This window comes from Furipterus horrens, unplaced genomic scaffold (assembly GCF_987537825.1).
Source record: "Furipterus horrens unplaced genomic scaffold, mFurHor1.1.pri manual_scaffold_8, whole genome shotgun sequence".
Lineage (NCBI taxonomy): Eukaryota > Metazoa > Chordata > Mammalia > Chiroptera > Furipteridae > Furipterus > Furipterus horrens.
Genome location: NW_028327178.1, coordinates 107,912,031 through 107,981,458, shown reverse-complemented (window position 1 = coordinate 107,981,458; position 69,428 = coordinate 107,912,031). Strand labels below are relative to the sequence as shown.

Here is a 69,428-nt window from a genome sequence, read left to right as displayed (position 1 = left end):
TTTTTTAAGCTGGCTGATGGGTATTATATTATATGTATTTATATAGAATTGTATATACAACTTAAATATATTTTATATATTCTGAATTATATATAACTATATAAATAATATTTTAATGTATTATAATAAATAATTTATATAATACATTATATTGCAATATATTTTATATTATATATTACGGGTACATTATATTATGTTACTCAGACTACTTTTGTATGTGTTTGAAATTTTCCATTGGAAAAAGAGGTTTCTTTACTGTTATTTTAAAAGTTTTAAAGAAAGTTGTTTTAAGAAAATGGTTAAATAGCCCTGGCTGGTGTGGCTCAGTGGACTGAGCGCCAGCCTGTGAATCAAAAGGCTGTCAGTCCGATTCCCAGTCAGGGCACATGCCTGGGTTGTGGGCCAGGTCCCCGATTGGGGGTGCGAGAGGCAACCACACAATGATGTTTCTCTCCCTCCTTTTCTCTCCCTTCCCCTCTCTCTAAGAAATAAATAAAATCTAAAGAAAGAAAGGAAGGAAGGAAGGAAGGAAGGAAGGAAGGAAGGAAGGAAGGAAGGAAGGAAGGACACAGTTGAATGACCGCACACAGTAGTAGGCACCCAGATGCGGCAGGAACTGTGATGGTGAGGTACGAAGGAGCGAGGTGTGCAGGCTTACTGTCCTTCCCAGGAGGCAGAACTTTCTCCCTCCGGCTGTATGGGCACAGGGGCCCCTGCGGAGGTCGATGGTCTGAGGCTGCCCTCATTGACCTTGAGCCAGAGGGCAGGGAGGAAAGCACTGCCTTTGTGTCTTTCCCTGTCACTGGGATAAAAATGCAGCGTTGCTAAAGCAGTTCCCACCTGGAAATCTGAACACATCAGGAGTCGGCAGGCCCAGTTCAGCTGCGGGCTTGTCACGGGCCCTGTGCTGAGGTCATTCACAGCCTGGCTGCCGGCACCACCCAGAGGACCGCAGGCTCCGAGCTTGGCGCAGCTGGCCTCCCGTCCACGTGGAGCCTGAACCCAGGGAAGGCGCACTCACAGTGCGGCTGGGACAGAGCCGAGAGTCTCAGGGCGTTGGGAATCGGCCAAAGGGCCCTGGCAGAGCAGTGACCGTGAGCGCATCAGAAGAAGGCCTGAGCAGCCTCCGAGTCCCCACCCGGAGCCCCAGATCTTCACCTCTGTCCCCTTGAGTCCCTCCCAAGTAAGGCTCGTTTGTTATCGCTTCAAACTCCAAACAACAAGATGCCTTTCTCACCTGGGCATTCTTTCATTCATGCGTTCATGTATTCATTCATTCATTCATTCATTCATGCATTCATGCATTCACGCATGCATTCATTCAGTTTTTAAACTGACACCAAGCGTCTCCTGCAATCTGGGGTTGTTCTAGAAGCTGAAAATACAGGAGAGAGAAGGACACTTCCCAGGAGTCTTAGCACTGTCATGTCAGGGGCACACTGTTGTCCCCCCCCCATTTTCAGTTGGGGGATCTGAGGCGTTCACAGGAGGGGGATGGGCGCAGCAGAGAAGAAGCCAAAGACGTACGTACACACAGCAAAAGCAGCTGAGCCGCACTGGGCACCGACCGCGCGCTGTGCTGTGCCCTCCCCTCGCCGTCATCACAAGGTGGTGCAGTTAGTGGGTGCCTCTGCACCCTGGGGGGAGGGAGGGGTCGGCAGGCAGCATGTGTGTTTGCTAAGTTCCAGGCCCCGCGGGGGACCCTCCATTTGATCTGTGCTGTTGTCCGAGGCAGAAGCTGTGCGTGGCCACTGAGCACTCGAAACGTGGTTGGTCTGAAATAGCGGGACTGCAAGTGTCAAATACTTGCTGGATGTCCACGTGATGTGGGGGAGAAAAGAAAGCAAAGAAGGTAAAGTATCTCATGGATCATTTTTTAATTCAATTACATGTCAGAGTGGTAACATTTTGGATATATTAGGTACAACATCACTTCTAAATACATTGTTAAAAGTAACATCCTCTGTTTCTTTTTACTTTTGGAATGTGACTACTAGAAAACGTGGACACATTTGTGCCTAAGTCCATTTTACAGAGGAGGAAACTGAGGTCAGCGAGGCTCCATGCTCAGTGCAATGCTGGGCTGTCCCCGTCTTAAGATGCTCACTAACTCTTGAGTGAGGGGCCGGGCATCTGTGTCTTGCTCCCACGGAAGAGGCAGGCGGCCCACAGTGACCAGGATGGAGAGCATCGTGGACTCAGATGCAGATGCAGCAAGCACCCCGGGGCTGAGCCCCCGTGCTCATCACTGCTGCCGGGTTTTGTGGGGAGACCAGCCAGCAGGATACGACCCCCGGTGGTCCCCAAGGACCCAGACCCCACACCCTGTTCCTCCGCCACAGTCCTGGTGCTTCCTGGACCACGCTTCCCTTTCCGGAAAGCCTGAGGTGGGCTCTCTCTTAGGAAGCTCATCCACGTTCCTTGGTCTCGTACTGAACTTTCCCAAACTGGGTGCAGCTCCTTGTTGTTCCAGAAGGCTCCAGAAGCCTCATGCAGCCTTTCAGCCAACTCCCCACTCAGTGCCCCTTGGGGAGAGAGAAGTGAAGAGACCTAGGTGGGAGCAGTTTATGATAGGCAGGAGTATCTTCATACTCAGAGTTATTAACACCTTTTATGAACCTCACTTCTTACAAGCCTGCCATGCTTAGTCATTTTAGCACCATTAAATCAGCATTAGCAGCAACCCCACGACTGGCACTCTGAAATGTCACCATTTGATAACACTCATGAAATGCAATGCCGTGGAAAATCTGGGTGGGATAGGTGAGCACTCAGCTTCCCTGCAAATGAGTCCTCAGCTTGCGAGGCCCCAAATCCAAAGGGGGTCCCCCTCCTACCTGGGGCTCCAAATATGCTGCTTCCCAGCCATTCCCCCATCACTAGAGCAGGTCTAGGGTCCTGTCTGAGACCTTCCTGAGAAATCACCCATGAGCCCCCATGGAAGAACACCCAGGGAGGTGGGCTCGCAAGGGACCCGCAATCAAGACGGTGCCTGATGAAAACTGTGTAAACTGAGTCATGTTTTCCTCTTTTCCATGCTTGTCAAACAATATAGACATTTGTAAAGTAAGAAGTGTTTGCCCTTTTCCCCCACGCTCAAACCCTAGTTCTGCTAGCTGAAAGCTGTGACCTTGGGCAAGTGACTTCACCTCTCTGTGCCTTTATTGCCTCAACTGTGAAAAGAACATCAGAGTAGCATCTACCTCACAGTCTTCGTGTAAGAGTGAGAGAATCCATGTATTCAGTAGAGTGCGTAGCAATTAGTTAATGCTCCATACGGCATATTACCGCTTAAATCTCAGCAGCAACATTCATAGCAGGTTGGGGTGTATCCTTTCAGACTTTTCTGCGCCTCTACGATACATCCACACACATGATCAGTAGTCTTGTTTGTCTTTCATTATTCTTTACAAACAGAGAAGGAAAACTCTGACTCCAAAAAACCTCCGCTGCCTTGCGGCATACCTCTTCAGGGGAAAGGCTAAGGGAGTAAACCCCGACAGAAAATCCGGAGCCGGAGTCCCTAAGGCGGTTTGACGTTGTAGTCAACACCGGCAACTCCTGCGGCGCACCTGAAGCCAAGCTGTATTGACTCCGTCTTTCCCTTGGACCCTTCAGCTGCGAAGAGAGGGGGGGTCTGCTGCATGGGCAACAGCAGACCCTCCATATCACCCTGCCCAGGCTCTGTAGCTTCAGCTTCACTGGAGAGGACACTCCAGCGTCATCGCAAGATGTCGATTCAACACGGGAGGAGACAGATACCGTGTCACTCCCGAGTCGGACTGCACAACCATTCTCGGCGGTGCAGATAGACTCTTAAGAAGCTACACCATCGTCTCTCGAGACGGATGGCTGCCAACAATTCTTTACAAAATAGAAACCATCCTCTTGATGATGCCATGCGTCCCCTCCTTTAACGTTTCCCTCATGTAGCACTCAGTGATGGGGAGCCTTCCCCATGGTGTGTATTGATGTAACATTTTTCTGAAAGGGTCAAATAAATATCTTAGGCTTTGTGGGTCACCTGGTTTCTGCCGCAACTACTCAACTCTGTTGTTGTAGCTTAAAAGCAGCCGTAGACAAAATGTAAGCACAATGGCTTGTTCCAATAAAACTTGATTGACAAAAACAAGCAGCGGGCCACACTTGGCCCATGGGGTGCAGCTTCCTTCCCAGCTCTGCTCCAACCCGACCTTGGCGGGACGCTCCCTGGTGTCCATTGTGCAGCTGGGCTGTTCCTCACCCAGGTCCCTGGCACAGGACAGTTAGGTAGGTTCTCAAGTGTGACTCTTCTTTTCTTTTTAAGATTTATTTGCTTATTTATTTTTAGAGAGAGGAGATGGGAAAGAGAAAGAGAGGGAGAGAAACATCACTGTGTGGTTGCCTCTTGTACACCCCCAGCTGGGGACTTGACCCACCACCCACGCATGTGCCCTGACTGGGAATCAAACCAGCGACCGTTTGGTCCGTAGGCCGGTACTCAATCCACTGAGCCACAGCAGCCAGGGCAGCCAAGTGTGACTTTTCAAACAGTGCTCCCACGTCTCATACCCAGGCCTCTGGCTCTTGAGCCAGGGGGACGCACGCTTCCCACTGGGATGGCCAGGTGATGGGGGAGGTGCCTCTCCAGTGTGACCACATCATGCTTTAAATGCTTGCAGCACCGTCCCCATGCAAAGGGAAGGCTGAAAGTCACATCGAGGGACCATTGCCTCCCACTCCGCTGTTTTCGGACAAAGGCAGAACCTTCTAGAAGTGGGCCTCAAGGTCACCAAGCATGGCGGCGGTGAGAAGACAGGGGCCGCATTTCATGAGTGGACGTTCCACCCTGGGCTGACAGACCAGTACTGCCGCCTCCTGGAGTTCTTGCTTGGATGGCTGTGACTGGCTTCTAACAGCCTCACAGCGGAGGGACTGGGGCCGCAGAGGGGACAGCAGAGTACACTAAGTCATGGCCCACACCTGCATTCATATCTCCATATAACATATTTTAATGTATTGTTCATTGGTTATAAAAATGCAAACATCAGAATGTTTCCCCTAGAAATTGGGATTCCGGCCTCCCCTGACTCTCTGGGGGCCCAGGGAATGCAGCCACACCGCGTGTGGACTTGGAAGCCCAGCCCCGTGAACTGGGACAAGCCACTCCTCTCCCCCTGCCTCAGTGTCCCCTGCAATAAGCAGTGATGCCGATGACGCCCTCCTTCCTCGTGTCCAGATGGGCCCCTTCCAGCTTCCCAGACTCACCAAGGCCCCTGCCCCCACATCCGGCCCTCGCCCCAACTCCTCCGCAAAGGGGATTCCTGCCAGCTGTCTTTCTGGCCTCAGCCCAGCGGTCCCATCCTTTGGGTGGCGGGGGGCTCCCAGGCCTGCAAATCCAAAATAGGTCCCCTCCCCTCTTTGACTCTCTTCCAGACCCTTTTACTCCCCGCCCCCCGCAGTAGCATGATCTGCAATTATTTGGTGTCACGGGTTTGCTCATTTGCTGCCTGACTCCGCCCACCCCCAGTGAGCACTCAGCGCTCCGCCCCCGGAAGCGCGCAGAGCGAGGCTTTGAGCGCAGGCTCCTCTGACCACGTGGGCCTGCCCCTCTCTTGCACACGCCTTCCTCCGACTTCGTGGTCACCGCTTGAGGCTCTAGAGCCACGCTGATGCCAAGAGTGAGACCCGCTCAGCTGACAGTCAGGTGACAATGCCCCGCTCCAGGGCTTCTAGGAGCCTTCCACGGTCAGAGAAGCCCAGAGCCCGGAGCCGGGTGAGCACAGTGACAGCCATCGGCTGCGTCTCAGCTGGTCCCCAGCTGCCCCAGAGCAAAGCCGAGCTCTGCCCTTCCCAGCTCACTGTCCCCTCTGAGCAGCTCCAGCAGGTACGGCCAGTTCTTATTCCCATCTCAGAGATGAGGAGACCGAGGCACCAGCAGGTTTAGGGCCCTCTCCCAGGTGAGAGGGTCGGTGCGGGGAAGGGCCCCAGTTCACATCTGTGCCCTTGAGTCTAGAAGCCCGGCCCTGCCCGCCAGGAGCCACCCCCTCTTTCAGGCGGTGCGGGGGTGTTCTCTGAAAACCAGCAACAGCCGTGTGTCTGCCCGCCGGGGGTGCCCTCCACTCCCTTGCGCTCTGCCGCCATGAAAGGTGAGGGTACGTGCGCCTCCGTCAGCACGGACACCGGTGACGGCTGGGAGGGACGAACAAGCCCCCAAACGGCCCCCGTCGTGGATTCTGTTTTTGCTTCGATATAGATTTCAATATAGACGTATGTCCCCCACGCGTGCAAACGTGCCCAGGAATGAGCCTGAAAAGGAAAGGGTCAAAATGTTAAAAGCAGTGTTTCAGGGCAGAGAGTCTGCATTCTTGCCACTTACAATTTTCTTGTTTTCTCTTTGTCTTGCCTTTTTCTTTGTTCTTTCCCTCCTCCCTGCCTCCTTTCTTTCTTTCTTTCTTTTTGGCCATGAGCACAGACTGCCTCTTTCGCTGGGGGTGGGGGGAGCTGTAAGAGATGATTTAGCGCCCTGGCCGGTGTGGCTCAGCTGGTCGAAGCCTCATCCAGGGCACCGAAAGGTCTCGGGTTCGATCCCCTGTGGGGAGGTGTATGGCAGGCAACCAATCCAGGTTTCTTTTGCAACAATGTTTCCCTTGCTCTCTTTTTCCTTCCCCTCTTTCTAAAAATCAGTAAATGTATTTTTTAAAAAATTTTAAATGATTTAGCTATTTTTCATTTTGAAAAATGAGCAGTTTGCGCTCTGTACGTGAGAGTGAACCATGGGCATCTCTCTAGATCCAGGGAGAAATCGCGGCCTTTGCTCGCACTGCTGCGCCTATTCAGTCAGCTGTTCCCCTGGTGACAGAGGAGAGGACCAGGCGTCACCCCTGTGATTACGTTGTGTTTTAAGAGCCTGTCTTCCCCACAGACTCCTCTAGCCTCTTGCTCTCTCTCTACCGCTGTCTTTGAAGAAGAAGCAGCAGGAGCCCCACAAGAGCCTCGAGGAAATCGATTCTGCCAATAGCCTGAGGGACGTTGTCGCCCCAGGCCTGGATTTCAGGCGAGACTGCAGCCCCTGTCAGACCCTGGACCTTGGCCGGGCGCCTGGCCCGCAGGGACTGCTCAGCGCAGGCGGTCGGTTACGCAGCCACGGGGAACGAAGGCAAGCTCGCGCGTTCATTCCTCCGCCCCAGCTCTGCTGCGTGGGCTGCGGACGCCCAGGCGGGTTTGGATTTCGGTCGCATTCGGGGCACCTTCCAGTCTTCGTTGCTGAACTGAAACTCACTTTTAACTGGGTGCGCTCTGTCTCCTCGGGTGACCCCACTGCTAGACCAGGCGGCAGAGGCGCTGAGCAGGGAGAGCTGGGCAAGTCCTTACCTTCCGTGGAAAGATCTGAAGGGCAGGCCCAGGGGACGCCCTGGAAACAGCACGACCAGGCCCGCGTGGGAAAGACGGGAGCCAGGTCCTGAATTCCTCTTGGGTCACCAAGGTTTTCAACGCCAAGTCACCGTCCCGCAATTGCAGCGCCCTGCCCTTGGGCTCACCTGAGCCCGAACACAGCCAGGGACACCTCCAGGGCTCCCGGCAACGACGGTGCAGGGCTGGAGCCCAGCATCCTCTGTGCTTCATGGTCACCAGAAACACGGCCACCGCGTCCTCTTAGCTCAGCCGCGGGCCTGGGCCCGCAGTTCTGGTACCAACTTACCAAGGGGAGCACGAGACAGCCTTATTCCTCAAGCGGATTAGGGCCCGCAGGAGAAGGAGGCAGAGAGAGAGAGAGAGAGAGAGAGAGAGAGAGAGAGAGAGAGAGAGAGAGAGAGAGAGAGAGAGAGAGAAGTAGAGGAAGGAGAGGTGGTGGGGGGCAGGGGGAATGCCTTTGTGCAAAAATGTCCAAAGCAGCGTTTTTCATAACGGCCAAACCCTGGAAGCAGCCCAGACGTCTCGGCGGGAGACTGGGTAAACAGACTGAGGCTCCGTCACACGGGGACTACTACTGAGCCATAAAAGGCAAAGGCTGCGGACACACACACGAACACGGATGAATGTGCAGTGCAGACGCCGGCTGCAAACAAAGGCCGCATTGTACGACCCACGCCAACGTGCAGAACCAGCAGCTTCTTCTGCGTCTCAGAAAACAGGGTGGGGGCGACCGCTGAAGGGGAGGTAGCAACCAGAAGGGGCGCAGGGGCTTCTGCTGGTCACGCTGTTTCTCGATCCGGGTGCTAGTAACACGGGTGTGTGTGTTCGCTTTGTGGAAATTCACTTGTCCGGTCCCATGCGATTGGTGCGCTTTTCATGTGTGTGGGTCATATTTCAAGAAATTAGCGCATTGTGAAAAGGAGGTAGATCTAGATTTAGCAACAGGTGAACGGGGAAGTGAGCCGGGGTATATCCACACCAAGGAACACCACCCGGAAATACACAGCGACAGGCCCAACTCTCAAAGGAATTACACTGAGTGAAAAAAGACCAAAAAATAAAGTCAGACCGTAAAAAACACGTACTGGGTGATTCCATTGATATAAAACTCGAGAAAACGGAAAGTCATCCCCAGTGGCAGAGCCGATCAGGGGTGCTGGGTGGGAGGGGGCCGGAGAGCGTAGCTACCAGGGGACACAGGGCACCTCCGGGCGACGGACATGTGCAGTTTCTTGCCCATGGGGGGGGTTTCAGGGGGGTGCACGCAAGTCAAAACTGACCCAGCTGCCCACTTTAAACAGTGCAGCACTGCGACCGTCAGCACCACCCCAGTAAAGGCGTTGAGGGTGGCGCTGATACTGCACCCATTTCACAGGTGAGAAAACTGAGTCATGATGGCCGATGGTTAGGAACCTGAGCCTGAGAGCAGCGGTTCCCACCCAGGGGCGATTTTGCCTCCAGCTTCGGGTTGGCAGAATTAGTAGATAAAAATACAGTACCTGTAGACGTCCGGCCGAGATGGAGGCCTAGACTGACACGCTCCATCTCCCTCCACTACTAAGAAGGAATACACCTACTGCAAAACCAGCAATAACCAGAAGTTCCAGAAAGTAAATGGAAGTCCAATGTATGAAGTTATAAAGAAGTGGTGCCCGTCCGACGGCTAGGAGGGACGAACCCGCAGCCGGAAGATCGAGCTGTGCTGGTGGCCGCAGCTGCGGCGATGGCGGTGGGACCGCAGTGAGCACAGACGCCCGTACTTAAGGGGAGGCGAGAAGCGCCTGGGGAGCATCCCCGGCTGCAAACCAGACCTGTCAGCTTGTGATTCCAACACCGGGGAAGGCAAACCCCCATTGCCTCGGACTGTGAGGCCCGGAGGGCGTGGGGATGGAGGAGGAGGCTCCCGGTCTCTCAGCAGAGAGTGAACGGCAGGAATCCATCTTGGACCCCCACCCCCACAGAAAACGCCACAGTGTGGTGAGACGGGTCGCCCGGTTGTGACGGGTGCATGGGGCTCCACCCCCTATAGTGTAGGAGGTGTGACAGCCCTGTCCAGGAAGCAAAGGTAAACACAAAATGGTCAGGATGGCGCAGACCATGATAGAGATCCCGGTGACGCAGCTGACCAGACAGCAAATATCGGATCTAATGGACCAGCAGATAGATAATCTTTCTGAGGCTCATTTCAGAGCTTTGGTTATACGAATGCTTACAGACCTAACGGCAGATCTTAAACAAGACGGGGAAGGAATGAAGGCTAGTCCTGCTGAAATGAACAAAAACACATACAAAACTAGTGGTGAGGGAAAGAAAACCAGGGGTCAACAAACAAATTGGAACATAGGGAAGGAACAAACAGTCAGCCAGTGCAGAAAGAGGAAACGAGAAGTGAGGAAAATGAGGAGAGGCTCAGAAACCTACGGGACAGCTATAAGTGGGCCAACATCCAAATCATAGGGCTGCCAGAAGGTGAAAACGAAGAACTAGAAATTGAAAAATTATGAGAAAAAATAATGAAGCAGAACTTCCCTAACTTGGGGAAGGAAATAGACTTACAGGTCCAGGAAGCACAGAGAATTCCTAAAAAACTGGACCCAGGGAGATCCACACCAAGACACGTTATAATCAAAATGTCAAAAATTAAGGGTAAAGAGAGAATCTTCAAAGCAGCAAGACAGAAGAGAATTACATACAAAGGGGTCCCAATAAGACTATCAGCTGATTTCTCAAAAGAAACTCTGCAGGCAAGAAGGGACTGGCAAAAAGTATTCAAAGTGATGAAAAGCAAAAACCTACAGCCACGATGACTCTATCCAGCGAAGCTGTCGTTCAGGATAGAAGGGCAGAGAAGGTGTTTCCAGGACAAAGTAAAACTGAAGGAGTTCATCAGATCCAAACCACTGTTATATGAGATGTTAAAGGGACTTGTTTAGGAGAAGGAGGATGAAAACTATGAACATTAAAATGAAAACTGTATCACAACGATCAACAACAGAAGCCAGGGAATTGAAACAAAGGCAGACTAAGTAGGCAATGAGAGTGGGAGGAGGTCAGCGGGGAGGGGGCAGGGGAAGGGAGGGAGATGGTGCAGGAATTAAGAAGCACAGTAGGAGGGAGTGGAGTAGACAGGAAGAGGTTGAGAAAAACTATATCAACAACCAAAGGACATGGACTAAGGGGGGGGGGACAACTGGAGGGAGGGGTGTCACTGAGAACAAAGGGAAAAGAAATTGGGACGACTGTAACAGCATAAACAATAAAGCATATTTAAAAAAAACGAATCCTCTTTTACTTATGCATCTATTGGGGACACAATTCTACTTAAAATGATTCATTATGAACCTGGCGTACAAACACAACTGGGTGTCCTGCATTTTGTCAGGCAACCCTACTCCAAGCAGATACGTGGCGATGTCTGAAGATAGCATGGGTTGTCACAGCTGGGGCACATGGCTACCAGCATCTAGTAGGGGCCAGAGCTGCTGCTGAATGTGAGGACAACCCCCAGGACAGTTATCTGGCCCCAAGTGTCAACAGCGACATCACTGAGAAATCCTGACCTAGAGCTAGACTGGGGATTGAATTTCTGGATTTGCCACTGTGGGGTGAAAGGGGAGACCTGGGGTGTCATGCCTCACCGGAGAAGCTCACAAATAGGGACAGAGAGCACCCCCTGCCCGAAAAGAATAGGCTCATCATCGCAAGCCCTGACACATCTATCTGATGGTGGCATTTGTCAGGAATGTGTAAAATGATGCAGAGGGGCTAAAAGTAAATAAATAACTAGAGAGGCCCAAATTAGCCATCTGATGGTTTTAGCATGGCGAGCTGGTACAGCTTGCTCCAAGCATCCTGGTTTCCTTGGATACGCTGGCCACCCATTAGCTCTCTCAGGCCAAAAATAAAAGACTTGGGAGAAAGAAGCCACAGGACATTGCTGCTGCTTTTAAACATCCGACGCCTCTGGCTCTGGGACAGACAAGGGCTTGGCTCTCTCTTTCCTCCCATCACAGGAGAGTGCAGGGGCCGAGAGAATGGACTCCGGAGCCGGACGGGCGTGAATTCAAACCCAGAGCCCGTAGTAACCGGAGAGCTTTAAGCACGTTATCTGTCCTTCTGAGCCTTCTCTGTTCAGCAAGAGGGGAGACGCTCCCCACTTCACAGAGCCGTTGGCACCGGGTGAGGCCCTGCCCCGGCTCCGCCGGAACAGGTGGGCAGGAGGAATGAGTGCGCAGGCGTGCGGTGAGCACACGGGGCCTCCCCGCAGCCGGCTATGGAAGAATCAACAGCAGGAAACAACCAAAATCAACCAGGTAATCCACCGGAGAATGATCCATCGAGGATGTCACCAATGCTGCAGGGCAAAAGGAGCAAACCACGGTGACAGCAATGAGGACGAGTCTCCCAGGCTTAAGAGTGAAGCAGAAAGTCAATGGGAGGGGCTGCCAGCTGCACAGCTAACTAGAGAGGCCTTCCCAGGCGGCAGGGATCAGAGAGGGTCAGCAGGGTGGGCGTGTGAACCAGGACTCCCAAGGGGAGCTTCAGAAACAGACCGCGCCTATAGGTGCGTTTCCCTGGGCCCCGCTGGAAACTCGCCTCTCTCCGGGCAGACCCGGTCCAGCCACGGAGGTCCTGGAGGACGGTGCAGGACCAGGGACCGCCAGTGGGGAGCAGGCCCTGCTTCATAGGATGGGACGTGTTCCGTCACATGGGACTCTGCTCTGCTGTCATCACCTTGACCTTTTTAATCCTTTTGAGCAGGGAGCCTTCCATTTTCCCTTTGTGCTGGGCAGGCCTTGAATGGGAAGCCATGATGTTTAGCTTGGCCCCCCATTGCCGAAAGACTTCTCTATGAAAAGAAAATCACATTTATGCTGCCAGGAGCACGAAGTTATGGACGTTCTAAAGCAGGTGGACCTCCACTTGATGTAAAGAACTTCCTGCCAGTGGCTGTGGAAACACCCCTGCAGGTGCCCAAGGTCACCGGTCAGTGGTTGCTGGTTTCGACAGCAGGGACAGGCCTGTCATGCCCACCAGTGCACCCCCACCCTAGCGCACCACAGGGCCTGGAATGCCCCAGTGGCCGCCAGTCTATTCACCCCTCTCTGACCTCTGCCAGCTGGGAGGGCTGGGCATGAAGTGGGTGGCAGGACCCCAGGTCACTTGGCTGTGCCTCACCCACCTCATTCCCAGTCCCTCCCTTCTCTCTCGCTTCCCAGGAGCACAGGCCTGATTTATGAGAACTTTCTTAGAAAAAAAAGACTGAGAACTAGGTGAATAAATGGTTAAGACCAAGGGCTCTGGAAACAGAAGAGGCCTGGTTTGAATCTAGCTCCCCCATGCGCTAGACTCAGGACCTTAGAAAAGCTGCCTGGCCTCCCTCCGCCTCCGTTGCCCCACCTGTAAAATGGGTATAACGATAGTACCTAACCTGTGTGTCTGGGTGTGAATATTGAATTAGAGAAGACTCGCAGTTTTTAAATAGTAAGTTAGACAAGACATGTCAGTTGGTGAATAGCATTGCGCTCCGTTTGGCCCTGGAGATGTCATCGGTGAACAGCTATATACACACGGAGCGCGAATAAGGCAGAGGGCACCTCCGGGGGGACAGGAAGAACCGTGATGCGGCAGAGCCGTGGGGGAGGGAACGTGAGGCCGCCCGCCCGCAGGCACACAGAGGAAAGCGTGGGGGTCACAGTGTGTCTTTCGTGGGTTCCGCCTTATCCCACCAGCCCCTGCCTGGCACAGAGTAGATGCTCAATAAACGTCTGGCGAGTGGGCGAGCGCCACGGGACCCTTACAAGGTCCTGGAAGGTGCCTGCCGAGACAACACAGGCCCAGGAGCGCGGGAGGCGTGGAGCTCGGCACCCACGCACGCCCTTCCCGGGAGTGGGCACCAGCCCCACGGCCGCGGCGCCGCGGCCCCGCCTTCCCGCCACCACGTGGATTTAAAACCCACGCCGCCGCAGGCTCCTGCCCCTCCTCCGCCATTGGGCGAGGCCGCCCGCACTTGTGTCCAATCGAATGGCTGCTCCCAGAATCCGAACTTGGGATTGGCCGGCCCGCCGTGTCATTTCGGGCTGCCTGTGACGTCAGGGGTGTCTGGCACCCCCGCCCGCTCTGCGTCTTGACTGGAGTTAAAGGAACCACGCGGAAAACGCGGGCGGTTGTCGCTTCGGAAGCGCTTTTAAGTAACCTTTAAAAATATATATATTTAAATCAACATTCATTGCAGAAAATACAGCAAACAAGATAAGAGAAATGTACCTTCTATTTTATCTATTACACAAAACCAACTACTGTTAACGTTTCACATGTATCATTACGTTTTTAATAAATTTTTTTTGTACGTAATTGGGATCAGTTCTGCAGCCTATTTTAAACTTTATTAAGAACTTTTCTCCCTGCCATCAAATAATCTTTGAAAACATCACTTTTAGCAGTTGAATTATCTTTGATCTACCCTGTTTAAACTATCCCTCGCCCCTTTTCCCCTAATTTTGTTGCCTTTTTGCTTTCAAAAATGAAAGTAAAGTCATATTCTTGTCCTTCATACTCAGTTCTCTGATTATTTCCCGAAAATATGTCATGGATGAAAACTAGAGGGTGAGCACACTCAGACTTTTAGGGCCTAATGCACGTTGGGAAGTGGGCTTGCATTCGTTCGGTGGGTACGCATTGAGCCAGCTGGTGCCGGGAGCTCTGGGTCCAGCAAAGAACAGGACAAGGTGGCCCACGGCCCCTGCAAAAAGGCAGTGACATTTCCCCGCCTTTGAAGCTGGCTCCAGGACGCGTGTTCCCAAAACCCATAGGAGCACGGACCAACAGCTTGTCCTTGGCCAAGTCGTGCCCCTGGCTGGGCCCCCGGCTGCTCCTCCGTCAGAAGACAGGGTTTGACTCCAGCGTTTCTTTCCGCCCTTTCCTTCTGCCGCCCCCTCGCCTCTCTGCCTTGGCCCCCAAGCCCGGTCTTCTCTGTGGAAACCATGTTCCTGCTGGAACTGAGGAACTGGAGAGGAGGGAAGGAGATGGCTCCCCGACGGGGAGTGGGACGTGGGAGACCTGTGACCAGTGTGGCAGAGCTTCTTTGCTTTGCTGCTGGGGAGCTCAACCATGTGACATTTGTCCAAGAGCTCAGCTCCCGTATCAACCCCTGAACATGCAGAACACAACCGGCAGAACACACAATGCACCGCACCCTCCACAGCACGGGTAAGTACACACCCCACACAGACATACAACACACATGCACACCCATGCACCCACAACACAGACCACACACCCACACACACCTATCAACTTCATGGTTAAGACTACGTCTGGCTCTGCTCTGGTACCAGGCAAATACTTGCTCTCGATAGGTGTTGGCCCAGTTCCTAGCTTTCCAATACTTGGTTAGAAGCTGGTCATTAGGTGGGTACCCAAGAGCCAGGACAAAAGGAGGTGCAGTGGGGTGAAGGGAGGGAGCGAGCAAGGAAGATAGAATTATCAGCAAGTAATGAAGGTGGTCCCCAAGGCGACTTGCATGTTTATGTGTGTGGGTACCGCTGATCGATTCCCCAGAGGTTTGCCAAGCACCCACTGTATGACAGACCTCCGATCACTGCACCCATTGGGACACATGAGGACAAGTCAGGCCACCCCTCCACCCTGGAGCTGCCAATCAAGGGCAGACAGAGAGTGAGCACCCAGACACAGGTGCTCAATGCCGCTGGCCCCTGTGCCAAGGCCTTGGCACAAACACGTGCTCCCCCACTGTCAAACTGTTTCCACTCCCATTTAAGTGGGGAGGAGATGCAGGATCGTCGAGGTAAAGTGGCCCGCGGAGGTCACTTACATGGAGTTCTGGTAGCAGGTGCCCAGAGGAGCCTCTCTACCTTACCGCTCCCGGGCCCGCTTCCACCCTAGTCAGCGGGCAGCCCCCCCCCCCCCCCGGGAACCCAGGGGCCGGTGTCACAGGGCCAGCAGAAAGGTCCGGGTAGACCCTAGCAGAGGCGATCGGGGAGGTGGTTACATCCCCCTCCACCTCTCTCATGGGTCCCTGAGCCTCAGTGTCCCCATCTGTCAAATGGGAATACAGTAGCTGGGACCTCCCAGGGCTGTTGTGGGGACCCACCAACCTTCTGCGGCTGGCCGTAGGGCCTGGCGCGTACGTGTTGAATCGTGAAGCAGACGCATACGCAGGGGCTGGGGCAGGGCCTGCCACCCAGGCAGTGCCCAGTGAACGTTGGCTCTCATTACTGTTTAAAAGCGGAACAAGACAAAAAAAAAAAAGTTGAAGTCTAACGATACAAACCTGGGAACGCTGACGGGCTGACTAAACCACGGGCAGGGCCTGGGGAAAAAAGTGACTCAGCTGGCAGGAGTTTTCAAAGGTGGCAAGTTGTTCTGTCCGCAGGCCTGGGGACGGCCGGAGGTGAGGGGACCCTGGCCAGGCTGGGCCACCATCTGCTTTGTGCCACTGCCCCCTGACAAAGCGTGCCCTTTGTTGACTCAGCCGGGCACTTGCCACTGCACCCAGCAGGCCCAGGGCCCGGCCAGCCACCCCCTGCCCCAGCCAAACCCCATGCTGGTTGGCCTCCCCAGGTTCTCGACCGGCTGCCAATGAGGGCCCAGCACCCGCGAAGGACTGACTATGGGATCTGCAAGTCCCCTTGTCCAAAACTCTTCACGAAGAATTTCAAGACGGTGCCAGGAGGGCAGTACACCGAGCCCGGGCCACAGCACCTGCACGGGTCACACCCCAGTGAAGTGGGCTTGTCCTTGAGCCCAGCCCAGCAAGGCCTCCTGACCAGCCTAGACCAGACCTTCTCTCTGCAAAGGTCCCCACCCACACTCAGTGCAGACAGCGCACGCACGTGCAGTCTGGAGGCCCAGAAAGGCGTGTCCCCAGCAGTCGCCTGGGGATACACACATGCTTTTCACAGTCCTGTGACCTCTAACCAACTGGGTTGGGCAATGTGCCCCAAATTCCAGACTTCCTGGGACCTTGAGGATCCCTTAGCCCCTCTCCCACCAAGGGCTTTGGCCTGGGCACCCATGTGCCTGGTTTGAGACTCCCTCTCAGCTCTCTGGGGAGGCCACCCTGGCCCCTTGGGCTCCAGATGAGCCCAGACTAGGTCTCTTTGTATTCTTTCCAGCTTCTGTCCCTCTCTGAAGCCATCGCCTGGACTGACACGTTTATAGACCCGCAAGAACGTGAGCCCCAGGAAAGCAGGGAATTGTACCTGGCTCTAGGTAAATACAAGTGGGAAAAAAAAGGCCACCTTCTCAGGGTGGCCTTCCCTGCCCACCAGGCCTCTAGCTCATCATTACCATATCTGAAGTAACCTGGTGTAGCTATGGGTTTGCATATATAGTCTCACCCACACACACACACACAATGTTACATGAGGACAGGGTGCCCAATGCCCAGCACAGAGTCTGGCCCACAGTAGGGAGCGTAATACTTACTGACCACACCCAGGCTGGCCCAGCAGAGGTGGTCTAGCCCCAACACCGCCCCCCCCCCCCCCAGAGTGAGCTCTCCCATCCAGGCCATTAACACCTTTGTATGTGCGTGGCCTGACCCTGGGCTCTGTGCCCCTTCATGGCTTGTCCCCAGCACCACACAGGTGGTCTAACCCCAACACCAGGGTGGTGCCTGGCACACATTTTTGGAGCTACAGTTGTGACCACCATGCCTGACACCCTGCATCAGGCCTCCAGGCAGAACCAACTTTGAAACCAGCAGAGACCACTAACCAGTCCCAGGTGCCACCATCTGAACAGTGGTGTCACATTGCAGGCACTCAATAAATATGGCCCGTGCTCCTGTCCCAGAAAGGCCATGCAGAGCTCCGTGTGGGTAGGCTTTTTTTTCTCTCCCACTGAATTAACTGGTTATTTTTGCCTGCTGGCAGTTTAACCTGGATTGTACAAATGCTGCCTCATTTCCAAGACAATCAACGTGTGTGTTTTTTCACTGCCAGACAGGCCAGATGTCTTCGAGACACAGAGGAGGGCAGGGGGTTTGCCTGGCATGGCTGACTTCCCCACGTTCAAGGCTGGAGCTCAGTGAGTTTGTTGACTGAATGCATGAAGGAATGGCTGAAAGGAGGGGTAGTGATGGTGGTTTCTTGTGGCCTAGGAAAGGAGTGGACTGACAGTCATCCCCAGGCCCACTCAACATTTTCAGGGTCGCCCAAGGAACCCTTAAGACCCCCACGCCCCACGCCAACTTTTTCTCCAAGCTACAGAGGCCAAATTGCATTAAGACTTATCCCCTCCCCACTCTGTGAACCTGCTGGTGAAATTGACCACTCCTCAAGGTGGGGGCTGAGACTCTCCAGCTCACAATAGGGGTGCCCCTCCAACTAGGACCTGAGGCCTCACCGCACGTGGGACCCTGGGCTCGGGCCTAGCTCTGAGATGGAGCTTCTCATCCCAAACAGAAGGCCAGGGCCTCTGAATGTCCCTGTGGCTCCCCTATAAAGCTCCTACCAGCCTATCACCCCTACAGCAAACCAGTTTCCTGCCTGCCCTCCTAAGAGAGCCAGAGGCATCATTGTGCCCAGTGCAGGGAGGGAGCTCACCCACTTCCTGGGCTGGCTTTCTCGAGTTCAGCAAGTCTTTGGTTCCAGTCTATTAAAAGAAAAAAACTTTCGGAGCCCTTTCCCCCCAGAATACAAAAATAGTCTCTGCTTTTTACCAAAACTGCAGGCATTACAGGGACAGGTGAGTATTTAGAGAACTAGATGTGGGGGGAGGGGTCAGATGCCCCAGGACCTGGGTCAGGCTCCGGCTCAGCCACCGTGTGGACACTCCCGGACTGTTTACACGACAACGGCTCCCTGGCGCTGATCGGAGCCGCCGGGGGCGTGTCTGCGCGATCTCCGGGTTTCCCAGTCAACCTCGGCGGGGCTGGGTTAAAGTGCGTCCGGGCGCAGTGGGCTAGGGCCTCGTGGGGCTGCACACCTGGAGGCGGAGCGGTTTCTGCGAAATCAGGTAATGGGTCATCCGGAGGATTCCCCCTGCCCTGAGACGCAGGGACCTCTTGCTCCTTTGAGGGGACAAGCTTCCCCCAAAGTCTAGGTCAAGAACCCGGCCCGAGGGGAGGCGGGGATAAGGGGGCGGAGAACGCGCTCACGAGGGTGCGGCTGGAACCGAGTTTCGCTACTTCCGGACAAGGGTGTGCAGGGCAGGGGGCCCAAACCGACCCCTTTGGGAAGACTACCCAACGGCCCTCCGCTGCGCGGGTCCCTGGTCTATGGGGCCGCCTTATTCTGGCCCTTTAAGAGCCCGCCCCCTTCCCCGTCACCCCGCCCCGCGGCCCGGGGAGGGGGTACGGGGGAACCTCGGCGGGGATTGGCGCAGCGCGCGCCCTCTCCCCGGCCCCCGCGCGGTGGGAACCGGCAGCCCCGTCTAGCGCTGACGTCAGACCGTCTGCCTGCCTCCGACCGCGGTCTCGGAGCGAAACCCGATCTCCTTGGACTTGAATGAGGAGGAGGCGGCGGCGGCGAAGGAGGAGGCGCTCGGCTGGGGGAAGCCAGCAGCAAAGGCGCAGCCTCGGCGGTACCGCGCGCCCCGGCTGCCAGCCCATTTCCCGGACGCCACCCGCGGGCACTGCCGACGCTCCCGGGGCTGCGGAGGGGCGGCCGGGGGGCGCAGGGGAGTGCGGCCCCGCTCACTGAGTCCCGCGGCGCCCCGGAAACTTGGCGGCGTCCCGAGCCCGGCGAGCCGGGGCGCGCCTTCCCCGCCGCACGCCTTCTGCATGCGGGGCCCGAGCACCGGGCGCCGGCCGGATCCCCCCCCGGCCGCCCCCGTGCCCCCTGCGCCCCGCGCCGCGCCGCCACGCCGTCCATGCACCGCTTGATGGGGGTCAACAGTACCGCCACCGCCGCCGCCGGGCAGCCCAATGTCTCCTGCACGTGCAACTGCAAACGCTCTTTGTTCCAGAGCATGGAGATCAGTGAGTGACCCCGCGCCCCCCTCCCCGGAGGCCCCAAAGGGCTCAGACCCTGAGTCGAGGAGCAGCTGCGGACGGGGGGCCGGGCTGTGCGCGCCCCCTCGGGCCGGGAGCCCTGCGCCCTGGCTGCGCCCGCCGCGCCCCGGACGCGCTCTCCCGGCTCGCGGCAGCTGGCGGCCGGCCCGGCTTTGTCCCGCGGCGCTGCGAGCCTGGCACAGCCCCCGCTGCCCGCGCCCCGCCCTCGGGGTCTCGGACCCGGGGCCGAGTGGCGGAGGGCCGCGGGGCGCCGGGCGAGAGAGGGCTGGGGCGGGCGGATGCGTGAAGTTTCCATTTTATTTCCCGAAGGGGCAGTCGCGATGGAGCAATTAGGCCGTCTCTATATCAACTTTGGCTGGGAGGGGGGGCGGCGGGCGGGCGTGTGAGACACTGTCTGGCTTGCGAGGTGTCTGGTCTCCGGCTGTGTGTCTGGAGTGTGCGTGGCGCTGTGTGTCTCGGTCTGTGTGAGTGGGTTTGCGTGCGTGTTTGTGTCTCCGGGTCTCAGTGCGTCTCTCTCTGGGTCTGGGGCTGGGTCTGGGTCGCGGTCTGTCCCAGGAGTACGTGTTTGTGGGTCTCCTTGCGTCTGTGGGGGTGGCTCCTCGCTTGTGGGCCTGGGGACCGTTTGAGTCCAGGTGTCTGAACCCAGGGCTCAGCGCCGGTGGGTCTGGCCCAGCGTGGACCCTGAGTATGTGTGTCATTGTGTGAGTGTGTTCCCGACGCACCTATAAATATCCTCTGTCTGGACGGCTTGGCTCAGTCTGACTGGGACCGTGGCTACAGATGAGTCAAAGTTCGGGGCTGTCTGTTTGGGACTGTCTGTTTGGGACTGCCTTGCCCTGACGGGGGGGATGGGCTGGGGGCAGGGAGGTAGGTGTTTGGAGCTCAGCCTGACTCCCCCTGTCCTTCCTGCCTCCTGCATAACCCACCCAGGTCGGGGTACGGTTGGGTGCAGAAGGGTCTGCCTTCTAGCCCACACTCCTCCGCCCAGCCGCCCTTTTGAGGACCCCTTGCCTCTGAACTTCAGTTCCCCGTCCTCGCCCCTGAGCACTCCAGGCAAGGGGGCACGCAGCCCTTCCCTGCAAGGCCCAGCCTTCCAGCTGGGACTAGGAGCCAAGAGGCAGCTGCCACCGAGCCAGGGCAGTCACTAGGTGACTCATGAGCCAGTTTCCGCAGGCGGCTGCCACCGTGTTCGGCCCCTGAGCCTCTGTACAGTGAGGCACAAGGGGTAAAAATAACCCGTGACCTGCCCCGCTGGGGCAGGCTGGCTGGCGGACTTGGGTGGTGGGTCCTTCCATTCGCCCCACCCCCTCCAGCCCAGGAATTGAAAGAGTCACCCCCCCACCCCCACCCTGCACGCCTGCGCCAGGCCCGTGAGGTGCCAAGGAGAACCTGCCCAGAGCCAGCATTTGCGGAATTGAGTTGCATTTAAACCAGACTGCTTCCCAAAGGCCCTTTGTGAACTCGGGAGGCTAATGAAATGCACGAGGATATTATTAAAATATGTTTGCACATGTTTGGAGAGAGTCTCGCTGCTGCTAAATGGATTGCTGCTAAAGGCCCCTGCGGGCCTGGTGTGTAGCCCCTCCTTCTGTAAAGCTGCTTAGGGGACCTCCCGCCCAAGGGCTCCGAGCTGTGGTGAACTTGTCACCTTGAGGGCTGGGCAGTGCCAGACATTCTGTTCTTGTCCTTCCTTTGGGTTCAGGACTTTTAAAAACATACATGCTTATTTCTGTCTCTTTTTTCTTTGGTGTCGACCAACCCGTTGCCTGCAGCGACCCTCGAGGGGTAGGGCCTGGGACCCTGGCCTGTCCAGCTGGCCCCAGGGGGTGGCCCATGAGTCACTGTATATTTTTTACATAGGGCTCCCTACTTACTGGAAGAAAGCCCAGGGCAGCAGGAAGCAGCTTTAAAACCCAGGTATAATGTAACAGTTTGTTGCCAGTGCTCATCAGATTTCCCTGAAGGGTCTGCTGAGGAAGCCTCCGGTCCTGGAGTTTATACAGAAAGACAGGAAGGAAACAGCAAGGAAAGATGGGAGAAAGGGAAGAAACTGAATAGTGGCCACTGGGTGATCACATGACAGTACTGGGAGCAGCGCAGATGGATCTGGACGTGGGCCGCCAGGCAGTGGCCCGGCGGCTGTTCTTCTGTGAGAGGACAGTGCCCTCATTCGGGCCTTTTAGCCTCCTGGGCCTCAGTTTCCTCACCTGAAAGGTGACACCAGGAGGTAGAAATGTTCCCGTCTTTGGAGATGGCGCCTGTGCCCTCCAGACTCCGGCTGGAGGCCCCGGGGGCCAGAGTGGTCCCTGCTTCAACAGGGCCGACGGGTCTTCTGTGTGGTCCTCAGTGGCCCCACTTTCAGACCGAGGAGGAGCCCTGGCCCACGCAGGGTCTGCGCCATCGTTTTATAGAAGAGGCGGGGGGGCCATGGAAGGCTTTGCCCCAGGCCCCCAGCCCACGCTTCTTCCTCGTGGAGTGCACGCACTGTCCCTTGAATCTGGGACTTGGGCCCCCGAGTTAGGTCCACCTTGAACTTGGGGGATGGGAGGAAATGAGCTGCATCCCTTTTGCATCCTGGAGGGAGGGGCCCGGGAGGGTTCTGAGGAAGCCAGGCCCCGGGAATGAGCCTGACTTGGCTTTACCAAGACAGTCCAGGGGCCCCCCTCTTTTCTGAGAGTCAGGGGGCAAGGGGTGAAGTCTGAGGGCAATTCACTCTTCCCGAAACACACCCCACAGAAAAATACGCCATTCTTTAGAAAGCAGGGGTCTTGAGATTAAAAACAGGGGGCCCCAGTGACAACCCCTGGAGATGGCAGCCAGGAGGGCAGGGGCGGGGCGTCGGCTCCGGCTCCTTTTGAGGAAAAGATTTCCCCTGGTACGCGTTTTTCTTGACGTGCTTATTGGCTTCTTTTTCGTTCTTCCGTGTCTCATAGAAATGACCCCCGTCTTTCTCCTTCAGCTTCTGTTCCTGGGGGGCAGACAGAAGCTAACCGAACTGTCCGCCACACAGCTGCTGGCGCTTGTGACATCTTTCGAGGGCCCTGGGGGGTGCCCCTGCTGCAGACACGCCCCGCACCCCCCGCGTGCAGTCTCTGCAGTGGCAGTTCGGGTTTTTAACAGCGGAGTCCTTGACCCACTGATTCCTCTTCGCCAGCTGGTTCTAAGCTAAAGTCCCACGCGGCTTTCGGAAACTCACAGGACGCCCCGTGTTCCGAGGGTTCACCTGACACTGAAGTCCGGGGTGTCTCAGCCTCAGCCCCAGGGCGTCCTGGGCCGGGTGATTCCGCGCTGGGAGGGCAAGGTGGTTGGCTGGTGTTTAGCCGTGTCCCTGGCCCCTCCCCACCAGGCACCAGCAGGAGCATCTCTTGCCCCCACCAAGTTGTAACAACCTAAACTAGCTGCAGACAGTGCCCCGCGTCCCCTGAAGGGCACGCCAGCCCCGGCCGAGAACCACTGCTTTAATCAGCTCCTGGTTTCTGCAGGGGATGGGGGCGGGGGGGAGGGCAGATCTGAACCCCGGAGAGCCTCGGTTGCCCTCAGAAATCAGTCCCTAGGAAGACTGAGGTCGCTCTGCAGCCTGGCACCAGCCGCCCCCCCGCTTTACCGAGGGCTACTGTGTGCGGGAAAGGGGGGCTCCCTGGGCACGGAGTTTTTAGTTTCCATCATGGGTTGGCGTTAATTTGGAGGGGAGACCCTGGCACCCGTGAACAGTCAATATTTCAGGATTCGGGGTAAACTGTGGGTGTCAAGGGCTAGCTGTGCCCCCTGGGGACCCCCTCAGCTGGGATTTTCAACCCACAGTCCTTTGCGTCTGGGTCTTAGGTTGAAGTGCAGTCAGGGTTGGACAGAGGGTCTGGGATAAGCCGGCTGCACTGCCCGGCGTGGCCCAGGGTCGGGTCAGCTCAGTGCTTATCACGGCAGAATACGTCGTTGCTCCTGCACGCACGTGTGTGCACACACGCACCCCCACATATACATGCCTGCTCACGTGTGCACGCCCGTGTGTGCTCACACGTACACTCAGCTGCTACCTCTCTGCCTTTCCTGCCAGCTTTTCTTTGGTGGGGAAGCGGTCACAACTTCTCCTGGGCACGTGGAAAAGAGAAAAGGGGAGAGTGTGTGCACACACAGCCCCCCCAACGGCTGTGCCGTTCATTGTATGCACTCTTCCCGGGAGGGGAAGGGGAAGGGAGCGGCGTGCGGAGCGGCCCGGGACGGGGGGCTGTCGGGAGGGTCCGGAGACGGCTGCCCGCCTTCACAGCAGGGTGCATGTGCCCCCAACAGCCTCAGAGCCCCGGCTCAGGTGCCCCTGGACACCTGCCCCTCCCGGGGCTTGTGAACATGTATAATTTAGTCAGTTGTTCAAACATAAGAAAAGGTTCAAGAAGAGGGTCCTGGTGGGGGGCCCAACCCGGAGGATCTGGATGGTTTTCTGTTTCAGGTTTTGTCTCTCAGAGACACAGTTTGCAGGCAGCGTGGCGCCTGGGATTCTGCCCCAGAGAAGTCACCACGTTGCATTTGGGAGGCTGCGTGCCAGCCCCGGGCCCTTGCACAGGGCACGTGCCGAGGGAAAGAGATCAAAGCCGAGGGCCCATTCTGTGCTTCGTAAAAGGTGCCGTGTGCATGCACACGTGTGTGCGTGTGTGCGCACACGAGTGTGCGCTGCTGTGCCTGCTTCTCTGCGTGTCCGAGGAGCAGTGAGCGGGCCCCACGCTGTGCCTGGGGCTTCCCGAGCCAGGGGGCAGGGGCCAGGTGGCCAGCCCAGTTTTGTCCGGGACGAGCTGCGGAGAACTGGGTCCAACCCAAGGAGGACTGCCCCTTGGCTCACCATTGCCACATGGACCCTGCGGGGCCCGATCTTTCAGTTCCGGGGACCTGGGCTGCTAGACTGTGATGGAAAGCTGGGGTTTGGAGCACTGGCCATTGCCTTTTTTTCCCACTCTGAGAGCCCCACAAAACCTGCCCACTGCCCGATGTCACCTGTGCACAGCAGTTGGTGAAGGGTGTGACCGAGGGCCAGAGGGATCGAGACCCAGCTCAGTTCCACAACTCGTTGCATCACTTTCTGCGTCACTTGGCCCAGCTGTAAAGCGGGGTAACAGCGGCCCCATGTGCTGGGGTGTTGTGAGTATTCAGACTTCAGGGTACCCTTCACTCCTGCCCTTCCTCCTCCCAGAGGTGGGCTGCACCCCTCTGTGAAGTCATGACAACGCCAAGCGTTGACAGTCAACCTCGCTTTTGCCTTGAGTGATACTACAGAGCTAAACCCTGACACCTCAGGGTCTCATCAGGGCCTTGTCAGGCTCTGGCAAGAAGTGTCTGTCACCAAGCCGGAGAAAGTCCCAGAATGGCTTGCTGATGAGAGTGGGGGCGTCAGTGCCCAGGGTGGGCCTGGAACTGTTTGGGGCATCCCCGGGCTTTCTGAGAGCCACAAAATGGCTCCGCTCTTCTGTTTCCAGGGTGACTGATAGATTTTTGCTTCCACTCCCTTTGCTAGTTGGATACAGAGAGCTTATTATATGCCAGGTACTAGTGACACATTTTTCTCAGTCTTCAAAACAGCCCCGTGGGAGAGCTATTGCTAACATCAATTTACAGATGAAAAAAAAAAAAAAAAAAAAAGGATCAGAGAGGGTAAGACACTTGCTCCAGGTCACACAGCCAGAAACTGATGCCCTGTTTTCTTCCCGAGGATGCCGCACTGACTCCCCGAGCCCCAGCATTTTCTTTGTCAGACTTGACGTCACACTTGTACTCAGAATTTGTCCTAAGACCACAGGCCTTCAGGGAGGAACACAAACAAACCTCAGAGCTGCAACTTGTGTCCATCCCACTCTGGCACCACCCTGGCTGCTCCGAGTGCTGTTCCAGGTGCTCAGGAACATCAGGGGCCACGCAGGCAAAACCCTGCACTCCGAGAGCAGCCGAGCTAGTGGGGACAGACAGAAAGCATGACTTCATGAGAGGCCACACCAGGCCCCCAAACTGGTCACCCCGTTTGGGCTCCAGAGCACCCCATGAGTCTCTTCTGTCAGAACTGTCACACGGTATTGAATATTGTGTAATTAGTGTGCCATAGCTGTTCCCTCCGGTCACCCAGCCCTGAGGGATTCACGTAAGATCCCTGCAGCCCGGTAGGTACCTCATATGTGTATGAGCAGGGAATGGGGAGAGGTCAGGGCGGGCGGACAGGCTCAGAAGATTCCATACAGGAGAGGAGGCAGTCAAGATGTGGACTCTGAAAACCCTCTTTCGGGGGCCTGCGCGGAATCCCTCCCTAGCCAACCCCTGCGTCTCTGGAAGCTGGCCCCGCTGCCTGAACGACAGAGGTGTCTCTGCACAAAGTGTTATTTGAATTTTCCAGGGACGGGTCTGCTGTTCGGGGCAGCAGGCTGTGCCTTCGCCTCTGGACACCAAAGCCACACTAACGGGAGGGTGCAGTCCCGTTGTCCCGGGAGATGCCCGGGATGCATCCCCGGCACCCATCTTCGCCCCAGAGGGAGAATTTCTGGGGTGATCCTTGTCTGCATACACTTGCCCCAGGCTTGGGGTGTTTTTTGGTTACCGTCCTACCCTTTGACAGCCATGGGTGGAGCTGGCGTTTGCTCCGCCGTGACAGTGAGATGCCACACGTAGAAAACAGGCAGGCAGCCACGGGCCTCACCTTCCGAGGTAGCAGGGGTGCATGGCACCTCCGTGGTGTTGGTGGGACTCTGCTGTGTGCTTGCTTTCCTCTGGGGTGGGGGTGGGGGGAGAAGGACTGGGCCGCTGGGCTTAGAATCCCGCCTGCACCCTGCTTGCTGGTTGTCCGAGCTCTGGGAGAGGGAGGCTCTGATGTTCTTCCCCTTCATGTAGGTTTTCATCCCTAACTCTGACCCAGGGATTTGCTTATTGATTTCAGAGAGCGGGGAGAGAAACATCGATCGGTTGCCTCCCATTCGCACCCCGATTGGGAGTCCAGCCTGCAGCCTTTTGGTGTACGAACCAGGCTCCACCCAAGCCCCCCGGCCTGGGCTCCCTTTACCTCTGTTTTGACTACGATCATTTATTATTGTTTCTGTGGGTTTGGGAAATGGCTCTACTGGCAGGAAAGAGAGTTTTAATTACTTGGTAACAAGTATAACATCCCCAGTGGCTCTGGGATCTGGATGCTGCATCAGATTTTCTTCTGGACTCCAGAAGCCAACCCTAGAAACTCCTCTGGGGCTCCGGGCTCAGCGCTGGGTTCCCCCAGGCTGCACGCATGCGGCCTAAGTCTGAACAGTCACGCGGGGTCGAGACGCCATCTTGCCTTCTAAGCGTGGAGAAATTGCCCCGTGTCCCTTGTCCCTCCTGTGGACTTTGGTGGGGACGGGGGAGGGGCATCCTGCTTAGGATCCATTGGACCTTTGCGTGATCTCGGCACAGAGTAGATGCTCAGTAAACAGTGGCACCATTGGTGACAGACAGGGACGGTGTTCCTCAGTGTCCTCCGTGGCTGAGAGGAACTGGCGGTGATGTTCCCGCAGACTGCTGGCACGAGACGGGTCTGTCTGTGGTGGCAGCTCTGAGTCACCCCGGGGAGTCACGGGTTCCTGGTATGTGGGTCACGCAGGCTTCAAGGGTGGGACAGTCTCTCCCTGTGGGTCCTTAAGGCGTCCAGGACCTGATGTTTCCGTCCTTGACTTGGGGCGGGGGAGTAAAAAGTGGTAAATCTGATCATGGATTAGTTGGAGTGTCAGTGATGAATATAGAAATAAGTGCTTTTACATTTAAAACCACGTATCTGCATGTATGTAAAATGTAAACACGTATTTTATTATCCAGTGTGGAGAGTATTTTTAAAGGGGTGCCTTCCACTCCCCGAGGCTGGAGGCTTCTGCGAGGTCCCTGCTGATAGGACTGGGACCTAGCCCGGAGCTTCCGCCCGGCTTTGCCCTGGGCTCCCTGAGGCAGCAGAAACCAGGGTCCCCAGGCTCCGTCCTCACAAGCAAGATGAGTGAGGAGCTGAGCCAGTTTTCTAGCAAAGTTTGGGTCAGGCCAGCCGTCCCTTCCCCACAGAGGTTTTTCCGCCCCCGTGGTCTCGGCTGCCCAGTCACCGCTGCTCCCCTCGAGTGGGCTCCCTGAGACCGCGGCGCACACGCCCGCCTCGCTTCTCCCGCGGTTGTCCAGGCAGCGGGTGGTGCGTGGGACCGCTGCCCGAGAGCGTCAGCCAGGTGCAAGTCCGGTTCTCTCCGCTCCTGCATCCGTGCGCCCACGAGGGCGGGGCACCCCGACAGGGACACTTTGGGACGTTGCTAACACTCTGGTAAGTCCCGGGTGCCTGGCCAACAGGTTCAGCCCCAGCCCTGTGGGTGATTCATCCCAGGCCACGCTTACCCCAGGGAGGCTCCCAGCTGGCACGTGGCCACTGCAAAGGCTCTTTCTCCACCAGCCGGAGTTAAAGCGCACCGAGGAGCTCCGGTCGGCTGCTGTGACTCCAGTCGACGTCCGCGGAGAGGGGGCGTCAGAGCTTGGGTCTTACAGACGACGGGGTGCAGCAGCCTCATCGGAGAGGGGAGAATCTCTGTGTTCTAGTGCGGCCCTCACATCGAAGGAAGAAAACCATAAACGCGAGTGCCGGGACTGGCACTAAAACGGCGGGTCATTATGTATGTACGGGCTGGCTCCCTCTCCACGGCTCATCACCATCTCAGTGCCCCAGAGGAATGCGGGACGTGAAGGGGGCTTGGAGGGTCCATCCAGGCCCTGGGAGCCCTGCAGGAATTGGGTGGCTGCCCCCGCTCCAGCTGGCCCGTTCCCGCGTCACTGGGCTGATGTGCCGTAGCCGGTCGCAGCGCTGACCGCCTTCCTGAAGACAATGTAGCTGCTGATCATTCTGTGAACTGTGAGTCAACTTTGCACCAACACCCTGAGTAATTTCTTTGTTCTCCCCTTTCTACTTTGTAACTGGTGTCTGGAGAAGCCAAAGGTTTGGGCTGGCAGAAGGCGTGATTCATTTATGGGTGTCTGTGCCGCCGGCCATCACTCAGTCATCTCGGGAGGCCGTCGCCATGAGCCAGGTGTGATTCATCTGGGGCCGGGGCCGCCGGGGGAGACGGTTCCTTTTCCTCATCTCCTTCTGGGACGGGAGAAAGGGGTGGGTGTGTTGAGGTGATGGAGAGGGTGCTGGTTACCTTAGCGGCTGTAACTGATGAAGTAACACCAACCAGCCCTGCACACACGCTCCGTGGCCACTGTTCACGGTTCCCATAGAATGCAGCCTCCTGTCTTGGCTGGATCTCGCCGGTGTTGACGGCTCCCGGTTGCTGAGCGGGCTGACATCTAGGGAAGCCCCGTCAGACCTGGAGCAGTTTTCAGGCCAGCAGCCAACTGGGTCCACCTCGGAACTGTCTAAACCTCTCTGCTTCGGAGTCAGGGGCCACTCCCCACGCCCCTGTCATTTTTCGAACCATGACAGTTTTGTCAGAGGTGTTCAGTTGACAAGTCTTTGCCTTAGCTGTGAAGTGTGTGACCTCACACGCGGAGCTGCTGGGTTTACCTCACTTTACTTGTTACTTTGGGCTCTAAATAAAATTGTCACCATCCTGCCATCAAGACGGTAATTAGCATCGCTTACTACATGGCCCGGAGGTGTAATTATGAGTCCAGCCTCCAATCCCATGTGCGTCTAGGCCCTACCTGCAAATGCACAGTCCGACAGTTGCTTCTGTTTTGCTGAGGACTCTTGCTCCCTGCGGCCTCCTCTGGTGGGTTCTCCATCTGTAGCTTCCTGCCCTCCCCGTCCCGGAATGGGGGTCCGCAGCTCCTGGCACCCGTCGGTCGGGGGCACCCAGCCAGTATTTATGGAGCTGTTTTGTGACTTGGAAGGTGTGAACCAGGGCTGAAGGCATGACGCTCAGCCCAGCGCATCCCTTCCTGTCCCAGACGTGGCTCACCCATCCCTGCACCCACTCTGCTGGGCTCTGATTCCCTCCGGGTGGTGCTCCGTGTCCACGCCCCACCAGCGTCCAGGGTGGACTCGAGAGCTGCTGTCACCCCATCAGTGGTCCTCACGAGGAAAACCGGATGCAGTCTGTGCAGAGACCTGGCCGGTGGGGCGGGCGGTGGGGGCTCCTGGAAGGAGAGAAACTCCTCCCGCTGGGGGCTGCCTAGCAAGGCAGGGGCAGTTCCTTCTGCGAGTTCTAAGGAGTTACTCAGCCCCCTCCTTCGGCCGTCAGGCCTGGGTCCCCCTCAGATCCCCAGGCTTGTTCATGGCGAGATCTGGAATGACACCCCCACCTCCTGTACTCAGCACCCCCCAGTGGTACCTCATTTGTCTTTCTTTTAAAATCAGGGTCTCACACACGCAAAGGCCACAGCCGCCTCCCCCACGTTACCTTGCAGCTTCTTTCCCCGGATGTTTGCAGCCCTACCCAAGCACGTTGTAGCATTCCTTTACACTCTAGTGAGAATGAGCTCTGACCCTTTCCCCAGAATAGACCCAGGAGAGGGAAGGTGGGGCTCGAGAAGAGGAAGAGAGGGAGAGGCTGGGAGGCTCGAGCACCCAGCACCTAGCAACTTGGTCTGCTGACCATTTTCTTGGTGCTTGCTGGTGAATCCCAGCTGTTTCTCCTGAGGATCTCAGATGCTCACTGAGCGTCACACACCTGCCTCCTTGGTTCTCATGGCGGCCCCACGTGCACGGGAGCTAGCAGAGCTAAGGCACGTGCGTGCTGCTGCCATGATCCGCCCTCCACCCCCCCGCCCAGAAAAGAGCGAGATCTGACCTTGGGCTGCTGCGGGGCTCCAATGCCTGTACCTCTGCCCGCCACCCCCCGAGCTTCAGAACCACCTGTCACCCGTGGGGGGTGCGGCTGATGTCAGGCCGCTCTGCTCCTTTGCCCGCTGGCTTTCCCAGCTGGGCCTGTGTCCTCTTTCGTCCCCTCCAACACTCCCCTTCTTGGAAGGGTCACCTGGCCATGGTCCTGAGGCTTAAGGCTGCAGAGAGCAAGAATTTGTCCCGCGTCAGATTGCAGCGAAGTGGAGAAAGGGGTCAGTGTGACCTGCGGGGTGGGGCTGGGCTCTCCAAGGGGTGCCTTGTGGGAGCAGGGCTGGGAGGAGGAGAGCCCCGAGGTCACGGGGGCTGGAGGGTCCTCCTCCGTCCTGACTGACTGTGAACCCTGACACTCAGGCTGCACCTGGGCCGGTTCCTGGGGGTGAGGCAGAGGGCTTCCTAAATTCCCTGGGTGATTCCAGGGTTTGGTGCAGTTGAGCCCCGAGGCTTGCACGTGGACAAACCGAGGTCTAGAGAGGGAAGGGAGGAAGCCAGGCTGGTGTACAGCCTGAGTTCTTCTGGTGACAGGAGCACTGCTAACTGTCACCCCTGCAAGGCCACCCACGCTGATGGGGACTCGGCGGGCCCCACGGCGCTCACACCTGCATGCCTCTCCTGGGGTCGGCCCCGTCCTCACCTTGCAGCGCAGGGCTGGCCCGTTCTGTCGTGTCCCGGGCCAGGGGCTGGAACAGCGGAGCGACCCCTGCCACGCAGTATCAGGGCGTGACCTGCGGTGTGATGGGCCGGGGCAGGGGGCTGTAGGTCTCTGTCTCTAGTTAAGGGAATGGCAGGGCAAACCGGCTGGGCACACGGTTCCGTCAGGACCGGGACTGGACTTGGTCTCCCAGCTTCCTGTGCGTCTCCCTGTGGCTGGCGGGACACAGCCCGGAACCTGGCCTGTAGGTGGAGCCGCCCCCAACCCTGGCCTTCGGGGTTCTTGGTGACCTCTCTGCTTCACCGGAGGAGCCTCATCACTTCTTTGCGGGGGTTTCTAGGCACGGGGGGCGGAGGGGATGGTCACAGAGGCAGGCACAGGGCTGGGGGGCCCATGGCTGAAGGCGGAATGTCCTGGATACGAGGTTTGCTTGTCCCCGACCCGCCCAAGCTTGTCTCTGTCTCCCTTGCCGTCTCCTCCCCGCCTCTCTTCTCGGCCGTCTTCTCTGCAAAATGGGCACAGGTGAACCCAGGGCTCTTGGGAGAAGGAAGACGCTACAGCGACCCCGCCAGTCAGCTGTCCCTTCTCCTCCCTTAAGCTGTGAAATTCCTCTTGGGCCCCCGCATGTCCTCTGCCTGGGTGGATTGTTGAGGCAGAATTGACAGACAGCGTGCACAGACAGAAAAGTGCGCCCTGTGACAGGTTGTGGCAAGTATGGGGGGGGGGTGCTATCCAGACCAGGGGTGTCCTCACGGTTTCCTGGGGCAGAACTGGAGCAAGTGAATTCACGCCCATGTTCCCTCCTATTGTCTGGCTCTAGCCGGCAACCTCCAGGCTCTGGTCCACCCGCGCGGTGTGTATCAGCGGTGATTCCTTTTCAACTGAGTCGTCACAAAGGCCGAGGGACTGGGAAAGGCCAGGTTGGGCCCAGAGGACTGACTGTCTAATGGAGCGATTCCAGGCGAATCCATGGGGAACGGTCTTGTAACCTGAATCCGGGCCCCGTCACAGGACCTGGAGATGCAGACATCTGTCTGTCCAGCCCCAGCTGGGGGTCTCATCTCAGGGGGGTGGCGGAGCCTGGGAGACACAGCAGGCTCCGCCTCCGCCTCCGCCACCGCGCGTGCCCGCCCGCCTGCCCGGTCACCTCACCTGGCCTGCATTCCTTTTCAGGGAATGAGGATGTGGGTGACTCCAGACAGGTATGAATCATGTCTGGGGAAGGCGTTACTCACAGTCAGTGAGCCTGAGGCCGAGTTCCTGCCGGCTGACGGTCAGCTGGGACCGAGGGGGCGCTGCGTGTCCCGGGGGCCGCCCATGCCTCCGTGCAGAGCGCGGGGCCGGCACGCTGCGGTCCCCGTCCCTGCCAGCATCCTTTGAAGAACAGAACAATGACCACAGAGTGGCTTCCGCGTCAGGACGGCAGTCCAGAATCGTGGCTCCGTGACTTCCCCGCTTTGCGCGGCCCCTCGGCCTCACTGACGCACCTGTAAAATGGGGGTGTTCGTAAGGGCTCTGGCTTTTTCGCGCTGTTACGGGACAGCACACGGCCCACTGCTGGTATTTATGGAGTGCTCGCTGTGCGCCAGGCAGCAAGTCCCCGCAGCCCCCGCGGGAGCTGCTCTACCGGACCCGCGTCTCAGATGGGCAGGCTGAGGCTCTGAGGACAGAGGTCGCCCAGGGGCAGGAGAGCGGTCATTGGCTCAGCCGGGTCTGGATGCCCTTGAAGCTGCCACCTGCGTCATAACTGCCCGACCCTGTGGGTTTGGAGACATTGACAGACCCAAAGCAAACTGGTCTCCAGTCAGGAAATGCTGGGTGTCAGACACATGGACGGGCATTTCACATGTAACACTTACGTACTGAGTCAGGTTGGCATATGTTAAATGCATGTTTGGGGAAAACGGAGCAAGCGCCTCACTGGTTTCCTGAATGCTGTTGCTGAAGACATAGTTCCGTAGTAAAAGTGAGTCAGTTGAATATTGGTTGAAAATTTCAAATAAACATAGTGAGGAATTGTAATTCGTTTAATGGGTGTTTGGAAATGGCGAATAATCAGGAAGTCTGGCCAAGAGTGATGTTTAAGGTGTCCTCAGGGGGCTTTAATGAGCAATTACAGACTCAGGGCATCTCCTGCAGAATGGAAGCACTTCACCCTTTGGCCTTCTAAGGTCACGCACCCTTTGAAGGTCAAGGTCACCTCAGTTCTAATGAGATCAAGGTCAAGGGGTCATGCCACTCTCTGGAACCCTATAGGAACGTCCGTAGGCGGGGAGTTACGGATGGACAGGAGTCTCCCATGTGCCCTCCAGTCCCTCAGCTCGGAGCGGCTTCCTGCAGGAGACAGGGTCCAGCTTCATCCTCAGGACGATGCTGATGATGGAGAAGTAGCCCTTTGCCCCACGGGACTCTCACAGCCCCCACACGGGGTGCAGGAAGTGTCTGTGACATGCCGGTCCCCGCTGTGTGTTGTCTGCACTCTGTGCATTTTAACCAACATCTCTGCATGCTTTTTTGTCATGGAAAAAAATAAGTCTCCTTTACTTTAACTGCCTTAATGCCCAACATGGTTTGATACTTTACAGAGCAGATCTGTGGTTTATTAGCGAGCCTCCTAACGTGCCTTTTGGCTCTGGGAGGAGGAGACAGGGTGGGAAGCGAGTGAGTGAAGGTATGTCTGGGCCCTGGGCCTCGTCACCCCCACCGTCACTAGTCACTGCTGAGAAATAGCCCGGTGCAGAGGTACTGCGGGACGTGTGGCCCCCTGTCTGGGTTGGGGTTTGGCAGAGCTGTGCCTACAATACTATTTTCAAAACAGTTTGCATGTGACGGGGGATGGAGGGAGCCGTTTGAAGACCCCACAGTGAGACTGGAGTTGAACCTCTTGAGAGGTGACAGAGCTCCCTGGAGGGACCCAGCCTGTGAGTCTGGTCTGGTCTGGCCTGGATGAGGACTCAGAGACCTCCCTGGGTCTGGAACCCAGGTCTCAGATCCCGGCCTGGGTCTGGTCCCATGGAACTGAGAGGGAAGGGCAGGGAGTGCCTCCCTCAACCCACGGGACTTCCGTGTTGGGCAGGCGAGAGCGCTGGGCCTCCCCGCCCTGCCGCCCGCTCCTCTGGGCCTGCCTCCGACCTGCCGACCTGACTGCCTGTCTGGGAATGTTGATTGCAGCTCGGATCCTGGCTGCGCAGGGGGCTGTCTGGGCTTTGTGTTGTCTCTTTGTGCCCAGATTCTGCCTGGTTTGTTCGAGACCTCAGGCCACAGCAGGGACCGAATCAATAGCCTATCGTGATGAGGAGGGAAAGTCAGGAAAGGAGTCTTGAGGATCCGCGCTCTCAGGCAGCCCTCTCTCAGCCCCGTTGTGCCCCTAAGCGTGTTTCCCAGCATCCCTGGCGGTACTTGGGACCATCGGTCCCGTTGTACAGATGTGCACACTGAGGTTGAGAAGACCCTTGCCTTGGTCTCATGGCAGTTGTGGCAGAGCCAGGACTCGAACCCCAGCAGGCGGCTGCCGTACTCACTGATCTATTGGCTGAGGGACAGTTGTGGCCCCTTACGGATCTGATCAACCTTGGCGGTCAATATCAGTCACTGGGAGAGATGATGTCCCCCTGAGAGTGTCCCGGTGACGGGGGTGGACAGAGGGGCCCCAGGCCCCAGACTGACTCCCGCTTCTGCAGGCCACCCTGCCGGTGGGAGCTAAGCCAGCGGGTCGGCGGCGTGGGAAGCCTGCTCCGCCTCTTCGCCATCTGGCAGCCTCAGCTCTCAAGGAATTCCTCCTGGGGCCAAGAGTGGCCGTGCCTGTCCCCTGCCAGCTGTGGGCCAGGTGGAGATCCGGCCCGGCTCCTCCGCACGCAGGAGCAGGGCCTGAGCAGAGGACGGGGTCTAGGGAGGAGGACCAGGCCCAGGGACACCGGGCACTTGGAACTGTGGGGAGGGGGGGTGCTCCATCCCCCTCTCCTGGCTGTTCTTGGGTTCCTGCCTCTGGCCTTGAGGGCCCCTCATCTGCCCCTGCCCCCTGTGACTTCATGGGCCCACCTAATGTGAAGTCCAAACTCTCTGTTGAACCCTCTGCGAGGCCAGCCCCAGCGTGTAGGGGAGTGAGTGGGCGCTGAGGACCGGCACCCGAGGAGGGCGTGGTGGGGGTCTGGGTGAGGAGCCCAGTGGCCAGGATTCAACCCCAGCCACTTAGATAGTGTCCCTGGGGACGCTTCCCGCTCTGAGCCTCTGATTCCTCCCCTGTAAAATGGGGACTGTCAGTCACCCGCTTTGTAGGCTCACGGTGTGGATTGAATGAGAGAACCCAGCCCGGCTCGGTGCCAGGTGCCCTGTAGGTGCTGAGAAATGCAGCCTCTTCTGCTCCAAAGACATGGTCAGCTCTGAGGGAGCGAGGGGAGCCCCGGGACCGCCCTGTGAGGGGGGCAGGGGGAGTGGCTGGGGGCCCCAGCGCCAGCGGGAAAGGTCAGGCTGCGCCCTGAGGCTTGGGCAGGGGTCCTGTGTTGGGAGAGGTTTCTCAGGGAGGTGCAGGCACCAGGTATTTCCGGACCCGGATGGGGTGGGGGAGGGGCAGCACTGAGGCTGTGGCACCAGAGGTGGGGTCTGAGCCCCTCTGTGTGTGCGTGCGTGGACAGTCCAGACCAGGAGATGGGGAGGGGAGGCCTGGCGCCAGCCCCCAGGGCAACCCAGGGCCCCTTCTTCCCCGCTGGGGGGTGGGCGCGCTGAGGGTGCGGGCTCCTGACCCGCCGCACTGGACTGGCCTCGTTTTTCTCGGCAGAGTCATGATCCCTTTTGTGAACAAGTGCCCCCCACCCCCACCCCACCCCAGAGGGACCAGGAGGGGGCTTCTGGGAATAGGAGCTGCTGTTACCCCTTGGGCCTCAGCCTGCCCTGCCCGGGCACCCCCCTCACCCCCCCATCCCCACCTGCCCAGAGCCCCCAGCCCAGCCCCCTGCTAAAGGCTCCCCCACTGTGGATGTGCTGAGGAGGAGGACGAGCTAGGAACGGGGGTCCCCTCATCCTGTAGCGACGGGGGGGCTGGGGGACTGGGCTGGGCCGTGAGCTTTGGGACGCGTTTGGGAACCTCCGTGAAGGGCAGTGAGCCTCCATCTCCTGCTCCTTCATTCATGAATCCACGCAGCGCGTTTATTAAGCACCTGCTCTGTGATGGGCCTCATGTTCTGGGTAGGCGGCTCGGAACAGACACCCACGGGGAGAGGCGGCGGGACCCCCTTCTGCCCTGATTCCTTTTCCGTCCCCCTATAAACTGGAGCCCGGGTGCCTTGCTGTGGCTGCATCCAAATGTGTCAGGCGCAGCGGTTCTGGTCGCCCATGTGGCTCTTCGGGGGGGGAGAGAGAGAGAGACTTCTTGGCTTTCCCTCCGGGGTGCTCACTCGGCGACCGGGGCTGGGCCAGGACCCTGCATGTTCCATGTTGTGGGAGAAACAGCTCTTAGAACCCCAGGCCCTACGTGCATACGGCCGGGGCGCCAGAGGTCCTAATGGCCCTGGGGCTGCGTCCGGGAAGCCTGTGCCCCTGTTTCTGAGGACGGGTTCCGAGCCACGGGACCACGATACCAACGTGCGCTCCTTTCCAAGCTCCTGCCAAAGGGCCGGGACCCCCACACCCCAGGCCGGGCACCGCCTCTAAAGAGGTCATTAGCATTTCTGCCTCTTGAGTCACAGTGAAAACAGGGTGACTCTTCTGATCGTAAAAAGTGATCTATGCTTTGTGTTTACCAAAATTCGGGGAATTTGATAAATGGCAAAGACAAAAGTGAGAAATGCCTGTAAAGTCAGGAATGCCCGCAGTCCCGTCAGCAGATCAGTTAGCTCAGCTGGTCGGTTCCCCGCAGGACTGTCTGCAGGCGTTTGCTTGGAAGGCTGAGAGAGGGCTGGGACCGCCGGTGGGCAGGGAGATGGATGCAGGCCCCCGCCCCGGGGTGCATCAGCCCTAGCAGGGCTTCCTGTGTGCCCTTGACACACCGAGCTCCTGGGTCAGACTCGCACGCAGCCCCGAAGATTCCCGCTGGTAAAACAGCTCTGAAAAATCAGATCTGACGGGAGCCTCTTTACCGACGGGTTCCCTGAGACCCAGAGAGGGGGCTTGGAGGCCTGGAGTCACACAGCCAAGCAGCCATGGTCAGGTGTCCAGGAACATGTCCCCCACTTAGAGCAAGGCCTTCCAGACACAGGAAGACCCCGGGGGACCCTCCACCCTTGTCACCCCAGAATATGCATGAGGCTTCTAAGTCAGTCACCATAATGGAACAGCTGATATTCACAGACGCCGCCTGGGTTCCCCTGGGTTCAGGAACTTTCTGAGGGCTTCCTGTGAATCCGTTCCTGTAGCGATGGCTCAGGATTCCCCGAGTTTCCTTGGGGACAGCATGCTCAGCCTTGGCAGTGACCAGGCTGGATTCCAGGTACTGGGCTCCGGCCGTGTGTCTGTCCCAGGGGGGCACAGGCGGTGCGGGTCACCAGGGAGGTGGGTGCGCAAGAGCCTCCCCGCCGCCGCCTCTGCGCCCTGACCTTTCTGCCTGGGAGGCTGGGCGGCCCTCGTCGGGCACACACAAAGCCCCTTCTCACGGTCAGACTGGCGGTCTGGACGCTCACACTCCCTTTTGTTCTGAGGGGTCAGGGGTGGGAGCGGCCCCAGAGAGTGGGACTTGGGCCCAGGCAGGAAGAAATCTTTCCCCAAGAGAAGAAGGGGGTGGGGGTGGGTTCAGGGACACCAATTTCAAAGGACGCAGCCGGCCTCTGTCTCCGCCTGCCCGGCCAGCGACCAGCCCTACCAGCAAAACATGCCCCGATTTGTAATGACATGGGCAGCTCCCGACAGAAATGTGCTCTGAAACCCAATCAGGTCGACGCCCACTCGGGCCTGTGCGCCCGGAGCCGCTCAGCTGACAGCGTCTAAATAAAGCCCGCTGCCCGTGCCCGTGAGTGTGGGCCAGCGCCCGGGAAACCCTGGGCGAGGGGATGCAGCCTGCCACGTCCCCCGCCCCCCGGCTCAGGGATGCGCACCACGGCTGGGTGCTTCCCAAAGGGCAGGGCAGACAGCAGCATCCCCACGGTGGACCTCAAAGCCACCTCGTGCCCTGGCCGTTGGTGTCACTGCCCCGGCCAAGGAGAGACGCAGACTGCGCGCTGTGATGCGCAGTTCGAGGCCCGGTTCCTGACCTGCACGATTAGGAACCTCTCGGAGCCTTGGTCACCGCATCTGTGAAATGGGAGTGTGAATGGCCATAGGAAATCCCCACAGGGAGGACCAGGGCGGGGATGTCATGAGAAAACCCACCTTCCCTGCCTGGTTGCGAGTGCTGCCACTTTTGATGCAGATCACTGTGACGTTTTTTAGTCTTGGGACGGGGAAGACCCGTGCACACGCTGTAGCAGGTGGGTTGGCCGCCTGTCAGGAAGACGTGCCGGAGGGGGTCCGGCCTGGCGGGGCTCGCCTCTGTCCAGGATGTGTCGCTGCGTGATGCGTCCAGTCGCCTGCCCTCTCTGAACGGCCTGTTTCCACTCGAAGGCCCCTCCCGGCTCTGCTGTGCAGGGGAGAGCCCCCAGGACTGAGGCGGTCTGTGGCATGTGTCACCCACTCGGCCCTCAGGGAAGGAGAAGCAGAGCCCACCTCGGGGCTGGAGGCGTCCTGCTGAGGCTCAGGCCGCGGGCAGAGCCTTTAGGACCCTCGGCTTCTGCAGCTAATGGGTGAGGAGGGGCCGTCAGACGCAGCTGGGAGTTGGCGCTGGGGTCCTGGGCAGCCCCGTGAGGGTGTTGAGCAGGGGAGGGGGACAGGGCCAGGGCGTGCTGTGTGGACCTGGGCTGGAGGCCGGGAGAGTGGCGAGGGGCGGCCGCCGGGTCCGGGGCCCCAGCAATGCCGTCTGGACCATGGGGAAGGGAAGGTGGGGTCAAGGTTACGCAGATGGAGGCTGCAGTGGCACCTGCCTGGCCTGCCCTCTCGGTGCTCACAGCTGACAGGGGAAGACAGACAGACGCAGGACCCAGAAGGGCCAGGGACAGAGGCCATCGGGAGCCCGAGGGGGGCACGCGGACAGAGAACCCAGGAGCTGCCGGGGAGCTTGTGGGTCCGGGGTGGGCCTGGGAACGCAGAGCAGGAGTGAGAAAGGCAGGCAGGGTGGTGGCCGGGCCGGGCACAGGTGTGGGAAGGCTGGACCTTGGGACAATCCCTGATGGCGTCCTGCAGGGGACATGCCTATCTCCTCCCGGCAGAGACTCCTTCCAGGTCCCTTCCCCTCAGGTGAAAGACCCTCGACTTTGGGGAAGAGTTGGTCAAAAAAAGATTTCGTTTGTGTGATGGGCAGAGAAGCCCCTCGGGGCTGGCGGAGGAGGGGGTCGAGCCCGCCCTGAGGAAGAGTTCAGCCCCTGATCAGTAATCACCTGTCCCACAGTCGCCAGAGGAGATGGGGCAGTTGCGTGCAGGAGGCAGTCATAGGGGGGTTCTTTCCACCCCTGGCTGTGTCAGTGGGCAAGTCCCCCATCCAGCCCAGTCGGCTGGAGGGCAGTGTTGACCCTGCGGCCCGTGGGGCTCTGGCTTCTCATAGTTCCGGGGCCTCGGCCCTGCCCCGGGTGCAGAGGGCCACAAGGGACTCCCACCTCCCGTCCCTTCGTTGAACTCCTTGACCAGAGAACAGCCCCGACATCCGCATGTCTGGGTGAAGCCAGAGGCTCTGCCCTCAGACGGGGGAGCGCGGGCCGTGGGAGGAGCAGCCTCTTCCTGGCAGTTACGGAAAATGAGAGCGTGCCAGCCTAGAAGGAAAAATGGGACGCGCTCGACGCTGGTTCTCTGACGTGTGGCCTGTAACCCCCCCTTTATCGGAGCGGTCTGGGCGCACTGTAAGGAGGTCTCCGGCGGTCCACGGGAGGCATCAGGGTGACCGTCGGGGGACTGGTGTGGACGCTGCGAGTGGCAGTCCAGCCAGTCCTGTCGGTGGAGGTTGGCACGGGTCCGGCCCCGAGCTCAGCCCTGCAGGTGTGAGCCGTCACCGCCGCCCACTCTAGAAGTTGGCAACCCCCGAAATGAAGAGACCAGAGACTCCCTCTCCGGGGGACCCACCCCTGTCGGTGGCTCCAAGTTGTCACCTGGCCAAGGGGTGGCCCACAAGCTCATGGGTGGGTTTCCTCTTCCATTTGACCTAGCCAGGCTGAGTAGGGACACATCCCCGGGTTCTGGTCCTCTTTGGGGTCACAATACGTCCCAGGGATGCACCTCTGAAGCCAGCCCACCCCCCACACTGCCCTTCTTTCCTGGGAAAGGAGGCCAGCCCATTTGCAGCGACCCTTTGTAAAGGCAGAGGCCACCCCCTCCTGCCAGACACACAGTTGGAGGTGACACCCAATTCTTCCTCCCCCATTTATTTTTCTCAGTGCCCGCCACCCCCACCCCAGGCAGGTGGACGCAAGGTTTCACCCCTGTGCATTTTAACTTAACCCTTTTTGCACTTTTTAAAATCGAACAGCGCTACCCAGAAGCCGTCCTCACCAGGTGTTAGAAACGTTTTAACAGCCGACCTCTTAGAACAAGAAGCGCGAGAATTATCTGCTGGTCACCCCCGCACAGTCCTGTTTTCAGGGCACTTTGGAGGGCAGCCCAGCCAGAGGTGGTCTGTTTTCTGTCCCTCTGCAGCAGCCAGGCCCCCGACACCTCCCCCCGCCCCGGCCCCATCCACCGGCAGACCCCAAACCAGACCGATAACTTCGCATTTTCATTTAAGTCCATCTGACAAATCGTTTTCGACGGAGAGAGCCATACTGCATCTTTAAATGGCCACTTTGTCAGCGTGTCTGTGGACTCTGTAAAAAGTCCTTTGTTATCTGTGTCTAGACAGCACGCCAGCGGGATATTTGGTCTGCGAGAGGGAGAAAGATCTGACAAGGTTGAATTCATTTACCGGCGTATTTAAAGTAGAATTTCAAAACACTCGCTCATAAACGGCACCCGGCCCACACTGGCCCGCCTTGTTCCGTCGGGTTTCGCCCGTTGGGGCAGTGGGTGCCCGGTGCCCTGCGAGGAGGCGGTGAGGGGGGCTGCGGCTTGCAGCTTTTTGTTTCTCTAATTGTCCTCTGTGTGACTGTCTAGACGCCCTGCAGATGTGGGTTCTCAGGGACCGGCTTTTCCCTCTGGTGACGGGACTCGCAGTGGGAAGGCTGCACATGCCGCCCCTCCAGCCCGTCGGCCACCCCCCCACCTTCCCAAAACTGTTCCTCCGATTCCTCCCCCCCCCCTTAAATTAAGTCACTTCACCTCCGGGCAGCAGCCTCTGTGTTTATAACACGTTGACTTGACTGCGCTAATTTTATCCCATCACCTCCCCCCCAAATAAAAGAGAGAGAGAGACATCCCGGTTTGCTCCTCCCTGAAGGGCCAACAGGGAACCCCTCCCCGAACTTTCCCCGCTTTTTATCACTCTTCTGGATTTTTTTTTTCTTTTTTCTTTTTGGTGGCACAGAGAGCCAATAAAACACTGGACATTGGCTTTCTAAGGATGGAAATATTGGGGCCACCTGAATGGGTCCGAGGTTTGAGTTACTCCAAATAGATGCATCCATTAACCTCGTTGCCATAGTGACTAGGTGACATGCTGCCAGAGTGAAAATGGGCACGCGGCAGGGATGGAGGGCCTCCCAGCCCCCCACCTGCCCACTGCCATCCTGTAGGAACTGAGCCTGCAGATAGGCATTGTCCCATTGCTGACCAAGAGAGAGACCACTCCGGGCTTCTCTGGACTCTGCAGTGCGTGGGGGAGTCTTCCCCACCGCCCCTCCCCTTGTGAGGCCGCCCTGAAGCCCGTGGAGTCAGGAAACTGAGCGGTGACAGTCCAGTGCTGTGTTCAGAGTTCGCTTCTGGAGCGGGGAGCCGCAGGATGGAGAGATGGCTTGTGCCCTGCCGTCCCCACGGCCAGAAGTTCCCTCTGCCCCTGGCTCTAGAAACTTTTGTCATTGCTGTTGACCCGGCTGCAAAGCCGTGAACTTCCACCGTCCACCCCGAAGTCATCAGTCTGCCCCCCGGGTTTCCCGTGGTAGGGGGCACGCAAGGTGGGGAGGGGTCGGGGGCAGGTGGCCGACCAGACGTCTCCTGGGATCCCTACGCTGCATCTCATTTCTGCCAGACAAGCAAACCCAGCACGGAGCTCTGCTCTCCTGGGGGTGGGGGGCTGGCCACGTCCCCCGCTCAAGGGGGAGGGGGAGGAAGGACGCCTCCAAGCGCGCCGGGTTTCCTGGCCCGATCCTTTGCTTTCTCCCCACCAAAGCCACTCACACCCGCAGGCAGAGCAGTGTGGTACACGGCCCCTCCCGTGGTGCGGGGCCGGGTGTGTGACCAGCTCTTCGCGGGCATCTCCACACGGGCTGAGGCCGCGAGCTGGCGAGTGTGGGGCTCCGAGCCTTTTCGTCACTTTAGCCTGAAAACCCGTAACTCCCTCGCCCCGGGAGGGAGAAGTCCGGCGACTGAGTCTGTAACATCTTGAGTCACACTCATTGGGGTTTCTTCCCACTCCCCCCTTCCTGTAAAGCCCATCTTCAAGAAGAAATACCCTACATGTAATGTTTTGAGGTTTAGAGGTCTTTTTAAAGAAGAGAGAGAGACCAAAACAGTGTCCCCAAGTTTGAGTGTGAGCATGCCCCGGCCCAGCCCTGTGCACCCAGTCCCCAGGCAAGAACAGTCCTTCGGACGGATGCGCCATCAGCTCGTGGAGCCTCAGGCTGGCGGACGTGTCTGCGCCGTTGGTAACTGGGTCTGTCTTAGAGTCATTCAAGGAAAATGACGGCATGAACCCCGGCACCAAGCCCGTGTGGCACAGAAACTAGTGGCTCAGGATTGATTTTCCCTCCAAAAACTGGCCTTTCTCAGCACACGAAGAATGCACTCGTAGCTTGAGTTTTGGAGGGCATTTAAAAAAAAAAAAATTGATTGTATGTCTCCTGGTCTTTTTTTCAAGAGCAGTGGGGCCGCCCGTTCCCCTGGTCCGGCAGCTTTGGTTTGTGCAGGGAGAGGTGAGCTCCTAAAGACGAGCCGAGGACAGGCCGGCCCCGATACCCCCCCCCAAGCCTGCACCCTTTACTGATGGGAGGGAAAACCAGCCCCTTTTTCAAGCTCCCATGTGGGCGGTCCAGGCTGCTTTCTTTTCTTTTCTGAAAAGTTGGAGGAGCCAGACTTTCAAGACGGCCTTGGTGTGCTGCCTTATTTAGGAGGCAAATTGCTGCTCATTTGTCAGACAAAACAGATGTGGCCAGGAGACAACATCTATTTTCATAACGCGAAACAAATCGGGTGAACCGCCCCGCCTTTCTGGGGGGCCTGCTGATGCAGAAAGCCCAGCTCCCCGGCAGCCGTGAGCAGAAATATTTATAGCTCGTGCATTGACTTCCCTTTGTCCAGGAGGAGTTGCTGCTGCTGGTGACTGGAACATGAGCTTGTACGGGCAGTATTGCGGTGGGCCGAAATGTTTTTTGAATGGAGGAATGTGGGTCCCTGCTTTACCCTCTCAGGGGGTCTTCTCATCTTCTGAATGTGCGGGGGTGCTGGTTAAAGACCCCTGTTTTTCCATCGCATTAACACCTCGTTGTCAAGAGGGGCGGTCGGAGGGTGAACTTGGGGAGACCCCTCTGGGCAAGCCTGGGCAACCCCGACACTCCAGGAAGACCCATGATGTGGGCCCCTTGTCAGTGGGGAGTTGGTGCTGTTTGCGGGGGAACTTGGGAGGCATTGCCCGTTTCGCGAATGAGAAATGCCTTGCCCAAGGTCATGTGATGGTTGGGCAGCAGGGGGGCTCTCCTGCCTTTGAGGTGGGACCCAGCTGCAAGCTCACCGCCCGTGTCTGCACGTACGTGCAGGGAGCGAGCGGGCGCCCGGCTGTGGGCGCGAACGGTCATCGCTGGTTTGTCTGTCAAATAATTTAGCCCCTGCCCCGGGCCACTGAAGGAGCTGGTGGTGATGAAGGCAGGGACCTGGGCTGGCTGCACGGAACTCAGGCTCTAGTGGGGGAGCAGGCAGCAGACATCGTACCCCGTCCCTGCCGTACCCCACAGACATCTCCAGACGCTGCCAGACGTCCCTCAGGGAGCGCTGCTGCTTTAACCCCACGCACGGGCCTGCCCTGGCGTAGCCGTGGGCTTGTGGGCAGGCTGTCAGCCTCCCCATCTGTCACACGTACGTGATGACAGGACTCCCCACAGCGACTGCCTGGGAGCCTGGAATGATAGAAAGCACGGCCCTTAGTGGCTGAAAGTGTCCCCGCGGTGTGTCTGGTGGGCGGAAGTCACTCCGCCACTCCCCCGTCCAGCCAGGGTGCCTGGGACTCTCGGTGAGCATGACGCAGGCACCGTGCCACATGCCAGACCCACCTCGCAAAGATGGGCAAGGTTGTGGCCCTCACCCGCTAGGCGGTGCATCACACTGCCCCTGACTAGGGAGGCCAGCGTGAGTGGCCAGTCCCCAAGGGACTGGAGGCTGGCACTGGCTGTCCAGTTCTGCCCCGGTGGCTCTGTGACTCTGAGCAATTGCCTTCTCCCCTCTGGTCCCATCTCTTTAGCATCTGAGCCACGTCAGGGAGAGTCTAGTCGCTCCAAGGACCTCTGAGCCACTGGAGGTGCCGGGCAGCCACCATGGGAGTTTAAATGTTAAGACTCCAGCGTTTGCTTTTACATCTGGGACCACAGCGTGGGAGTTTATTTGAATCAGTGGCTCCTCTACTAAAGGAGCGAAAGCCTGACGGGCCGTTTAATCCGCAGCAGGCCGCTTGCAAAAAATACCGACTCCTGCAGGTCCCCAGGCCCACCCCCGAAAGGTGTCGTTCAGTCCGTTGGACGCAGGGGATCGGGCGCTTTGTGTGCGGCTTTTCAGGAGCTCCCATAGCAATTCTGACATGTGGCCTCGTTTGCACACCACACTGGACAGTGATGCCTGGATCATTGCCCCACTCACCTTTTCTGCATAGCCTCGGCTGGTGCGCACATACGGGCGCCCCGGGAGCCGTGCAAGGACTTGCCCGGCCGGCCGCAGGCAGCTGACTCCTGGCCAGAGCCCCATTCCTACCTCAGGGCATTTGCACAGGCCATTCATGTGGCCAGGAATGAGCCTCCCCCAGCTTCCCCCATCTCTCAGGTTTCAGCTACATTGACAGCAGCATTTGTAGTCCCTTTATCATTGGCAATACAATACTTTACAATGACAACGGGACACGTTGGTACATTGTGTGAGGGATATTTGATTGTGTTGGGGAAATAAGGGCACTTTGATACATTGTATCTGGATATTTGATTGTAAGGAGGCATCATGATACTTTATATTGTGGGAACCCACGCTGCGCTCCCTCCTCTTGGGAAAGAAGTTGGAGTTTCTTTACTTTTTGCTAGGAGAGGAAGCCAATAGGAGGCAGTGCTTAGAGGCGACTTTAAATCTTCTTTCTTCGTTTCTAAATTTTAAAGGGCGTGTTTAGAATTTAATCTTCAAACCTGGGAGCCAGACCTGCACGTTGAAAGATGACGGGGAGAGATGGTTTCATTTGGCTGCGGGAGCCAGATGGCAGCTGCTGTGAGCGGGCGACGGGCCGGGTCTGGCGGGGAAGGGGGGCGGCTTCTGTTTGGGCTCTTACCCTCCCCTGCAGTAAGCCATCCTCCCCGTGCCAGGCCTGGGCTGCACCCCACGGCGGCCCTCTGCCAGCGTGACACGAGGGCCCCAGGGGACAGGGCCCTCCAGACTCTTCACTTAAAAAAAAAAAAAAAAAAAGCCAACAACTTTATTTTGGGATCATTGTAGAATCGCACGCAGTTCTAAGAACCAATACGGAGAGAGAGCCTTTGTGAACATCACCCAGTGGCAACGTCTTGCATGGCTGGTGGGTGGACATCTGCTGCCACCTCATGCAGGTGTCCCCTTCGCATGCGAGCAGCGTCCTGCTCTGCATGTGCCACAGTCCGTGGACCTCGTCACCTGTTGAAGTGCATCAGGCCACTTCCAGTTGGAGCTGTCACAAATCAGGCTGCTGTGAGCATTCACGCACAGGTTTGCGTGTGGACGGAAGCCTCATTTCTGTGCGTTGAAGCCCAGGTGTGCAGTTGCTGGGTCAGGGGGCCATGCCGTCGCTGTGTGCTGGGCTTTGTGAAAGACCCTTCACTTTTCATCAACACCCCTGCATCCTCTGTCCTCTGGGTAGAGACGTGTGTCCCGGCGAGTGGACCTGGGACTTGGATTCCTTCCTCTTTCAAATATTAACTGAGGGCACGTACTGTGCCAGGCATGGCGTTAACCACCCGGGATACGGTGAGAACAAGATAAATAAGGGCCCTTGCATGGCGCTTTCTTGCTGGAGAGGTGACATCAATCATAAACAGGCAAGCAGTTTAATAAAGAAGATAGTTTCTCCTGGTAGTGAGCATGTGCTCCATGCTTTGCTTCACGCCAGGCGCTTTCTAGGTAACTGACAGTCTTCCATCAGGCCATTGAGGTGGGGCTCACATTCTCTCCATGGTGCAGATAAAAAAGCAGAGACATTGAAGCCAGAATGGGACAGAACCGGACAGTCCAGGCTCCCTCACTGAACACTGCATTGCCCTTGTGGCCAGGACAGGCGACCAGGAGATGCAGAGTGAGAGGTGCGTGCCTTTGGGATGGGGTGGCCAGGAGGCCTCCCTGAGGTGGACCATGCAAAGATCCCAGGACAATGCTGCATGTGCAAAGGTCCTGGGGTAGGAACACGAAAAAGGCCAGCGTAGCTGGAGATAGGTGAGCAAGGGAAGGCCGTGCGAGGCACAGAAATGGAGTTGAGTGGGCCTGGGAGAGTTTTCATGGGAGCATGAGTCAGTAACTCAATCGACGTTTTTAAAAAACTGCTGCACCTGCTAGGTGCAGAACAGATGGGGGAAGGGAGTCAGTATGCAAGGGAGGACCTGTGGGCACACCTTTTGCTCTTGAGGGCTGACTCCTAAGTCTCCCCCAGCCTCAGCCTGGGGACACCCCTGTGGGTCCCCGTGTGGTGTGGGTGGTCAGCACCCTTCGGAGTACAGTCTAGGGCCAGGTCTGTCCATGGCTGGAGCCCCTGAACCGCTGTCCTGTGGCTCTGCCCGGCCAGGGAGGGAAAAAGGCCCCCAGCCCCCCACCCCCTTGAGCATCTGTGTCTGGACCTTGTTTTCCCATGTGGGTCTGTCTCTGGGTGGATTTTTCTGTTTTCTTGATTTTTCTTGCTGTTTCTCTTCTTCCTCTGCCCACACCAGTTGGTGTCATGTGAGTTGGGTTTACCTGCTCGGTATCGGCCACTCCAGATCATTAATAAAAGTGTGGTGATGTAACTGTAGCCCGCGTGCCTGCCTGGTCAGGTGGGGTGGCCTGCCTTTAGCCTAAGCACGGCTACCACTTACTACGCCCTCGCTGCGTACCTGCTCGTTTTAGGGCCTCACGCGTGCACCTGATCAGCAGTCCTGGGAGGTCATACTGTTACTGATCCCGGCTTTACAGTGGGGAAACTAAGGCACATGGGCCAAAGCCACGTGTGCAGGATTCAAATTCAGAGCCGGGCCACTCTTCTGGGAGCTCAGAGGCAAGGCCCGTCTGTGAGCTTCTGCTTCACTTCGAAAAGAGCTGGTCGGAACCTGGGCCTTTCCGGCATTTGGCATTTTCTGTGTCTGGAAAATGCTGCATGGAAAGGAAGTGATCGAGGGCTGGAACGGTCTTGCCGTGGGGTGGGCCCCCAGGGTGGGGACCAGGAGAGGCGCTGGCACGTCTGGGTGGCTTGTAATTGCTTGCTGGCATTCATTCTTGCCTGTCACCTGAGAAAGAAAGAGGAAGAAACTCAAACAGGGAGTCAGGAAAAGATCCCAGACAGTCACACACACACGGGAGACACCAGAATGACAAACACCCCAAGAGAGAAGGAGACACGTCCACAGGCGGGCAGGAGACAGACACACAGATGCCCTCAGACGGACCCAGATTCTCGGGTCCTCAGAGAGAGACAGAGACGACATCCGCTGTCCCACCTGCTCAGGGCCCTGCAGCCATGTCCTCCCCTCCCCCCTGCGCTCCTCCCTGGGTCCTGCCCGGCCAGATGGTCCCTGCAGGGACCCGAAGTCAGTGTGTCCAGTGTTGTTCCCTGGAATCTTCCCCACAAGTGTCAGACAAACTGGCAACCAGGAGTGCCCATCCTGGGCTGGGACTGCTCCCCAGGACCTTGGGCACCAGCAAGGGAGCACTGTGTCACAGTTAGATGACCTTCTGGCCTAGTCTGGCTTCTGGGGGACTTGGGCCTTTGCCATCTGCTGCTCTTTCTGAGAATGACAGGACCTGGAACAGAAGAAGGGACAGTCACTGCTTTAGCTGTCGGGGGCTGTGGCCGTGGCTCTGTATTGAGTTCTTGCCTGCTCTATCACAAGAGGCAACGGAGCTTAGGTGCCCCAGGCCCGGCCACGTGACCTGTGTGAGCTCGGACGTGTGTCTCCCTCTCCCAGCCTCAGATTCTTTGTCCCTTCTGTAGGAGGACAAGAGGGCCAGGACCCTCTGGAGAGCTGTCGGGAGGGTCCGGTGAGATGACCGAGACCTCTGACCTGGGGCAAGTGTGTGTGTGCCTGTCAGTCATTCCTTGTTCGAAGGGCGTTGGCAGATTCCAGATCATTGATCGTCTGCCCAGAAATACACCGGCCAGGGATGCAGGTTCGAATCCCGTTGCCTTACAGAATACGAGTCACTGAGGGGCTGAAAGCACCTCCGTAGCCCTGGAAAACCTCAGCTCCCAGGGCCGCTGTGCACCTCCAGCGCCTGGCGCACAGTAGGTGCACAGCCAACATGTGCCCCTTGAACGATGTTGGGACTGGCAAGTCCCCAGCGGGTACATCTGTATTCCTGTAGGTCCTTCCGCCGGCACAAGGGTCCTGCCTCCAGGACTGTGGCCAGTTTCCCTCCAGACACCTCCCTTGCCTATTCCCAGCGTGTTAATCCGCTCAGGCTGTTCTAACAAAACACCACAGACTCGGGGGTTCAACCACAGAAAGTTATCTTCTCCCTATTGTGGAGGTTGGAAGTTCAAGTTCAAGGTCCTGGCACATTGAGGTTCTGGTGAGACTTCCTGGCTGGTAACTGAGGCCCAGAGAAGGAAATAGTTGCGCCATGTCCCATGTCTGGCCACTCACTGGCAGAGATGGGGTTGGATCCGGCAGGCCAGCCCCAGGGCCTCGCTAACCATGGCACAATGACCCTGCCCTGCATTTACAGCGTTCAGCTCAGTTCCTGGGATCCCCAGGATCCGGTCCGGCCCTGCCTGCCTCCTCCCATCTCCTCTGACGGCTGACCTTGGCTGTCAGTCTACCTCCCAGCTTCTGCCCTGGCTCAGACCCAAATAGCTGGGCCCCTCTTGGTCCTGAAAGGGAAGGGCACCCCGGGTCAGCAGGGAGACCCCTCCAAACAGCGTCACCCGGCCGGCCTTGGAGGCACGCCAGCACGCGGCCGGGTGATTGAGGAGCCTTTGAGAAGCGGCTGAGCAGCGACCGCATTCAGAGCGCGCTTTGTGTCTGAGAGGCTTGGAAACGGAGCTGGTTCTCCCGTCTCCTGGCGCTGCCGTCCCGGCTCATGTTGGGAAACACCAGACTCTTGAAAATTGGTAATTGAAAGAAAGAAACATCTGCTGGTTTGCAAGGAGCACACGGGGCCTCCCAAGTGGCGGGGGCAAGCGCGCCTCTCATTGTCAGCCACATGTGGGCACACACACACACAGGCCTGAGTCTTTCTGGTATGCCAATTAAGATTGTTTTTAAATGAAAGTGACCCAAAATGCAAACAGTACAGAAATACAGAAAGTAAGTACAGTCACCCTCTTCCAGAAGGAGCCGTCGTTAACAATTTGATATGTATCCTCACGTTTGCTCTGAAAATGGTTTGTAGTGTATACGCCATTCCAGTCTCATTACGTCTGCCCGACAGTCACGGCTGACTCCCATCCACCACCAGGTCCATCCACTGGTGCTTCTCAGCCAGGGCCATCCTGACCCAGGGCACATTGTGGGTTGTGACAACTCGGGGATGATGGTGCATCTGATGGGTGGAGACCCTATGATGCCCAGGACAGCCCCCCAGCAGAGAGGGGTCAGGCCCCGAGGTCAGCGGAGCCCAGGCCGAGAAGCCCTGCTCTAGATGTAACATGTATTTTTAGTGGCCCCATTATATTCCACACTGGGACACACTAGGTCTTGTTGAATGGGATTTGGATGGTCTCTGGTTGTTCACTGAACAACAAAAAAAAGACCCTGCAGTGATATCTTAATGCATCTGTGCCTTCCAGCCCGTCTGTGAATTTCGTTACATACAACAGTGGAAGTTAAAACCTAAAACCGCTGGGTTCAAAGGTTGGCACACAGCTTTAATTTTGATAGGTACTTGCCAAAAAGCCCTCCAAGAAATGACTGTGGCCACCAAACCTGTCCCCGGCAGATGACCATCCATGCCAACCCCTTCCCCGTTTGTTCCCTACTCTTCTGAGTTAACAGAGCGCACATGATCTATTTTAAATAACTTTCCACTGCACCTCTGACGGGTCCGCTGGCAGAGCTGGGTTCCTCTCTCTTTGTGAGTTCACTCCATCCCGCCAATAACTCTCGAACGGTGATTGATTCTGTGCTGACAGTGGGTGTTTAAAGATGTTCGATGCCGGTGACAGAGGAATAAAAACCCATTAGCTCTTTCCATTTGGATAATAGCAGGAAAGATAAAAGGCTCTGCTTTGTCTTTCCTATTGAAGGCGCGTTTAATCACAGGGTTCTGAAATGATTACACTGGCCCTTTGCTGTCCCTTGAGTTCTTATCCCACCGTCCGGCTCCCACGAGTGTTTTCGGGCCCGTGGCCGTCCGAGGCCACCCCCCCCGAAAGATAGCCTGGGACATGTGGGGTGAAGCCCCAGGATTGGGGCCTGAGAATCAGTTCTGGGGGGTCCTGCACCAGCCAAGGCAAGGTGTCTTCCCAGCGGGCAGGAGGCGCACACACCGCAGGATATGTGGAGTTCACGGTTTATCTTCAGAATCCTTTGGACCTGTTGTTGAATTAATGCACGCTGACTGTGTGCAGTCCCTTGGGCTCCCGGATGCTCCCACCTGCGCTGGGGCAGCCCAATGTGACGCCTTCTCTGTTAGACCCTGGAGGGGGGAGTCCAGAGCCGAGTCTGGGACACCCATCCCGAGCCTCCCAGACAGGAGGGGAGATGAGTCAGAATTCAGTGTGTGATGCTCACGTGCTCAGGAGCCCGGAGGGGGCGGGCCAAGCCTAGGAGGAAAGTACGCACACTGAGCGCACACGTGAGCGCACGTGTGTGTTTGACCGGGGGGCAAGGGGGGAGCAAGGGAGGGGGCGACAGCCAGCCAGGTGAGGTAAGGCTAGACCTGGCCTTCCGCGGAGGGCGTGGCGTGAGCTTGGACCGCCTTCTGCTGTCCCGTGCGGTCTCCAGCGACTAAGAGGACGCCTGCCTCCCTGGAGTGGCCGTCACCTTGTCCGGTGCTGCGGAGACAGCGCGTCACTGGATCGCAGGGCGAGCGGCATGTCTGGCCACATGAGTCTCTGCTATTCAGGTGAGGGGTGGGCTGGCCCAGGGCACCGTCTGGCACCTGGATCTTACCTTGGGCTCCCCAGCCGGGGACACCCGATGGGGTGGTCGGCACCCTCCTTGCTCCACAAGGGCAGTTCTAGGGCCTGGCAAAGGCCGCGTGGTATCTGGGCTTCACCGCCCTCAACCCCACGACTAGGGCCCACCCTGGAAGTGCGGCCACACACCAGGTACCAGCCCCTCGGAACCACCTGGGAAGAACCTGTCTGTTCGGGATATTGACAGATGCTGCTTAAGTCTTTTTTCCTCTTTTACTATGAATATAATTATATATAGGTGGAGCAGCAGCGTGCCTGTCCCTTGGAGCCATCGTCCCCCTGGGGCCTCTGGGGTGGCCACACCTGCCAGTGATTGTTTATTCCACATATTTACTGTGCGCCTGCTCCAGGCAAGGCGCTGTCCTAGGTACTGGGGACACAGAGACTAAGCAGAGTCTCTTCAGGTGACAGTGAATGTTCTAGAAGGGAGAGGCAGGAAATAAATGGTTAGACAGGTCACAAATGGCATTCCAAATTTAATGCCACAGAGAAAAATGGAGCAGACACGGGACATGGGTCTCGGGGTTGGGGACAGAGCGCTGTTTCAGACAGGGTGCTGAGGGGCACGTCCTGGGGAAGTGACCTGCGGGTCAGCAAGCACTTGGATATGGGGAAAGAGAAAGTTCAGGCAGCAGGCAGGGTACGTGCAAAGGCCCCGAGGTCGGGCCGTACATGGTCCTTTCACACAGAAAACATGGGCGCGAAAGGGAGAGAATTCCAGGAGAGATGCCTGCGGAGGTCAGTGCCCGGGGTGGATTTCCCTGGTCAGGAGTTCACACTTGAAAGGTTCGAGGGCTCTACAGAGGGACAAACTCCCGGTGCACACTGTCTGTTCGCTCCGGCCCTGGCAGAGGGCACCCTCGCCGCTGGGTCTTCTCCGGCCGCCGGGGACGCAGACAGCCGGGGACGCTTCCTGGAAATGCTGGCTCCAAATGAGCCCGTGTATGTCTCTCCACGACGGTGTGAAGACCGTGTTTCCCCCCCAGACACTGATGATGGTCCTGAGGCCACAGCGAGTGGCAAAGCTGGGGTTCAGACTCAGGAGCATTGGAGGCACACCCTGTGTTCCTAACCTGCACCCTAAATTCTGCCACGAGCAGCAGAGCAGGGAGCCTCGGGCCCTGGCGCCAGGCACGGGCCAGGCAGCACGTGACTCGTTCCCTTCCCGGCAGCGGACAGACAACACCGGACGGCACCTCAGGGTGACGTGTGCAGGTGGTGGGCGCCGAGCACTGAGCCGCGTGCTTGGTGCGGAGGAAGCACTGGGACGCAGAACAGCCTGCTTTTAAAAAGTGGGAAAACGGGCGCAGGTTTGCCGCCCACTTCCCAAACCTCAGGGGCGGAGGCCTCCGTGTTTTTTCACCTATAAATGATCTTACCCAAAGTAAATGAACGTGCCCACGGGGGTGTTTGAGATGACACCAGGAGGGGGCGGCAAGTTGTTCTGTTGCCGTCTGGTTTAATTTTATTTGAAGATCTGGGGGTGGGGGTGGGGGAGCTGGATTCTCATTCAAATGCAGTGGGGCGGGGAGGAGGGGCAGCAAATGAAGTGGCTGGAACCCCAGGCAGGCCAGGGCTCCGCAGAATGACAATGAGGCCCACCCTGGTGGGTTTCATCCACGCAGGCCTAACGAGATCAGATTTTCATAAATTTCAGACAGCGCCGACTCCCGATTCCTCGGCATGCGGCCCGGAGGCCAGACAGGGCAGCCTGCTCCGGCTGCTTGTTAACCAGGAAGCATTGCCGGCTGCCCCTCCGCCCGGAGCAGACACTGGGGGGGGGTGGCGGTGGGGGATCGTCTGGTCTGGAAACCCCCTGTGGGCTGGCAGGAGCCAGGTGAACTCTGGCCCAGCTCCCCAGGCGAAGAAAGAGAAATGAGCCCCAGCACCCCACTGCCCCTCGAGTTATTTACCAAAGCCTCTGTGGCCGTTGCAGCCCAGGCCTGTTCTTTGTGCACATTAGCAAATTCTCCTGCGTTTGGTTCAGGTGGCAGCTCCGTCACCAAGAATAGGCGGGGGTGGGGGGTGGAGTGGGGGGATAAGCCTGGACTCAAGAACCCAGACCCCGGGCCGCAGTGGCATCAGCAGCACCTGCACTGCGGTCACCGGTGGGAACCACAGGACTCACGTCCCGGGCAAACCTGCCAGGTCCTATTTACCGTGGTCGGACCCCCATGTCATGAATGTAATCCTGCGTGTTCCTCCTGTATCACGAGTCTGCTGGAGCGTTTCATAACTCTTGAAATAATTGGTTCCTTTTTAAGCCGCAATTTAAACTTAATTTTCAAGACTGAATTCTGAGAGCGCATCCTGGCTGCCTCGGCTGCCGGGCTCAGGGCTGGGAGGAGACGGAGAGCCGGGGCCTGGAAGCGGGGGGGGGGGGGGGGGGGGGGGGCTGGGACTGCTCCCTGCGTGGCTCCTGGCTGCGCCGGGACCCATGCTGCACCCCAGTTGGGCATGGTAATTAATAGAGGGAAGGCCTTTCCTGGCGAGGCACTTGGCATACAGGCCGTGGCGAGGAGCTGACAGCTCTTAAGTTTACACTGTGCCGTGGGCAGTGCCCACAGCTCCCCCCGAGTGTCTGGCCAGGGGTTCCTTCCTATCTGCCCTGTGATTTTCCTCTGTGTTGGTGAGAGGAACGGGTGCCCCTGGCTGCAGATCCTGGGTTCGCGGACCACGTGGTGGGTGATGCTCCGGCCCGGGGACCAGTCCCCTTCACACAAGTCCTTTGCTCGAACCCATGCTGTTTCTGACCTTCTGGATCCGTGGCACAAAGGCCCGTAGGGTGTGAGGAGGCGCCCCCGGGCTCTGTGGCCTTAAGACAGCCCCCTCGCCTCTCTTAGCCTAGGTTTTCTCGTCCATGAAGGGGGCAGGAGGTCCCATTAGTGTCTACGTCACGGAATGATAGTGAGGATCCGATCCAACGGCACCTGTGGGAGTCGGGCCGTGCCTGGCACGTAGCGGACCTGAGATGTGTGTGCACACGTCTCAAAGTGACCGAATCTGTGTCTGGCAGAGAAGACAAAAGCGGGAGGGTCAGGCCAGTCTGATGAGGCAGAGCAACCTGTTCGTCTGAAATTATTCACGAGGAAAAAGGACACTGGATTAAATTAGTGACCTTGCTTTGCCTGTGGAAGATGGGCTTCGTCCCCCCGAGAGTCTGCGCATCCATCACCCACCCCAAGGGGCTACTTACAAAGGGCACTGATGGAGCCGCTCCCTCCCCCTCTCTCTCCCCACGGCAAGCAGACTTGACCCCAGAACAAAACGAGGGAAAAGTGATGTTTAAACCGAAGGCTCCGTTCTCCGAGCCGCATCCTCAGAGAAGGTATCCGTGGCCAGAAGTCCCTGGTGGCCTTGGATCCAGCGGCCACCCTGGGTGACCTTTCTGGATGACTTGGCCCTCAGCCCCCAACCCTGGGACAGAGCCAGCAGAGGGGCCGGCACCCAGGCAGATGCAGGAAGGCAGAACCTACTGGGCATCCTCAGAGGTGCTGGGAGTGGGGGGAAGGGAAACTAACGAACACCAGGAAAGCTGCAGGAATTGAACAGAACAGGGGGCCCTTTCCCATCTCGGCTCCCCCAGGGCCCAGCCCTGCTTTTCTCTGCGTGACCCACGGCAGCCGCCCCGCACCTCAGTGTGCTGGTCTGCAGGGGGGCAGGGGGTGGCACTCCCCTCCGGACTCTGGGGGACAGAGCGCAAAGCTGGGCCGGTGCCCGTGCTGCAGAACGCTCGCCAGGGTAACAGCGAGCAGCTGCCGGGGGCGCAGTGGACCAGCCCGCCCCCCCCACCCCCGCCCCTTGCTCCGTCCCCTTTGTCTGTGATCAGCCTTTGGTTGTGAGTCCTGTGGTCACTGGAGATCTGGGGACTCAGATTGGGGGGGGGGTGCAGTGGTTGGTAGGTTCCACCTCTGCATGTACCATGCAGGGCACTGCGCCTCATGTCCGGGTAAAGGGGGGTCAGGCAGGTTGGGGAGACTGAGGCAGGGTCCACCTCTGCCATTAGCAGCTGAGGGACCTGGGACTCCTCTTGGCCAGGAGTCCTGAACCCTCCGTGCTGTGCCTGGGCGTGGCCTGGAGGGTCCAGTTAGTTTACCCCTTTCCCTTCGGGCTGATGGGTCTGGGCTGCTCTCATTTTGCCGTAGCCGGGGTGCTAGTGGGCCCTCGGAGCTCACGTGAAGCCCGGGGTCACAGCGGCTGTGCCGACCTGGGACTCTGGACAGTCTCCTTCCTGCCCTGGCTTCAGAACACGGCCCAGAAATCAGTCCTACTCGCTCTTCCTGAGCGTTTCTCCCTCTTCCCGCCGTGTGGGTTTTCTGGTCCCGCCTTCACGGGGCTGAGGCCCGGGGACCTGGGGGTACAGCAGTGCTGGCAGGAGCCCTGTGCTCATTTCTGGGGGCAGTCCTCTCAGTCGGGACACCAGACCCCAGAAACCAGATCCGCCTGCCCTCTGGGCTCCTCTCAGCCGGTCTGTGGGAGGTTTCTTCGCACCCACTCCAGTCTGCTGGTGCCTCATCGTGGCCCCGGGCGGCCCCCACAGCGACCCCAGGAGGAGGTCACAGCCTGGCCTGGACAAAGGCAGCCCCACAACCCTCCCTCTGGCCCAGTAGGGGCAGGGCCCCTGGAGACAGCGGGGCAGGAGTAGCAGGGTGCCCACCACTGGGGTCCGGCTGGGGTGAAGAGTGCACCGGGGAGGGGAGGGGCTGCAGTCCCCTCTGTGGAGGGAGGCTGTGGGGAGTGCACAAAGCAGCCTGTGTGTCCCCTGAATGGGTGGCTTTATCCCCGGTCCTCGTGGACAGGACCCTGTGGCATCCAGCCAGGCCGCCAGGCCCTGGACCAGCCTGTCTGGGGAGGCGGGAGATGTGGCCCCAGTGACGGGGTGGGGGCTGGAGGCCTGGCCTTCGCTAACCCAGGCCCACCCTCCCGGCGGGAAAGTGAGGGTGTCCTGAGGGTGGTGGAGGCCCTCCGACTTCCTGCCAGGCTGCCCCAAGTTCTCAGGGCTCAGGGTGTCACCAGGGTCCCTGGCCGGCTTCTCTTCCCTCCTGGCCTCTCCAGAGCAAAATGGGGCACAGTCCCACCTGTGGGCCAGAGCCGGTGCCCAGACTCCAGGCTGAATTCCTGGGTGCAGTGGATGGTTGGGTGGGAGGTGCCACCAGCTTCGGGCCCGTGGGCTCCATGCGTCTGTCGCTTGCCCTCAGAGATGAGATGACAAATGTACCCAGGACATATGCTCGGCCCTGCACAGGAACACTCAGCTACGCCACTGTGGACTGGATCACGCTTTGTTGGGGGACATCCTTTGTACATAGGAGGCCTCTGTTGTGACCGCCACTCATGTCCCCAGATATCGCCACATGTCCCCTGGAGGGGCAGACTTGCCTGACTGACTTGGCACAGTTGGGCAAGTGTGTGATGTGTCGTGAGAAAGGAGGTGTCCCGGAGAGCCAGGAGGGACGGGCGAAGGGGTCAGGCCTCCTAGAGGATGTGGATTCTTTGTGGAGAAGCTTCCAGGCTGTGCCTACAGAACCATTCACCTGGAAGGCACTGCTCCCCTGCTGGAAGCCTCGGGAGAACTGAGCGCGGAGGCAGGAGGGACCAATCCTACAGGGTTCGGAGTTCGGGTGGGCCCAGCACGGGGGGGGGCAGGGCCCTGACCCACCCACGCCTCACCTGCCGCCTGCCCTCACTCCTCTAGCTCAGCTCCATCTGTCTGTCTCGGAGGAGGAAAACCTGAGTCAAGCGGCCGTGAGCCGGAACCTGTGCCCTGGGGCCCTCTGCTAATAGCTCATTAGCTCCTGGTGGCACTGGGGAGTCTCCCTGCCCCCAAATGGGTCTGGGAGGCACATTCCCCTGCTTGCACTGCCGGCTGGCGGCTGGCCTTGGGCCTGGGGAGGCTGGCACCTGCCTGCTGGCTGGCAACCCTTGTGCCACCACCTGGGCTCCCGGAAGGACCAGCACACGCCTCGCCTGCTGCAGGGTGGGGGGGCGGGGGGAGACAGCTGCCGAGACCCTCGCATGGAGTTCGCAGAAAGCTCCCCAGCTCCAGCAGGATCAAAAGCACCTTCCTCTTGAGTTTTTCCACCTTTGAGGGGGAAGACAAAACAGAACGAGAAACAAGGAGGGAGAATGGCAGGCTCTGCTGCCACCTCTGCAGCGGATTGGGTGTGTGTGGCGTGCTTTTGTGTTACGGTGTGAGTGCGGGGGCATGTCCCGGAGTGCTGGGTGTCTGTGGGCCGGGCATGGGAGGGCTGAGCCCCGAGCCCCCGCCCCCATGAGGCCCGGGTCTCATGCGTGCCCTTGACCTTGCAGCGGAGCTGGAGTTCGTCGAGATCACCATCATCGTGCTGGTGGTGATGGTGATGGTGGTGGTGATCACGTGCCTGCTGAGCCACTACAAGCTGTCTGCGCGCTCCTTCATCGGCCGGCACAGCCAGGGCCGGCGGAGGGACGACGCCCTGTCCTCGGTGAGCACCCCGCCCGCACCTTGGGACACGCCCATCCGCTGCGAGGGGGGCTGGGGAGAGGTGCCTAGTCCTGCGGAGGTGACCCAGACACGGGGTGGGGGGTGGCTTTTCCCTTGCGCCAACACCCTGCAGGCGTCTGGGCCAAGGACTCAGGCCTTGGAGGCGCAGGTCACCCGGGGAAAAGCCCTTCGTGGGGCCGAGTGTAAGCGCAGCTCCACCGGTCCTGGTGCCCTCAGACATATCCCTGACCCATGACATAGGGCTTCAGCCCCCACTCAGTGTGGAAAAGCCTGAGACAGAAGCTAAGGTCCAACCGGCGGGCTGGGATTAGGGCACTGGTGGCAGGTGGGTGGCCTGCGGCCGTGTGCGGGTGCAAGTCTCTGAACCTGGGGGAGGAGTGACAGGCCCAGGAGGCTGTGCTGGGGGTCGCCTCCCGGATCCCGGGGACATGTGGGGATGACGGCGCTGCTCAGTGCCTGCGGCTGAGCCGCGTCAGTCGGCAGGCCTGTCCCGGCAGGTCCGGGCCTCTGCTGGCGTCAGACCGGGGTCTCAGTGTGTCACCAGGCTTCCGGGGCCTGGAGCGTCCGCTTTGGTCCCTCGGATGGGACCTCCGGGTGCCCAACCTGAGACGCGGCATGTGTCCAGAGGGTGCCGCTGCTCTGAAGTAACCTGTGCTTCCACGGCCAGGGCTCACCCACGGGCTCAGCGTCACTGTTGTCCCCCCAACAGTGCTGCCTGCTGCAGTGCCCGCGCCCGCCACACCTGCTCCCCCACCTGCAGCAGCTTGGGAACCCCATTTTACAGAGAAGAAGAAGGCTCAGAGAGGGGGGAACTTGCCCGAGGCCACCCAGTTTTTAAGAGACAGTGTGAAGAGCCTGTTGTGTCCTCCCTCGGTGCTGGGCGAGCATCGGCGCTTTGCGCAGAGGAGGCAGCGCTGCAGCACAGGCCCAGGGGGGTCCTCTTCCCTCCGCGTGAGCGTCTGCAGAATGGGTGCAGCTGGCTTGTCTCCTGCCACCCCCTGAGGTCACTCGTATGCTCCTGGGAGGATGAAGTGAGTGACAGTGTGTGAGGGGCAGGGGTACGAACAGGTTCCCGTGGGCAGCAGCGCAGCTTCCAGGGAGCGGGAGGCAGCTCTGTGGGCAGCGCCTGGGACTTGGTGCCCAGATGGGGATTAGGATTCAGGCCCTGGTTCCAGGACACCCGAGGCTAAAAGAAAGCTGCTGCCTGCCTCCTGCAACCCCCCATCTACCCAGCCACCTGCACAGGCCCCTGGGGAGGCCTGAATGGGTAAACACAGAGGCTTGTAAGTGTGGCAGCTCCCCTGGGGACCGTCTGCCAGACAGGGCGCATCTGAGGAGTCTCAGGGCCCCGAGACCTCCCAGAGAGACCGAAACCTGGCCACGGTCTGCCTGGGGCTGGGCTTGCCCCTGGCCTGGCTGTCCTGCTGTGGCCCCTTTCCAGGGTGACCTGAGTGTATTTTCTCGTTGGCACACAGCCAAGCCCAGTCCCGTGGCCACCTCTGTGGTGCCCACCTTTGCCCTGTACAGCGCTGGTAGTGATGTGACAGACTCTCTGCCCCACAGAGCAGACCATACTTTACTCTCTGGCCCTTTAAGGAAACAGTCTGTGGGCCCCTGGTCTAGATGGTGCAGCCATGGCTGGCTGGCTGAGCTCAGTTGCAAGGAAGCTCTTAGAAGAGGAGCCAGATGGAGCCTGAAGTCTCAGGGAGAGGCGGGGGCAAGAAGGAGCTGTCAGGAACAAGCTGCGGGTCTGGCATTTGCACCTGGAAGGATGTCTGGGCCATTCACTGAATTGGGGAACAAGGTGTGTAAGACACGGCCTCTGGGCAGGTGGGTCCTAACTGAGTGCAGCGCAGCCAGCTGGACAGTGAGTTTCGTAGAGCAGGGCCAGGCAGGTGTAGGAGCTGAGATGCTGTGGGAGCCTCAGGAGGAGTGTCTGGCCTGGTGGGTGACTCCTGGAGGGCTTCCTGGAGGAGATGACCTCCAGGTGCACAGCTTGGAGGCGGGTGGTTCTAGGGTCTATGGTGGAGCCCCTAGGCACTGATTAGTGTTTCCTTTTATTTTTTTAAGTTAATTATTCATTTTCTTAATCCTCTCCTTCATGCACTCTGACTCGGAATCAAACCCTCCACCTTTCGGTGTAGTGGATCATGCTCCAACCAACTGAGCCCCACTGGCCAGGGCCTGATTGGTGTTTTCTTAACCTCCCTGCGTGGTGCTACTTTGCAACCAGGTGAGGAATCCCTGAGCTTGGGGATGGGAGTAGTTTAGTGCATCCCTGATGAGGTTTTGAGATAACGGCGCCCCTAGTGGCCATACGGAGAATTGCAGCCCGCCAGGCAATTCTTCCCTAAACTGCAGGTGTGAATCCTCAACTGGGAACCCCCAAGAAGACGTGCCCCCGAGAAAATGAATGGGATGATGGCTGTGTCTGTTACTGAGGTTGTGGTGATGGGTCCCTGGTGTATACTTTGAGTCGTCGGCAGCCGTCTGTCTCGAGAGACGATGGTGTAGCTTCTTAAGAGTCTATCTGCACCGCCGAGAATGGCTGTGCAGTCCGACTCGGGAGTGACACGGTATCTGTCTCCTCCCATGTTGAATCGACATCTTGCGATGACGCTGAAGCTACAGAGCCTGGGCAGGGTGATATGGAGGGTCTGCTGTTGCCCATGCAGCAGACCCCCCCTCTCTTCGCAGCTGAAGGGTCCAAGGGAAAGACGGAGTCGATACAGCTTGGCTTCAGGTGCGCCGCAGGAGTTGCCGGTGTTGACTACAACGTCGAACCGCCTTAGGGACTCCGGCTCCGGATTTTCTGTCGGGGTTTACTCCCTTAGCCTTTCCCCTGAAGAGGTATGCCGCAAGGCAGCGGAGGTTTTTTGGAGTCAGAGTTTTCCTTCTCTGATACTTTGAGTATGTGCAGCTTATTATACATCAAGTATACCTCAGTAAAGCTAATTTTAATTTTTAAAAGAAGACATCCCACCCTCCAGGCCCCGTTCCCTGGGTTTTCCCCTCAGACCAACTGGCTCTGGCATGGGGTCCCACGTTCCTGACCCTCAGGTCTCTCCCGCGATGGAATCTCAGGAGAGAGGGAGGGATCTTGTGTCCTTGGTTGAAAGAGGTCCCTGGGACCTCAGGCAGGGTTTACACCTCAGTGGGAGCTCAGGGCCCTGATGTTGGCAGAGAAGGCTGTTCCCTGTTCCCTTGGGTCCTCTGCAGGGTGGTCTCACTATCTGGATGCTCTATCCGGTGTCCAAGGCCAAGGTCAGGGTGGCTTGAGCAGGGTGGACGCTGCCTGTAGGTGGTAGTAGGGGTGAGGGAGCCGGTAGTGTGGGTAGAGCTCACACCGGGTTGTCCCCTATGTAACCGACGCAGCCTGGCTGCCCGTGGGCAGGCTGGAGTCCAGAGCCAGCCCCCTAGATCCCTGGGGAGGAGCTGCAGGCCCTGCCCAGAATTTCAGGGCAGAGGGCACATGCTTCCTGATGTGCAGCTGTGTGCCCCTCCCCTGGCCCGGAGCTTGGCACAGAATGTGGTGCCACATCCACATTTGTTGACCCACCGACTGTATCGTTTTGTGGCAGAGCAGTCAGGTGGGGCCCTTGGCTTGTTAACTTTCTTGTTTCTTCGCCTATAAACCGAGCTCACAACAGGGAGGCCAAGACAGGTCAACAGCTAAATAAACACGTAGACAAGATGATTCTCATGAAGGAGATACTTAGATGGCAGGTTTTTTCATGGGCGAGGGCCCTTTGGATAATGGTGTCCAAGAAAGTCTGCGGGGGGTCCTGGAAGGAACAAGCAAGGAGGTGGCCAGGCCGTGGGTGGCCCTGAGGTGCGCGCTTAGCACTGCGGTGCACTGGATGATGGTCAGCCTGGCTGGAGAGAGAGTGGTGAGGACCCCCAACGTTTTCATAGGCTCACTGGGGGCCACACGCACGCCAAGTGGTTTGTGTGTTCCACTCCTTCAGTTCGGGAACTAAACAACGTGCCGAGGGAGGCACAGCAAGGAGGGGGTGGTCAAGGCCAGGAGGGCTGGGTCAGGCTCGGCTTGCTCAGCGGCCAGTTCATGACTGGCTTTGGATTTACTCCAAGGTCCACAGAGAGCGCTGGAGGGTTCTGAGAAGGGGCCCATGAATCAGCTGTATGTTCCGCAAGGTGTGGAGGGTGCATTTTCAGGGTGAGCAGGAGCCCAGAGATCAGTGACAGGCGTAGCGGTCGTGTCTGAGGGTGTCCAGGGCCCGGCCCGGGTAGTGGCTGGAGGTGGAGAGAACTGGATAGTGCAAGATCTCATCCCCCACGGAAGATCTCAGGGTCAAAGCCAGGTGGACCCTTGACTCTCCAAACTCTCTGTCCTGCTGACCTGTCTCTCTCCCCCCCGTACAGGAAGGATGCCTCTGGCCCTCAGAGAGCACCATGTCAGGCAGCGGAATCCCAGAGGTGAGCCCCAGTGCTGCCCCCCACCCCCAGCCCCCACAAGGCTGCTCTCCTGGACCCAAAGGCCCCCTGGCCAGCAGCAGCTCCCTTTCCCATCCCTCCCCCATGGAGGAAACAGTCTACAGAGTCTAGACAGACAGGCCAAAGGCTGCCCCTTTTGCTGCTCTGCGATGGTGCCCCAGGCCAGGGATGGTGGGGGTGGGGGTGGTGGTCAGCTGGGGACTGGGGTCCAGATTCTGCTCCCTCCCATCCACCCTGCCACCCCCTCTCCCTTCCCTCAGAGAGCTGCGTCGCAGCCATCTCTGCCTCGGGCCCTGCTTCTGGGGACCCTCACTCTGCTCTGCCCCCTCCAGGCACAGGTCTACGCCCAGCCGAGGCCCGCCGACCGCCTGGCTGTGCCCCCCTTCGCCCAGCGGGACCGCTTCCACCGCTTCCAGCCCACCTACCCCTACCTGCAGCATGACATCGACCTGCCGCCCACCATCTCGCTGTCGGACGGGGAGGAGCCACCCCCCTACCAGGGCCCCTGCACCCTCCAGCTCCGGGACCCCGAGCAGCAGCTGGAGCTGAACCGCGAGTCGGTGCGCGCGCCCCCGAACAGAACCATCTTCGACAGCGACCTGATTGGCAGCACGGTGCTGGGCGGGCCCTGTGCCCCCAGCAGTAACTCGGGCATCAGCGCCACGTGCTATGGCGGTGGTGGCCGCATGGAGGGGCCGCCCCCCACCTACAGCGAGGTCATCGGGCACTACCCGGGATCCGCCACCTTCCAGCATCAGCAGAGCAGCGGGCCGCCCTCCTTGCTGGAGGGGACCCGGCTCCACCACGCGCACATCGCGCCCCCGGAGAGCTCGGCTGCCTGGAGCCAAGAGAAGGATAAACAGAAAGGACACCCTCTCTAGGGGTTCCGGGGGGCTGCGCCGGGGTGGCGGTGGGTAAAAAGGCGAAACACTCCGCACTTCTAAGAGGAGAGTAGGGGCGGGGACAGAAAACCCCAGCATCACCATCCCCTCCCCCACCTCTCTGTGTATAAATATTTACATGTTCTGTCTGGTCTGAATGCACAAGCTAAGAAAGCTTGCAAAAAAGAAAAAAACCCACAAAAAAACAAAACAAAAAAAATCATGTTTCTTTGTTGAGCCGTGTCTTGAAGGCAAAAGAGAAAAGTTCTACCTTAGTCTTTTCTGTTCATAGTTGAGCTGCGTGAACACTTACCTACTTTTGTTTGTTCATGACTTCACTTAACTTTAAAGACATATTTGCACAAAACCTTTGTTTAAAGATCTGCAATATTATATATATAAAAATATATATAAAGTAAGAGAAACTGTATGTGCGAGGGCAGGAGTATTTTTGTATTAGAAGAGTCCTATTAAAAAGAAAAAGAAGTTGTTTTCTGAACCGGAAGAGGAAATGGCCATTTTTGCGTGCCAACTCAGAAAGTGTGCATTACCTTGTAAAGAAAACAATGACGAAGCAGGGGTTTAGAGTTATTTATATAAATGTTGAGCTTTTGCACTATTTTTTAATATAAGTATGTCAGTGCTTGTTTGATGGAAACGTCTGTCGCGTCTGTCCAGACTTGGAAGGCAGAAATCTCGAATTCCGATGTCGGGCGGAGGGTGGGCGCCCCGCAGAATTTGGAGAGAGGCGTCTGGACCGGCCACCTTCCTAAGGAGTGGAAGCTTGGTCTAGTGATAGGTAATTTTACCTGGTGACACATTCCCTCCCGAAGGGGACACCCTTTTTTCCCCTCTGGGTCAGAACGGCTTTTGGACCGCACGAAACAGGAAACTGATGTGAGGCACCCGGCTCCAGGCGGTGCCTTTGCTCTTCCCCAAATGAAAATAAACTAACTGAAGGCATTTAAGTTTTCCTTTTTTTTTTTTTTTTTTGTAACCACGATGCTCCTGTTGCTGTCTTGCCAGCGACATGCCAGAGGGGTGTGGACGGCTCGTTTGTGTAGAAGGTGTTGGCAGCTCCAGAACGTGCCCGCGAAGGCCGGTGCCGTCTCTAGCATATAGGAAGGGCCCAGAGTGTTAGGGGTGTGACCTTGACCCTGTCTTTCTGCGTATCGACTCTCACTTAACAGGCCAATAAACGGAACACCAAAGATGAAAGAGAAAAACACTCCCAGGACGTGGGGAAGGGTTGAAGACTGTCACACCTTCTGTGCTTGATGCTTCAGAAGCAGAATTCTCTACCTTGTCTCCACGTCCGTTCCTGTTCCCTGAACACTGCTATTCAGTGTGCTCGGTTCTGTGTATTTTCATAAGCGTCTTTCTCAAACACAACTCTTGTTTACCAGGATTTTCCTGAGTAGGTGAGGGTGTGGTGAGACCCCCTCCGTGGTGGGGTGCAGGTGAAGAAGCATGCGTGGGCACATGTGTGTGCAGGTAGAGATGAGTGACAGGAAGTAGAGTGGGCTCCCTTGGCATCTACTGGGGACACTGGCTGCAGCAGGAGGTCCTTCTTCCCCCTGAGGACTTGCTAATATTCCATGGAGCGGGTGACCCCCCCCCCACTTCCCCAGCTGGAAGTGCAGTCCCCCAGCCTGCCATCCCACGGAGGTGTCTTTTGTGTTCTGCAGAATGCCACTGGCCCGTGAACATAACAGAAAAGTGTAAGAAGCAATAACCTGTTTTTAAGCAACTTTTGTATTACTTGAAAAACAAAAACCCGAGAACAGGTTTGACGTTCCGACCATTTGAACTCTATTTATATACACGTTTTACAAACATAGTGACCAACAGGTGAGCAGGTCGTCCCGCTGACCAGCCTAGGACCAGGAAGTGTTTGTACCTTAACGATAAAAACCCCCCTCTCCGTGGGGTCTTCAGCCTGCAATGTGCTTCCCTCAAAGAGGATTCTTGAGAACGATCAAGGAGAGAAATCAATCTCGTTTGTCCTGAAAGGTACGGGGACACATTTATAGGTAACATTTTTTAAAAACGTATCTTTCCGTGCAGCGTCTCCCTAGTGCCTTACTGAGGAAGTACTTGACTCTCGTCACCGGGCCAGGCGTTCCTGGACAGGGCCCCACTCACCCGGGACCCGCCTTTCCTGCTCCTGGTCCACAAAGGGCTGCTGCTGCTTTTCACACGTCCCGTGGCCCCCGTGCCCAGCCTCCCTTGTCCAGTACTGTGCTTAACGCCCACCCGGGTGGGAAACCAAGACGTGGACCTTATTTGTGTGAACAGCGTCAGCCAAAGCCAGTCCGAAGCGTCCCGAGGTCCTCTTGAGCCAAACTGAGCTTTGTCTCGGGGTGGTGGGATGGCGGGGTGTGGGGTCCGTATCTGCTGTATTTTCAGAGCTAGAAGGAATCGCGCCTGGGTGACTGACCTTGTCCCTGGGCTCCGTGCCCAGCAGATGGTAGTTGCAGAAGTACATGGCCAAGTGGCTTGTTAAAGCCAGAGCGCATCTCAAGAAAGCCGGCGGTGTGTGTCTGTGGAAATTACCGCTGTAGCCAGGCTCCTGGTCTCTCTGTGGACCCTAGACCTGGGGGTCCCGTAGGGTGGGAGGTGGGGGAGGGAAGATACACTCCTAAAGTGTTTGCTGTCATGTTATTATCTTTGTAAAGCCTTTAAGCACCCTTCAGGAGGCCCCCTGTTTCCACTAGAGAGTTGGGGAGTCTTCAGAAATGGCTGGTTGGAGTGGGGACCAGGTTGGGCTCAGAAAAGGTGGCAGAGCTCAGCTTTCTTAATACTCATTGTTATCCTGCTTGTCAATCATCACACACCCCCGCCCCCGCCCCTGCAAAGCCTGGGGCCTCGAGCAGAGGGACTTCGTGAAGTCCACCAAGAGCCAGCCGTCCACGCTGAACATGACTTCTCTTCCCCATCCAATGAGCACTGAATCCATTCCCTACCCTTGTCTGTCTGCTCTGTGAATGGTGCATTTCAGAGATTCCTTTTTCCTACGTGCATCACAAAGCTTCCAGATCCACAAACCACCCCAATGATAAGGAAAGAAATGTCTGTCTCCAGGGTCCGCGCGTCGGATGTGGCTGTGCTCTGGAGCTGAGCGAGGGGGACGCTGCGCTCCCGTTGGCCCGCCTGCCTCCGCGTTCACGTTGGGGCCGCTGGCCTTTGCCACCTGCTTCCGGAGCTCTGAAACTAAACCCCGTGGCACGCTGAGCGCAGGGCCTCCGTGGCTGCTGCGTAAGACTATTTGGACGCCCACCCCCAGGCCTGATGAAATCGCTTGCGTATCAATAATCGTCCGTGGCAATGACGACATTCTGAAAAGCTGCAATACTTAAACAATAAATTTTGCAATTCTTTGGAAGGTGGTTGTTTGATTTTTTTTTTGTTTTTTGTTTTTGGTCTTTCCTCTGCCCCCAGCGCCCTCCGCAACAACCCCAGGACAGCTCGGAGCTGCTGTGTGACTTGGACCAGCTCTCTCCTCCTCTCTGTTTCAGAGCAGGGAGCCCAGTGCGCGCACTTGCGCAGGCCTGTGGTTTGGGGGGGGGGGGGGGGGCGGGGGGGCAGGTACTTGAATGAAAAGAATTTCCAAAACATTGTCTGCTTTTCCTCCTCCTTGGAGAATCATTAATCACCATAACGTGACCAAAGCTCTGATAGATCAAATGTGTGCGAGAAAGAAACTTCAGAGACTTTCTTGGGTGAGGTTTTCCCAGAAGTAACTTCTGAGGCGTGGCCCCGTCTGAAGGGGTGAAACACAGCTGTCTCCCAGGGGAGCCGGTGTGGAGAGTAGGGAAGAGAACAAGCAGAAGTGGGCCACAGAACCCCAAAAGGGATCCCAGGGGCTCTGAGTGAGGCACCCACAGTGCCCACAGCAGGCGTATTTACTCTCTTTAATGCCTTTATTGTCTGGTGTTTGTTTTTTTAAATCAGGCTAAGCAGGGTCCGTGACCCGCAGGGATGACCAGTTTGGCTGAGGTCCCAAGGTCTCCCATGCTGCTGGGTCCCAGGCGCGCAAACCTCTCACACTGCATGGGAGCAGAGCTCCGCACACGTCACTGTTCCCTGCCCCCTCTCTCTGGTGCACAAAAACCTCAGATTACGAACCCCTGGGGAGGAACCTGAAGAGCGCACTACTCCTGGCCGCTGAGTGCCGGGCGGGCGGCACAGAGCTGTGGCCAGCTTGGCTCCGGAGCCTGAGTGCCTCTCAATGGTGATCACCCCCTGTGAGCCGGTTGCACCCGATGTCTGATAAGGTAACACCTGTAGGTCCTCAAAAGGGTGCCTGCCACGCGCAAATGAGAGCCACGTTTATTAGTGATGGGCTCCCAGGAAAGATTGTCCTATCATCAAACGCCCTGGGGGCTTCTGGATCAGTGTGCAGGTCCTGGGCTGAGCACACAGACAGCCCCCCCTCCCCAGGTAGTCAGGACAGAGCAGAGCCTTCCCCAGACAGAGACACGGTCCTGGGTTCTAACGGAGACGCCTTACTTTGAGTGCAGCGGCATCCAGGATAATGACTGCACTCACCACAGCTGGTATGTATGGAGCACCTGTTAGGTTACAAGCGTGACGCACTAAGCGATCGACAGAAGGTGGCTGCTGGGGGTACCAGTGCATCAGACTCTGCCTCAGACCTCAGAGAAGTCACCTGGGACCACAGCACAATATGGGGAGGGTGAGAGCGGGCGGTCAGGGGCGAGGGGGCGTGGCTGAGCCCTCACACCCTGCACCTTGGCCGGGAAGGGTGGTGGGCATGGCCTGATACGGGGTGGGGGCGACGAGAAGATGATTAAGCACATCCCGTAGGTGACCAGAATGCGACTGAGAAAAGGGCCGCGGTTCTGCTTGGAGCCGACCCTATAAGCAGGCGCTGTACACTATGGGCCAGCGCCAGGGCCCACTCAGCGGTGACTCTCTGGGTCCCACTGCCTGCAGATTTCGGGGGTGGGGGGGCGTGCCCTGTGGTCTCAATTCACTGGTGGGTAAAGAAAGGTAGTTGAGTTTTAGTCTGTTCACCTGTTTCTTCTTGTAAGGGTAAGGGTGACGGCTTCCAGGCTGTTCACACGACAGGACGGACAACGGAAGTTTCCTGTGTCTCTCACTCTTCGTTTTTTAATTTTTAAAAGTTAAGATAAAACTGATACACCCTAAAATTCACCTTTTTAAATGTACGGTTCCGTGGGTTTTAGCAGGGGCACAAAGTCGTGCAACCATCGCCACTACCTGATTCCGGAACATTCGCATCACCCCCAAAGAAGCTGTGCTCCCCCCATTCAGTCACCAGCTCCCTGCCCCCTCCCCCCAGCCCCGGGCAACCACTGGTCTACTTTCTGTTTCCACGGATTTGCCCACTTTAAACATTGCGCATAGGGCATCATACGATGTGTGTTCTTGTTCTTATATCCTGTGCCTGGGTTTTTTTACTTAGCATGTTTTTCACTGGCACCAGGTCATTCTTTAACGTTGCGTGACGTTCCGTTGCACGGCTCTGTTTATTACTGCGTCTGTGTGCCCGCTCCGCAGGTGAGGGGCATGGGCGTAGTTTCCATGCTGGGGCTATCGGGAGTGACGCTGCTCCGAGTGGTCACAGACACACGTTTTCATTTCTCTTGAATGTAGACCTCGGAGGGGAACTCATCGGCTGGGTCATATGGTAATTTTCTTTAGCTTTTTGAGGAACTGCGACTCTCTTCCTCATCAGCAGCACCAGTCTACAGTCTCCCAAGATCGTGGGAGGGTCCCAATTTCCCCACATCCTCACTGACATTTGCTATTTCCATCTTTAAAAATGATCACTACTAAGGCCATCCCAGTGGGTGGGAGGTGGTCTCTCCTTGTGGTTTTGATTTGCGTTTCCTTAATGATGCTTATTGAATGTTTGCATCTCTTCTTTGAGGAAAGGTGTATCCAAACCTTTTACTCATTTTTTTCAATGGGGTGATTTGTCTTTTTATGATTCTGGATACTAGATCCCTATTAGATATATAGTTTGTGAAGACTCCGCCCATTGTGCTGTCGTTCCACTTTCTTGACAGGGTTCTTTGAAGCGCGGAAGTTGGGTTGCAGCTTATTTATTTATTATTTATCAGTTCCGTGTTTTTTATGTTATATTTAAAACTGTGGCCCAATG

The 69,428-nt window shown here is 57.7% G+C and overlaps 1 protein-coding gene across 2 annotated transcripts; it reads left to right on the top strand.

The window, feature by feature from the left end:
* Positions 1-18,286: 18,286 nt before the first annotated feature.
* PMEPA1 (prostate transmembrane protein, androgen induced 1) lies at positions 18,287-63,281 on the top strand. 2 transcript variants are annotated; one of them, XM_090286600.1, is made up of 4 exons: positions 18,287-18,378; positions 57,764-57,918; positions 62,322-62,375; positions 62,726-63,281. In XM_090286600.1, the coding sequence occupies exons 2-4, from the start codon at positions 57,808-57,810 to the stop codon at positions 63,272-63,274; spliced, it is 714 nt and encodes a 237-aa protein (XP_090142726.1). In that variant the 5' UTR covers positions 18,287-18,378; positions 57,764-57,807; the 3' UTR covers positions 63,275-63,281. The 2 variants fall into 2 exon arrangements, with proteins under 2 accessions (XP_090142726.1, XP_090142725.1); XM_090286599.1 differs by lacking the exon at positions 18,287-18,378 and adding an exon at positions 18,765-19,342.
* The last annotated feature ends 6,147 nt before the right edge of the window (positions 63,282-69,428 follow it).

What these genes read in the sequence shown, in the direction of transcription:
- PMEPA1 (XM_090286599.1), top strand. Translation starts at nt 19,234, where the DNA reads ATGCACCGCTTGATGGGGGTCAACAGTACCGCCACCGCCGCCGCCGGG. An exon ending in GTTCCAGAGCATGGAGATCA is followed by an intron (nt 19,343 to 57,763) that starts GTGAGTGACCCC and finishes TTGACCTTGCAG; the next exon opens with CGGAGCTGGAGTTCGTCGAG. An exon ending in GGGACGACGCCCTGTCCTCG is followed by an intron (nt 57,919 to 62,321) that starts GTGAGCACCCCG and finishes CCCCCCGTACAG; the next exon opens with GAAGGATGCCTCTGGCCCTC.